The sequence below is a fragment of the Homarus americanus genome, unplaced genomic scaffold, assembly GCF_018991925.1.
Source record: "Homarus americanus isolate GMGI-L3 unplaced genomic scaffold, GMGI_Hamer_2.0 scaffold24319, whole genome shotgun sequence".
Lineage (NCBI taxonomy): Eukaryota > Metazoa > Arthropoda > Malacostraca > Decapoda > Nephropidae > Homarus > Homarus americanus.
Window position 1 is genome coordinate 203,176 of NW_024732443.1, and position 72,089 is coordinate 275,264.

The 72,089-nt window shown below is 46.2% G+C and overlaps 1 protein-coding gene across 1 annotated transcript; it reads right to left on the reverse strand.

Annotated features, from left to right (window-relative positions):
* Positions 1-19,197: 19,197 nt before the first annotated feature.
* On the reverse strand, positions 19,198-42,255 carry LOC121868874 (otolith matrix protein OMM-64-like). Its single transcript, XM_042369865.1, has 4 exons — positions 42,149-42,255; positions 37,009-37,167; positions 33,908-34,090; positions 19,198-19,408 (listed from the first exon to the last, which is right to left on the reverse strand). The coding sequence occupies exons 1-4, from the start codon at positions 42,253-42,255 to the stop codon at positions 19,198-19,200; spliced, it is 660 nt and encodes a 219-aa protein (XP_042225799.1).
* Between the last annotated feature and the right edge of the window lie 29,834 nt (positions 42,256-72,089).

The window sequence follows — 72,089 nt, forward strand, 5'->3', positions numbered from 1 at the left end:
CATCTCGATGTTTTTCCCTACCCTGACCTCATACCTCCTCTCTCATTTCTCTTATGACCTCATCCCCTCCCCCTCCTCCACACCCCTGGGATGGAGTAGTGGTTAATTATTTTTACAAACGCGTCTTTGTTCTGGTCTTTGTAACATGAGGGACTGTACCTCTCTCACACCTCCTCACTCACGACTTGCAATGTTGTCATTATTATCTCTGTCTTGCACTTAGGTTACTACTTTATCCTCACTGCCCTTGTCTGTATCTGAAATTCGAGTGCATTGTATATTTTGAATGAATCGCCAACACATTTCCTAGAAGAGAAAAAATCGCCAATTTAACGATTAATTTATGCAAAACATCAACACCTTTCATTTACACAGGTAGGGAAGAAGCCGAGGTGTACAGAATAATGATGTTCTAAGGTCCATTCCACCATATTCCAAACGACACCAATAGTGACAATGACAATCTTCGGGGCCAACCCTAAATAGTAGGTCCCGGCGAGGCTGGGGCTGTGTTAGTGACTCCACTAGAGCGTCAACAAGCTTGGCTATCAAGGACCGTGCTTTCGTGTGTCTGGCTTGTCGTCTGACTCTCACAAACACATTCCCTCTTTTGATCCACATTCTACTCTTTGATGTAATGCAGCTCATTATTCTCTGCTGGCCTGGCGTGAGACTCATCCTTCCCTGATCTTTTGAGCGCTTCATCCCGTACCTTACTGTACAAAGAACAGGATAGGATGAGGTGTACAATAGGGCAGAGAGCGAGGGAGTCTCACTCTATCCCGTCCCCTGGTGTGGCTCCTCATTTTTCATTCACTTGTTGTTATGGTCTTCCTTCCGAGCCCTTCGTTACGTAATGATAGGGTAGTGTGATTTGTGTGTATAACAGGGCAGCGGGAGGTAATCCTGGTGTATCCCGTTCATAATGTGTCAGTTCATCCTTCCCCGTGGGAGGTTCTTCCTTCCTTGATGACGGTTCGGAACAGTTGGTGACAGTTAGGGACAGTTGGTGGCGGTTAGGGATAGTTGGTGACGGTTAGGGACAGTTGGTGACGGTTAGGGACAGTTGATGGCGGTTAGGGATGGACAGGTGAAGGAGGTAGAGTGAGAAGGGCCCTAGTGAGAATTGAAGCACCGTCCAGCGACTCCCACGGCAACCTCTCCTCTCCTTCCTTACCCACCCTTGAAATATTCATCTGCACCAACACTCCAGACCTACACGCTTCTCTCCTTCCCCAGACCTACACGCCTCCCCTCCTTCCCCAGACCGACACGCCTCCCCTCCTTCCCCAGACCTACACGCCTCCCCTCCTTCCCCAGAACCTACACGCCTCCCCTCCTTCCCCAGACCCTACACGCCTCCCCTATCATCATTACCACCACTATCACCGCCACTATCAACACTATCCCCACCACCACCACCTCCACCCCCACCATCTACAGTAGCCCTTTCCTCACGACCACTACCATAATCATCCACCCCGGCCACACCATCCCACTACCGCCTTCCCCACCCCACTATTCCCTCCACGGTACAGGTGAAGAGTGAGAAAGATACGAGTTGGTGTCTGTAACAAAGTTTGTGCGTACGTGCGTGTCTGTGTTTATGTGAGAGAGAGAGAGAGAGAGAGAGAGAGAGAGAGAGAGAGTAAAAATGGTACTTGTCCCGGGTATTGAGCGGCGCAACTTTCTCTTCTCCCTTTGTAATAAGACTGAAGACAGGTAAATGCTTAATGAGGCAGCATTGTGGAGCGGCCAGCAGTCTACAGCAAACTTAGAGGCAAATTCACCTTTCTGTCAAAGTCTCTGTGTTGATACTGTTCAGGGCGAGACACAGTGAAGCGTAACGCCACAGAGTTAGTTCAGGAACATCAGTATGTTTTAGTGTACTGTTGGTGTAAGGTTTAAAGTACAGAATACCGGTATAAGTACAGGTTGAGGTATTCTGCACGCACATTACAATCAGGATCAGAAAATGGTTGTGTAAGTACAGGTGTAGACATAAAGAACACTAGCGTTATGTAAGGAGTGTTGGCAGAGGTGTGTGGTGGTGAGGGAGTGTTGGCAGAGGTGTGTGGTGGTGAGGGAGTGTTGGCAGAGGTGTGTGGTGGTGAGGGAGAGTTGGCAGAGGTGTGTAGTGAGTGAGTGTTAGCAGAGGTGTGTAGTGGTGAGGAGTGTTGGGGTGTGTGGTGGTGAAGGAGTGTTGGCAGAGGTGTGTGGTGGTGAGGGAGTGTTGGCAGAGGTGTGTGGTGGTGAGGGAGTGTTGGCAGAGGTGTGTGGTGGTGAAGGAGAGTTGGCAGAGGTGTGTGGTGGTGAGGGAGTGTTGGCAGAGGTGTGTGGTGGTGAAGGAGAGTTGGCAGAGGTGTGTGGTGTGGTGGGGTGTTGCAGGGGTGTGTGTGTGGTGGTGGGGAGGTTGGCAGAGGTGTGTGTGGTGGTGAGGGGTGTTGTGGGGGTGTGTGGTGGTGAGAGAGAGTGTTGGCAGGGGTGTGTGGTGGTGAGGGTGTTGGCAGGGGTGTGTGGTGGTGAGGTGTTGGCAGGGGTGTGTGGTGGTGAGGTGTTGGCAGGGGTGTGTGGTGGTGAGGTGTTGGCAGAGGGTGTGTGGTGGTGAGGTGTTGGCAGGGTGTGTGAGTGGTGAGGTGTTGGCAGAGGTGTGTGGTGGTGAAGGAGTTGGCAGAGGTGTGTAGTGGTGAGGTGTTGCAGAGGTGTGTGGTGGTGAAGGAGTGTTGGCAGGGGTGTGTGGTGAGTGAAGGAGGTTGGCAGAGGTGTGAACAGGTGAGAGAATGTTGGCAGAGGGGTGTGTGTGGTGGGTGAGGTGTTGTGGGGTGTGTGGGGGTGGAAGGGTGTTGGCAGAGGTGTGTTGGTGGTGAGGGTGTTGCAGAGGTGTGTGGTGGTGAAGGTGTTGGCAGAGGTGTGTGGTGGTAGAGAGTTGGCAGAAGTGTGTGGTGGTGAGGAGTGTGGCAGAGGTGTGTGGTGGTGGAAGGTGTTGGCAGAGGTGTGTGGTGATGAAGGAGTGTTGGCAGAGGTGTGTGGTGGTGAGAGAGTGTTGGCAGAGGTGTGTGGTGGTGAGGGAATATTGGCAGAGGTGAGTGGTGGTGAGGGAGAGGTGTGTGGTGGTGAGAGGGGTAGCGAAGGAGTGAATTATTTGCTGTGGTGACGCTTTTCATTACCTGAGGTACAAGGGGCGGGGCCTTGCTCGACGTCTCATAATTAACTTGTGTTTTATACAAGGAATTCTCTCTCTCTCTCTCTCTCTCTCTCTCTCTCTCTCTCTCTCTTTTACTCCTTGATAGGTAGACGTAGTAGTGAGAGGCCAGGTGGTGCGGGGTACTGGGAGTGGACGAGAGCAGGTGGTAATGCTTTATGAGGAGTTCATTGGGGGGTCATTAGAGTGAAACATCGGCCGTGATGGAGGTGATTACGGGAGCAGCTCTTGGTAATGACATGCATAATTACACGGATAATGAGGAGTTATTGTGTGTTGATATGTTTGTTGCTGAAAAAAATGGGTGTTTTATTTTTGTTCCTACGAGTTGTAATTGTTCTCCCTGTCTCTGAAGCTTCCAGGGTGGATGGCGAGAGACCTGTTGTTCTGAGCATTGTTAGTTCCTTACTTGTGAAACCCGGAAGTTAGAGGAAGGGGGGGGGGGGGCTCCGGTAGTCATCATGGTTGTGTTGTGTTGCTTAACGAACTAATACTTAACTGCTGAACGAACACACTCACATTTTGATTCGATCATCGCTGTGTCTGGGACTTTAAGAGGATGTTATTTTTACGTATGTTTGGCGGCCATTTTTGGTTCATAAATTATTCCGAGTGCGTATATGAGGACTGAAACAACGAATGTGGGAGTTATTAAGCACACGAGCACTGTGTTGGTGACTCGGTGATTCAGACTTGCACCAGGAAAAGTGACTGGTGACTCGGTTTGGTTGCCATCTGGTGACTCGGTTTGGTTGCCATCTAGGATAACCTAAAGTGATGGGACTTTCTTTTATTTTTTTCCTGCGGTCCCTGAATCTCAATGAGGACATTTTCTTTCCACGTTCGTAGGAAAGAATTAATTCAAATTTATTCCGCGACAGTGGATTTGTTATGTAAAGTAATCATATTCATTCCTCCAAGAAACCATTAACTAGATGAATGAGCAACTTTTCTGTACACGTTTGTTGGGAAGATCTCTTAAACATTTATTCAAGTGTTGGAATGTTTTCAAGGTTCTTCGGACCATTTGGAAACAGTAATTTGATGGAAGAAAAAGTCATCAATCACCTCCCCTTTATATGTGTTTTTCCCCTTCCATTCCCTCTCTTCCCCCCGTCCCTTCCCCTCTCCCCCCTTCCTTCCCCTCTCCCCCTTCCTTCCCCTCTCCCCCCTCCCTATTCCCCCTTCCCCACCTATCGTCCTCTTCAGTTCACACGCTTCTTTACCAGTAATTAATCCTCGCCTTAATTTCCTCCTGCTGCTTTCACTTTACAAGTATTAACGGCTTAATGAACTTGTTTTGTTGTCCCTTCATTGTAGTTAATAGACGATGGGAAGCCTTGATAACGAGGCGGTGCTGTTTTTTTTGTCCTGCCTACATAAAGGAACACCGGGTGAGGCTCCTTGAGAGGTCTGAGGTGAAGTTAGGTTTAGTTGGGTTAGGTTAGGTTAGGTTAGGTTAGGTTTAGTTGGGTTAGGTTATATTGATTTATGTAAAGCTAAGTTTGGTTAGGTTGGGTTAGGTTAGGTTAGGTTGGGTTGGGTTGGGTTGGGTTGGGTTGGGTTGGGTTGGGTTAGGTTAGGTGAGGTGAGGTTAGGTTAGATATTTTACATCAAGTTGGGGTTGTTTGGGATATATTAAATTAAATTCTTTTGTGTTTGTCTCTTCTCTTTATGCTTTATCTATTTATTATTTTCTCCCATTTACCTCTTTATCTTTCTTACCATTCTTCCTGTATCAAGTGTAAATAAGGCTCTGAAATGTATCCTTCCCCCATCGTCACTAGTTTCAGTTTATAGGTGACCATTATCTTTGGTTATTATGGTTAGTACTTCTGTTCCTTCTATGTTGATCTTTACCTCCTCTGTACCTCGATTCTCTCAGCCGTTTTTAGTCCATCGTTCTGTTGTGAATTATGAAATGGTTTTGTTTGTCGCCTCAGACTCCAGGTATAACGATCACCATCCCTCTTCTTTGCCACCCTTCCTCTCTACCTTCTGCTACCCCTCTTTCTCTCTCCCCTCTCCCCCATCTACCTCCCCCAACCCCCTACTCGACCATCATCCTTCCCTTCCCGCTTCCACCCTTTCTTTTTCCTACCCCTCCCTTCTGTCATCCACCTCTCCTCTCTCCTCCTCTCTAATGTCTTACCACTTCTCCTCACTATCATTCCTCCCCACCTCATTCCTTTTATGGCTCCTCCTCCTTCTTCCACCCCGTCCTTCCTCTCTCACGTTTTGGCTTCTCTTCCTCTCGCCTCTTCTCTCTTGATTCCTCTTTACCTCCTCTCACTAGTCTGGCCTCCTTGTTCTTCCTTGCCCTTAGTTCTCCCACACAGTACTGGGGAGGAGGTAGAGAGAGTGTCCTCCCCACTACCTCGTGAATTAATGCTCTCAGAGGAACCTGCTGATTAATTAAGGTGAGTCCTCCCACTCGCTCCACAACGTGCTGCTCTTGTATTCCCGCCGACAGGTACAAGTTTTGTCCCAAGATTTCACAAATGTCTTTATTATTATTTGTTATTATTTATTATTATTATTATTATTAATTATTATTATTATTATTATTATTATTATTATTATTATTATTATTATTATTTATTATTTATTATTATTATTATTATTATTATTATTATTATTATTATTATTATATTTTATTTATTTTTTTATTATTTTGTGTATTTGCGAGTGACAGGGACATCGTTCTTTGTAAACCGGCCGCCGCCATCCTTGACTCTGCCTCATGTCTTATTTTGGGTCAATAATTCTCATTCATTCTCGACATGTGTCTTAATGACTACAGCCAACCCGCCCCACTGTCTCTGTCACTCCCAAGCCTTTCATCCTCGCGTCTCTTCTCTGTTGACCCTTGACTTTGGTGAGTCTCTCTCTCTCTCTCTCTCTCTCTCTCTCTCTCTCTCTCTCTCTCTCTCTCTCTCTGCACACCAGGCTTTACCATTTCACCTTGCAGCCATCGTTAACATATTTGCCCGTTCAGTCGAGTTTTTTTGTAGGTAATTTCTTACAACTTATCTTTAAAAAAAAAATCACTTCACAGTCATTCAGCGAGGTTTACCACGAGCGGAGGGTGAGGGCCGCTCCATGTTTCATTACCGAGTCATCGCCACCCTCCACCTTTCCTGACCTCCGTGTGAACATATTAACTCGCCGTAACCATTTATAGCTGGGGAAGTCATCGTCGGCCTGCAATACTCTCCTTGACGCGGAACTGTAACTTTTGACCTTAACCAACGTCAGTCTCGCTTGTTAATTTTCATAAGATTCTGTCCACTTTGAGATACTATGAGGAAATGAAGGGGTGAATTCTGTGTTGGTGTTGCAGGTGTGACGAACCCTTCTATGCTTCCTCAGTACACGTCCAGTAGTGTTGTTGGCACGTGTTGTGTTGTCTTGTTCACTCCTCGTCGTATTAATCTCGGTTTAAATATGTCAGATTTTAGTTACGTCTCGTGGATCGTTGTGTAAAGTCTTAAAAAATCCTTTATTATCCTCACTTTAATTTTCATTCGACTTTTTATTTATTTATTTATATTCTCTCCGTTTTATCAGGGTGTCTGCACTAGTATCGCCACCCCCCTTGTTCTCCCCTCATATACCTTTCTACGCCGCCTCAGTCTCTCTTACCATCTTCACAACTATATTTACCATCTTTTATTGAGGCCATCATCCCTCTATTGCTCTGTTTGTATGGAGGAGGATCGTGTTTATATAGCAAGACAGAGACGTATGCCAGTATACTCGAAACATACTGAAAATATACTCGAAATGGTCAAAAAATACTCCCGGAATATACACAAAGGACTCGTGCTCACGGCTACACTACACCATGAATTGCCTCAGAATCTGTAAACTCCATTTAGCGTCAGTATTTATGGTCGCGAGGTCATATACCACACGGAATCCTAAAGTGAATGTTGCCAGTCTTAGTGGTGGTGTCGGTGAGACAATACGGTGTGCTGGCTGCCTGTGTATTATGCATGGCCCTACAGCACGGTAGTTCCCTGTCTCCACCCTCTCCTGCCGCGCCGCCCCCGTTTTAAATATTCAAGTGAGGTCCTCAGAATGCAGGGAACATTTACAAAAACGACGGCCTATAAAACTTATGTTGATATTTTCAGTCCTGACAGATGAGTTGATTTATAGGTGTGAGTATGGCAGTGTTGTTTGTACTGCATGTGTCGATTTAAGTTTTGTTTTGTTACTAAGTGAAGGAGTGTCTAGTGGCCACGCTGTTCCCGTACTCCTGGTGGTAGTGGTGGTGATCTACCACCACCACAACTCCCTTACTGCAGGTGGTGGTGGTAGTAGTTGTTGTTGGTGATCTATCACCACCACAACTCCCTTACTGCAGGTGGTGGTGGTAGTAGTTGTTGTTGTTGGTGATCTATCACCACCACAACTCCCTTACTGCAGGTGGTGGTGGTGGTGGTAGTAGTTGTTGTTGTTGGTGATCTATCACCACCACAACTCCCTTACTGCAGGTGGTGGTGGTAGTAGTAGTAGTTGTTGTTGGTGATCTATCACCACCACAACTCCCTTACTGCAGGTGGTGGTGGTAGTAGTAGTAGTTGTTGTTGGTGATCTACCACCACCACAACTCCCTTACTGCAGGTGGTGGTGGTGGTGGTAGTAGTTGTTGTTGTTGGTGATCTATACAACCACTTACTGCAGGTGGTGGTGGTGTGTTGTTGTTGTTGGTGAACTATCAGTTGGTGGTGGGTAGTAGTTGTTGTTGTTGGTGACTATCACTACCACTACTGCAGGTGGTGGTGGTAGTAGTTGTTGTTGTTGTTGGTGAACTATCACTACCACAACTCCCTACAGGTGGTGGTGGTGGTAGTAGTTGTTGTTGTTGTTGGTGAACTATCACTACACAACTCCCTTACTGCAGGTGGTGGTGGTAGTAGTTGTTGTTGTTGGTGAAACCTCCTACTGCAGGCAGTGGTGGTAGTAGTTGTTGTTGTTGGTGAACTATCACTACCACAACTCCTTACTGCAGGTGGTGGTAGTAGTTGTTGTTGTTGGTGAACTATCACTACCACAGCTCCCTTACTGCAGGTGGTGGTGGTGGTAGTAGTTGTTGTTGTTGGTGATCTATCACCACCACAACTCCCTTACTGCAGGTGGTGGTGGTAGTAGTTGTTGTTGTTGGTGAACTATCACTACCACAGCTCCCTTACTGCAGGTGGTACTGTAGGTGCAGATTGGCCCTCACCTTCCTTCCCCTCTATTACCATCAGGGACCTCGTACCCTGTGCGGACACTTGTTTACTCTGGCCGCGGTTCGAAGGGACGACGCAGGGAGTGTTATGCGACTTCTCTTACCTACCTGGAGCTCGTTACCTGCGACGACCTGTTCAAGGGACACATTTTGCACCTTTGTTTGGATGAAAGTTTGACTTCAGTCTGCTCCTTTGGTGGCTGTGTGTACATTCCTGATGCTGCTTGTACCCTCGCTTGAAGGTTCAGGTGTAGTTAGGTAATAACTTGTGTTCGTGAGGACGCTGCCGGGAACGGTATCCAATTTACATTTACATCTGGTGTTATTAACCACACAGTGAGTCATACCGCCGTCACAGGTAATTGACTGACGTAACCTAACTCAATCTGCGTGGCGCGGCCCAATAGTCAGGCGTGCACAGGCGACGAAACTGTGCACGGTCGATATCCGTGTACTGAACAACTGATGTTGTTACTGAAACAAGAAGGTGACCAAGTAACTGATGGACAGTAGGAGTCTGGACGTGTGCTTAGTGTTCTGAGAAGACTCGAGGCGCATAAGGGGGAAGCCTTCACCTACTAGTGGAATGTTACACCTCATAACGAAGAGGTTGGTAGTGATGATGGTGATGACGGTGATGGTAGTAGAAATACCGACGATGATGATGATATTGGCCACGATGCCGACAATGATGGTGATTAGTGGTGATGACTTGATGATGATGTCGGCGTCGTCATCATCGTGGATGTTGTCAGTCGTTGGTGTGGGTGGTTGACGTCATCACCATTCCTGCGTCAGCGTCTTCAACCTTCCTCAAGTTTGGGTGTAAAATGTTCGTGGTTTATCAATATGTCCATAACTTTCGTCACGACGGCTACCGTTTCATTGATTAAAGATTATCTTCTATTTTTCTGGCTCGTAATAGATGCAGTAGGGTGATGTTTCGAGGGGAGGGGGGTGAGAGGGGCTGTTTTCTGGATTGAGGGAAATTTCTACCTCATTAATATTGCACAATAGTCACTTAATGGTTGATAATCTCTCTTGTTAGTCGTTTACAAAGCCGGTATATTGTCATCAAACGCCGGTATTTGTTCACTAAAAGCTAGTTTATTTTCATAAAAAAAGACGTTTTAATTCCATCAGAAACCGGTTTATCTTTATAAAAATCCGGCTTATTTACTAAAATGGTTATTTTTTCGCCAGAAGCCGGTGTATTGTTATTTGAATGTGTTTATTTCCCAAATTGGTTTATTTTACAAGTTAAAACCACAAGTGTTGGATGTACAGGGACAGCTTTGGTTGTTAATGGCTTGAGGGCCGCTGCTGCTGTCACTGTATTTTTACACTAGTGATACAGTTTTACTGCATTTTGTGTTCACTATACACACTTTTCCTACATAAACTTAATTCTTTTTTTCTTTTTTTAAGAATCGGTAACTATGGTGGTTATTGAAAGGTGGTAGAGCGTGTGTGGTGGTGATGGTAATGACGGGGTTTGTTTGGTGTTGTGGTTCTATTGGGCGTTTGTTGTGGGGGTGATGGTATGGCCGTAGGTGGGGTGGGGTGTTAGTGTAGTGGGAGGTAGTGGTGGTGGTGGTGACTGGGGCGATGACGTTTTCAAGATATTTATAGTGGTAATTGTGGTGATGGTGGTTGTATAGGGAGACACTGATGGTCGTGATAATGATGGTGGTTGGGAGGAGTGTGTGACATATAGGGTGGCGATTCCGGGGTCATTTTGGGTTGATGACTCTTGACCCTTGACCGCTATCACCACCACTCATCATCCTCTCCTCACCACCCCCTCCCTCTCCTTCTCACCTTTCCCTCGACAATCACCACTTACCACCCATCCTTCATCACTGTCACCACCACACCCCCCCCTCCACCCTGCCTCTCCCACCCATCCCTCCTCTCCTTACACTCCCTTCTCCCCTGCCATTCTCAGCCAGCCCTCCTCCTCCTCCTCTCTTTTTCACCCCTGCCCTCTCCTCCCGCTCCCCTCAACCCATAGTTTTTTTTTTGTAGATAAAGGAGGGGTGAAAGAAGATGAGAGGTGGGGGAAGGAAGTTATAGTTCGGAAATTGAAGAAATTTAGGAGGTAAGAGAGGGCGGGCTGACTAAGCTAATAGTGTGTTAGGGTTGTGTCATGGGTTAGTTATTCTCTGTCGGTACAGTCACTGGACCAGGTGCACCACTTAGAGGATGTTGACCGTTCCTAAACTCTTACCTGCCCACACGTCTGTTTGTGCCATTAGTTAATTAATTTGAATTGCTGTTATCAAGGAAGGTAATGTAATAGTGAAAGTATGTGTTCATAGTAGCAATTAATTAAATAATAATAAGTGGTGAGAATTGTTTAATTTGTTAATAGTAAAACTTGCGTCGCGTTTTAGTTTGAAATCTCATTAATGAATTGACTCTGCAAAAAACTCGTATTCATAATATATAAGCCATTTAAAACTCTTATGACGGAATATTGGTAATGATACAATATATTTCTCTGTCTGTAATAATGGTGTAAGTATGGACAGTTGACGGTGATATTAGACAGTTAGTGAACCAAGCAACTCAAGAAGCAGCATGGCAGCTCACGTATGGTTACCGTGTAGAAGGGGACGGCAGGGACTTTCAATCTGGGTGTAGGTGTAGTGCACTTCCCGGACAGCCTCTATGACCTTCTCCCCCCTCCCCACCCTCCTCACGTGACTCCCTCAGCCCTCGAGACAGGTCCCAGCCGTCCCTCAAATCTCTCCCAGATGCCCTAACTTTATCCTCGTTCCTCCCCACACTTCCAAGCCTCCCCAACTCTCCCCTGAGCCGCTGTAACCCACCTTAACCTCTTTTGGTCTCGCCTCCAGATTTTCTTCTTGTTCTTACCCCTCTTCCTAAGTTCTCAGTTCCGTTGTGGGTGACTTGTGTGTCATCTTTGTTTTTATCTGTACTGAAGGATTCCATGATTGATTGTATGCCAGGCAGAACTTATAATGCCCCTCCACCGTTTATGAGAGCGAGGAGGTCATTTTGATTTAAACCCACTTGTTTGTGTTTACGTATGCGCTTTTGTGTGTGTGTGTCTCTCTCTCTCTCTCTCTCTCTCTCTCTCTCTCTCTCAAGTGCATTAGTAGGCTTCTCTCTATGCTTCCTTGGATTACCTAATGGAGGGATTTTTAAGCTATTTTAGTTGATATTTGTACCGGTGAGGGCTAGTGTGTTTCTCAGAGATGACTTTTATTTATGTTTCTGTAGATGCTTTCTGGCCTTTCCTCTGCTCTTCTCTCACCTCCGCTCAGTTCCTCCTAGACATCACAAGTTTCACACGGAGGAAGGAACTGGTAATGTGGATTCCTCCTCCTCCTCATCCTCCTTCCTGATAGCTCTAACACCTCCTCCTCCCGGACCATCCCCAACTGCCCTTGACGTACCGGCTAAATGCGTGTAGCTCTCCTTATCTCCCTTAACTTTTTCTTAGTGTCAACTCCTGCTACTTGTACCCCCCATCCCTCCATCCCCACTACCCTCTCCCCCTACCCACCCCACCACCACCCCCACCCTCCCACACCCCAGCCTTTCCGGGTACTTTCATGTGTCCGGCTGCTCTCATCATCCCTACTTGTCTTCAGCTATACCCAACTGTCCTTATCTATGTACAGCTGTCCTTACCAACCCACACGTGGACCATAATGCACTCTCCTCACCTCCACTTCCCCCTCTGCTGTGGGTCACCTCTCATCCCCCGGAGTTCTTGTATTCCTCGACTGTTTTTTTTTTTTTTTTTATGTGCGTGTACGAGAAGTTTCCTTTACTCAAGACACATAAATTAATTGTCAAAATAACTTGTGTGGTGTATGATCTTTGCCGAGCTAAGTCTGAAGCATTTAATACGTAAGGAAACAAGTTTGTAAAATATAATTAAATGCAATGAATGAATCAGAGACACGTCTTTGTAACTTCCCATCCGCACAGGGCTGAGTGATGCCCATTGTACCGCCCCAGGAATAACAGGCAGGTGTAGGAGGGTGGTGATGTCCAGAGCCAACACTCCCCTCGGTGACAGTGTAAGAAGTGGTCCAGGATGAATTATACTCTTACCTGTTGAACCACGAGGGTCTTTGTGGGGCGGGGCATTACTTTAATAAAGTTTATTATAACAAACAATATCCATGGTCCCCATTCAGTAGTCTCTGTTAACGTTTTGACAATCGCGAATGACTAAATAACAACTTTTAAATACCAGTCTAACAGTCCACAGTGATATTCTATTAATATTTTGGTTCACAAATAAAGTCTGAGGAATTTGAATGCAGGACAGCGGCCACTGTGTGACAACCACGACTTTTGTTCCTCGAGTTACATCTAAATTATATGATGTAATTTCTCTGTATTATGTCAGCTATTTGTGTTCTCGGTGTTGGTCAAGACTTGTCGTTACTGTTTCTATTAACTCATTTACGGAGAAGACTTGTGAAACAGTACTGTCTGTGGCCGCCACGTCATATACCAAGACTGCAGCAACATTTTACTGTCATCAGTCGTGACTCAGGTGCACAAGTCTCGAGGTTTCTCATTAAACCCAGAGATTAAAGGGAAATTTTCCGTGAAAGGCTTTCAATCATTCTATTCAACTGAAAGTCATTACCTGCCTGATGGCGACGTCCTCGATCACCCTCACTGTCGGAACTTTAGGTGAGGACAGTTGCAGTTAAGATAAGAGAACAGGTCTGCTTGATGCGCAACCCAGATGAAAATGTCAGTTTTACTTATCAGATTCTTCTGTGCAAGTCGAATGCTTCTAAGCTGCTGCCGGGGATATATACAGAGTAACATACGCAGGGAGATGAATGCTACGCAGATAATATGTCAGAAAATATAGGAGGGAGAAGCATACTGTTGTTTCAGGTATACGAGTATTACAAAAATTAGTCATTTGAGTGCACAGTTACTGGGGAAATATATATATATGACTGGTGGAAGGTTTTGACTGACTGACTGTAATGAGTGTTTGAGAGGCTGAAGAAACTGACATATTGTTGGCCTCCAGCAGCTACCAGGAGTGTCGCCGACCAAGGCCTTTCCTGGCTCTCCCCCCACCTCTTATTAAAGTCTACTAAGGTCTTTCTTTATCCGCGTGCATTTAACGTTGCAACTATTCCTAGAGATGCTCCTTAACTGCCATCAACCTTTATACAAACCCGTCACCCGTCCTCGTGTCCTTCACCCGTCACCCGTCCTCGTGTCCTTCACCCGTCACCCGTCCTCGTGTCCTTCACCCGTCACCCGTCCTCGTGTCCTTCACCCGTCACCCGTCCTCGTGTCCTTCACCCGTCACCCATACTCGTGTTCTCAGCCTGTCAGCTGTCATCAACTCCTCAGCACCTTCAACAATACCCGCCTGACACAACTTCCCTCAGCTGTGCCTTCAAGTGTCCCTCTCCAGCGACCGTCAAGTGTGTCCAGCTCTGGGTCCTGGCCCACACCTCACCCCTCGGTCCTGGCCCTCACCTCACCCCTCGGTCCTGGCCTCACCTCGGTCCCGGCCCTCACCTCACCCCTCTGTCCTGACCCTCCCTCGGTCCTGGCCCCACCTCACCCCCCTCGGTCCTGGCCCACACCTCACCCCCTCACCTGTCCTGGCCCTCACCTCGGTCCTGGCCCTCACCTCACCCCTCGGTCCTGGCCCTCACCTCACCCCTCTCTTTTATCACAGCCCTTCCCTTCCCCTCATAATACTCGTTCACTTGATTCCTTTCCCTTTAGAATTTATTGATTTCATTTTCTCCTGATATGTTTGCCCCTCCCTGCACCTTGGATTTTTATTGACTCTCCCCTCCCCCACATTCTCTTCCCCTTCCTTACATTCCTTCCCCTTCACCTACCTTCTCTCCTCTCCCACATTTCCTCCCACCTACTCTCTCCCCTCACATTCTTCCATCCCCTATACCCTCTCCCCTGACACCCCCCTCCTCCCTCTCACTCGATTACTGTTACTGCACTAATTCCTACTCCCCTCCCTGAAGGTTCAGTGGTTCTCTCCCTGGTGGCTCTTCCTCCCCTCCTTCTCCCCATCTTCCTCCTTATCTTCCTCCTCTTCCTCCTCCTCATCTTCCTACCCCCTCCTCCTCCCCATCTTACCCATCATCTTCCTCCTTCCCATCTTCCTCCTCCTCCTCATGGCCGTCACCCCCGCCACAACTTGCCTCAGGACCCCGACGGGCGCCTCCAAAATAGTCTCTCGCTTGTCTCATTATTACATTCACAGTGTACAGGACTAAATGTCTCCCTCACACGCCATATGAACGATTTTCCGGGAAGGGGAGGACGTTGTTACCCAAATTGTCGTGTTGTGGCCGAGTTATATTAAATTATGTAGTTTCTTAAAAGGCAGGAGTCAGGTAATGGCCCCGTTCATGAATTTTTAAAATATATTCTTCATTGTTATATTGTATGAATTTTTAAAATATATTCTTCATTGTTATATTGTATGGGGGGGGGGGGGGTGTTTAGTTGGTTGTGGAAAGTCGGATGTTGATGTGGCTTAGAGATGTTCAGTAAGGTAATGTTATTTTGATGTGTGTGTGTGTGTGTGTGTGTGTGTGTGTGTGTGTGTGTGTGTGTGTGTGTGTGTGTGTGTGTGTGTGTGTGTGTGTGTGTGTGTGTGTGTGTGTGTGTGTGTGTGTGTGTGTGTGTGTGTGTGTGTGTGTGTGTGTGTGTGTGTGTGTGTGTGTGTGTGTGTGTGTGTGTGTGTGTGTGTGTGTGTGTGTGTGTGTGTGTGTGTGTGTGTGTGTGTGTGTGTGTGTGTGTGTGTGTGTGTGTGTGTGTGTGTGTGTGTGTGTGTGGACAGACAGACAGACATTCGTGATGGCTTATGGTTATTCTTAGAGCTGCCAGTATGACAGTGGAAGGGGGACTTGTGTTTGGGATTCATTTTACAAAAGTTTCGACAGTGACGACGAGCCTATAATATTTTTCCTTGTCAGTCTTATCAAACGTATCACACTACGCCTTGACTCAGACGAATCAGCGTCCCTCACCAGACTCACGACAAGACGACCATTGGGGAGTCGTCACGAGACACTCCTACCAGGGAAGATGATATGTTTTATTATGTGTTCAGCTGGTGCAGGGATCAATCTCGGTGTTATTAACTTCGATTAAATTTGTATATTATGGTGATGTTTTTTTTGTTTTGTTTTAATCGTATATGTATGATGTTTGCTCAGGTTCTCGTGTAAACTGTATTAGACATGTGGAGGCTCCAGCAGGACGCCAGGAAGGGACTACAACACCTCTGTATCTGGCTGAAGAAAGAAGAAAGAAAACGTCATTTAATATTTAAGGGATAACTCTCACGAAAGTTTGAACGTAGCTGCTCAATTCTACTTACCGAGTCAGTGCCAGTGGTATACCTGTCCCGGTGTTCAGGGCTATGCGGTGTTCAGGGCTATGCGGTGTTCAGGACTATGCGGTGTTCAGGTTGTGTGTCAGGACTCGGGTGGTGAATACCGTCGCGTCAAAAGAGAGTCAGTGTGATAGACAGTCCTGATCATTAGCTCAAGATGACGAGTTTTCAAGTAACATAATAGAAAGTATCAATATTGACGTTAAACAAACTTTTAAAAGGACTGTGTGGAGAGATGACTTGTGTGTGGTGGTGGGGGGGTCAGCTTGAGGGTAGGAACCTCAGTGCGAGTGTTAGTCACAAAACTTTCACCTTCACTCCGTCTGCCTGCATACAGTACACACGTCTTCTTTTCATCTGCCGCCGTACTTAACCTAAAGACTACAACTGGCCGTGTACATGAATATTACCTGCCGTCCCCCTTACTCCAGCAACCTGTGCACGTATATTAAATAGGAAAATAAAATACACCAAAGTCTTGCGGCTCAGTCCATTCCAGCGGCAGTATCCCTGGAAAGCCCTTCAGCCCAGGAAAGCCTGTGAAGTTATTTGACCATTTCGCTTTATCGACAGCCTGGAGCAATGGTACGTCTCGGAGAACACTTTACGCTCAAGGTAGACAGATGGCGGACATTGGTGGTGAAGTGTGGCAATAGTGGGCGGCCAGAGACACACACTCTTACATCTGCAGCTACGGAAGCCATGTCCACGTTCTCCTGGGGTCATTAAAAGTAGTGGTTTTGAACTTGACAGTTTAACTTTGTGATCTCACAGGCTGTGTCGTATTACAAGAGCACACCACATCTGGTGTCTTACAGCCAATCAGAAGCATCATCAGGCAGATATACCACCAATCAGGTGCATCACTACCCAACTGTATCCCCAGTTACATGCACCATCAGTCACATGCACCAAGAGTAGTGACACTGTCCGCAGCTACCCGCGCACAGCCTCCGTTGGCGAGAGAAATGGGCGGGGACTGGGCCAGTCAGGCGGCGAAGCGGGGAACGGAGGTTCATCTTCAAGTTGGAAATCGGAGACCATGCAAAACCCATCGAGGTGCCTGGCTCTCGCCCGCACACACGCTCCTGGTCCGTGTCCATTATTAATAAATCATCCAGACCTATACCGTAAGGGTGCCAGAACGAGGGAGTGTGACGCTTTAAGAGTCCGTCTACTGTACACGATTACGTCTGGTTTTACCGGCACCTCTCTTGTATGTGTAGTGGGAGTGTTACTGTTTACACTCATAAGGCGGGAAAGGATTTTGTTTTACTTGTGTTTGACAATTCTTATATTGAGGTGAGGAGAGTTAAGGAAACGAGAAAATATTTGTTGTTTGCACTTTTTTTAATTTTGTATTAATTCATTATACCGCATTTGTCAGTTGATGATATGAACACACACACACACATTATGTATTTATTTATTTTGTGGGAGGATTATTTCTACCTGTCTTTGCTTCCTTGTCCCTCTTGTATGTCTTGTACCATTCTCCATTATTTCCCTGGCTGTGTAGGGTTGTGTGTCCCTTGATCCTCCCTCACAAAAGCGGGAGTGGAAATAGGATGATAGAATGGATAGATTGATCACTAATATTTTAAACTGTGTACTAGTTGCTGGTGGGGCTTTGTACCGTTATAGTTAGCAAAGAAAGTTTACAAATTGACGCTGTTGAGGTGTTATTAGATATGGGAATGACTGTAAACATCGCCACTTGCCTTGACACTCATTACATCACCAGTGTTGTGTTGGGATGACACGAACACCTGAGGCCTGGTGCTGTGTTACTGCTTATTGTAGTAAGAAAGTTCATCTTTTTTCAGAAACTTAACGCTCGTGTAAACGGAACAATTTTGTTTATTTCATCTTTATAGGTAATATTTACCTCTTTACTGCCCTTCAGGTAGCAAACTACAGCACTACTTCACGATGGTGTGCAGCGTCCTCTCCAGGCTCACAGTACACTGGGATATATTAGACACGATGCATATTGAGGTGTGTAGCAGCAAGGTGTAGATCATTATACTCGGCAACACCACAGTGTCAAAAACAAATATTCTATCCCTTATGATACCTGGGAAGACTGGATAACAGACAACTGCATCTTTAACCGAGTGACGTGCAGACATGAACCTCGATCTGTACCATAAACCTTGCCGGTGTGTTTGTGCACCAGCGCTTCCTGCAGTTTATGGTCGATCTCAGCCAAATGTAGCATGCGTCCTCGGGCGGGGGCCCCCGGCCATTATTTTAAAGGGCTGTGGATTTCGGGGCGTGTATTTTTTTTTTTTTTTTATACTGATGTCAGCCACACTGGGAAATGTCCCATCAAGCCCCCTCGGGGAGCGTACCTAAAGAGGTTAGCATCAGCGCTTGCTCACACACACACACTGCTCACAAACCCTCCCTTCACACAGACACAGTGTTCATACTTCATACTCCATACAAATGCACATTGCTTGCTTACACACACACACACACACACACACACACAGGTTTATCCACTCTTATCACCAGAAGCCAATTAGTGGTTATAGTTTGAAACTCTTATGGCTCATTGTGTCCTGGTAGAGGGCTCACGTGCGTGATATTTGCTGTCCTGTACGAGAGGATAAATTAGTAATCTTTCTTTGACTGTCATTTTTTAAAGTTGTTCACAGATTAGACAGGAAAAATCATGTTTTAAGTTGTTTTATCTTTCTTCGCCACCAGTCCTTGACGCGACGGACACCAACACACGTCTTACAAGCTTTCCTCACCTTTCTTCTGGGTGTTTATCCAAAATCTTGTCTTAATGAGTCCAAGAAACCATCGAGGAGAAACTTGTATAAATCTTTTATACACGAAAACGTAAGATATTCATGTATGCTGTTTTTATATTTCAAACACTCCATGTATCACTGCGCGGCCGCGGGTCTACTGGTTCATATATAGTAGTGTCCACTTAACTTCCTGAAGCTCATGAGTGTCTCTTTCGTAACTTTTCCGAGATAACCCGTGGTATTCAGGGGAGCACCTTCCACTGTGGTCCTTGTTAAGTGAGAAGCTCCGTGCTGAGCAACTTGTCGGCTGCCTCGTGGCTGCACAATTCCCTGTGACCTGCAGATGTGCACTCAGGCTATATAAGGGGTTGAGCGGTGGAGTGAGTGAGTGTGGGGGGTGCACCTTCCCTTTGAACCCCTGTAATGACCCCTTCACGTTATCCAAGAGAGAAAGAGAGAGAGTCCATCCATATGCAGCATAAAAAATAAGAGAATTGGCTACAAGTAGATTCACCCAGTAAACGTTCACTTTTGACTATCAAGAGTTCGGGTTAGCTCGTCTGTTTTTCAGGAAGACGAGGCGCTGCTCTTAGGGGTCGTCTTGGTTGGTGTCGTCGTGGTCGGTGTCGCCGTTGTCGGTGTCGTCGTGGTTGGTGTCGTCGTTGTCGGTGTCATCGTGGTTGGTGTCGTCGTGGTTGGTGTCATCGTGGTTGGTGTCGTCGTTGTCGGTGTCATCGTGGTTGGTGTCGTCGTTGTCGGTGTCGTCGTGGTTGGTGTCGTCGTGGTCGGTGTCGTCGTGGCTGTTTGGTTTAGTTTTTGCATTCGCATCAGCTCACAGTGGTCTTGTTTTCTCCTCATTCCTCCATTATCATTCTTTTTTCTCTCTCCCATTCGTATTTTCTTTTTATTTCTCCTCCTTCAGTATTATTATTGTTTTACGAGAGGTTTCTGTTGATAGTGTCGTGCCTCATATGTACCAAGATCCTTATCCACACACACACACACACACACACACACAACGTAAACACCTAGAAAAAGTGCAAAAGAGGGCATGCAAGATTATTCTCTCCCCTTCCTACTCCACATATCAAGAAGCGCTCAACACACTGACCCTTTCGACTCTCACTGACCATCACCACGACCTCATCTGCAAATTTGGTAAGAAGCTTCTACACCATCCTCGACACCGGCTCCTACTACCACCTGAGATCCCTAGCCCGAGAATTGCTGTTCGACACCACAACCGCATCCAGCCCATACGTGCACGAACTGATCGCTATAAGAACAGCCCAGTCCCAACCATTGTAAAATTATCAATAACATGTAATAAATCAGTGTATTCACTCCCAGTAAACACTGCTCCTACACTGTCACTATGTTGAAATGAACTGTAGTTTGAGCTTTTCCCCATCTAGTTATTATATATCTTATTTGTATCACTTATGTTACTTGTATATTATTTGTAATTCGAAACCCATTCCCCAAATATGTAACTGTATATTTTCAGCCTTCTGGCTGCCAAGCTCTTTCAATAAACCGTTAATATAAATAAATAAATAAATAAATAAATAAATAAATAAATAAACAAACACACACACCAGAAATAGCTCCAAGGGGATGTTATAAATTTTGTGTCACATGAACATTATTACCTGTCTTAATTGGTTTATACCGTGTGTGTGTGTGTGTGTGTGTGTGTGTGTGTGTGTGCGTGTGTTCCTATACTGTATACTGGTTATTACAGGTTTGCTGTATATCATCAGGGTCGTGCTGGAATCCCTGTATTGTAATTGAACAAGTTAGTAATTCGTTCATGGCATTTTGAGCCCCGGGCTTAATGCAGCTGACCATGTTAAGTAGTTGGGAGTCTTTCGGTGCGTGGGAGGGAGTCTTTCGGTGCGTGGGAGGGAGTCTTTCAGTGCGTGGCAGGGAGTCTTTCGGTGCGTGGGTGGAGTCTTTCGGTGCGTGGCAGGGAGTCTTTCGGTGCGTGGGAGGGAGTCTTTCGGTGCGTGGGAGGGAGTCTTTCAGTGCGTGGGAGGAAGTCCATCTGTGGGTGGAGTCTTTCGGTGCGTGGGAGAGTCTTTCGGTGCGTGGGGGGGGAGTCTTTCAGTGCGTGGGAGGAGTCTTTTCGGTGCGTGGGAGGGAGTCTTTCGGTGCGTGGGTGGGAGTCTTTCGGTGCGTGGGTGGGAGTCTTTCAGTGCGTGGGAGGAGTCTTTCAGTGCGTGGGAGGAGTCTTTGGGTGGAGCTTCTGCGGCAGAGTCTGTGGGAGAGTCCGGTGCGTGGGTGGAGTCTTTCAGTGCGTGGAGAGTCTTCAGTGGGAGGAAGTCCATCTGTGGGTGGATTTTGTTATGTTGACACCGGCCAATGAAGGCAGAGGGGAGGCGAAGGTGGAGTTCTTCCTCTTGTCATATTACCATCTTCCTGAATTACTCCGTCAACCTCCTTAATGATAGATAATTATATTTACCTTTTACAGATAATAACTCCGACGCGAGAATGATGACGAGGTAGAGAAAAAGAAAGATGGCCGCTAAAGATGGCCGCTATAATACTCATAAACCTCAATGGCAGAAAATTATAATTACATGTCAGAAATATAACCCGACGCGAGGATAGTATATAATTATGGTAATTATAGTTTGAATCGAGTTTTTTTTTTGTCATTATAGAGGTGAAAGATGATTATATACCTTTCAGAAATAACCCGGCTGGATATAATGATAATTTGGTAAAAAGAAAATGGATTATAGACAATTTGACACAAGTGAGTGGCGAATACTTTGAGGGTGTTGTGGTGGCGAATTGGTGGATGTTGAACAAGTGAGTGGCGAATTGATTGATGGTGAGTGATGGCGAATACTTTGAGGTGAATTTGTAGTGGCGATTGGTGGATGTTGAACAAGTGGTGGCGTTGATGGATGGTGAACTAGTGGTGGCGAATTGATGGATGGTGGTGAGTGGCGAATTGATGGATGTTGAACTAGTGAGTGGCGATTTGATGGATGGTGAACTAGTGGTGGCAAATTGATGGATGGTGAACTGTGAGTGGCGAATTGATGGATGTTGAACTAGTGAGTGCGAATACTTTGAGGGTGAATTTGTGAGTGGCAGGTGGTGGATGTTGAACAAGTGAGTGGCGAATACTTTGAGGGTGGTGTGAGTGGTGGTGGATGTTGAACAAGTGAGTGGCGATTTGATGGATGGTGAACTAGTGGTGGCGAATTGATGGATGGTGAACGTGTGGTGGCGGATTGATTGATGGTGAACTAGTGAGTGGCGAATTGATGGATGGTGAACGTGTGAGTGGCGAATTGATGGATGTTGAACTAGTGAGTGGCGAATACTTTGATGGTGGATTTGTGAGTGGCGAATTGATGGATGGCGAACCAGTGAGTGGCGAATACTTTGATGGCTGGTGAACTAGTGAGTGGCGAATTGATGGATGGCGAACTAGTGAGTGGCGAACTTGTCGAACCGAGCAAGATAAGAGAGAAAGATGGATGTGGGAGTGAATACAGAAGTGTTGTCGGCTGGCTGGCGCAGGTTATCCATCATGCTGCCACGCCTCCCCACTTCACCTCACCCACGCCTCCTCCTACCACCTCACCCGCCTCCTCACTACTCACCCACGCCTCCTGACTTCCACCTCACCCACGCACCCCTCACTCCCACCTCACCCACGCCTCCCACACCACCTCACCCACCCTCCCTCACTACCACCTCACCCACCCCCTCCCCACCACCTCACCCACCCCTCACACCACCTCGCCCACGCCTCCCCTCACTACCACCTCACCCACGCCTCCCCCACTACCACCCCACCCGCCTCCCTCCTACCACCTCACCCCACACCTCCCTCCCACCTCCCACCCCCTTCCCTCACTACCCACCCTCCTCCCCTACCACCTCACCCACGCCTCCCTCACTACCCACCTCACCCACGCCTCCCTCACTACCACCTCACCCACGCACTCCTCACCACCACCCACCACACTCCCTCACACACCCTCACCCCGCCTCCTCACACCCCCACCTCCCTCACTTCCACCTCACCCACGCCTCCCACACCACCACCCCCGCCTCCTCACTACCACCTCGCCCGCCTCCCTCCCACCCACCCACCCTCCCTCACTACCACCCCTCACCCACGCCCCCCACTCCCCTCACCCACGCCTCCTCCTACCACCTCACCCACGCACTCCCTCACTCACCACCTCACGCACTCCCTCACTACCACCTCACCCACGCCTCCCTCACTACCACCTCACCACGCCTCCTCACCACCTCCCCACGCCTCCTCACTACCACCTCACCCACGCCTCCCTCCCACCACCTCACCCACGCCTCCCTCACCACCACCTCACCCACGCCTCCCTCACTACCACCTCACCCACGCTCCCTCACTACCACCTCACCCCGCCCCCTCCTCCACCTCACCCCCTCCCTCACTACCACCTCACCCACGCCTCCCTCACTACCACCCCTCACCCACGCCTCCCTCACTACCACCTCACCCACGCCTCCCTCCTACCACCCACCCGCCTCCCTCACTACCACCTCACCCTGCCTCCCCTCACTACCACCCTCACCCACGCCTCCCTCACTACCACCTCGCCCACGCCTCCCTCACTACCACCTCACCACGCCTCCCCTCCACCACCCCTCACCCACGCACTCCCCACTACCACCCTCACCCACGCCCCCACACCACCCACCACACCACCCCACCCACGCCTCCCTCACACCACCCACCCACGCCTCCCTCACACCACCCACCCACCCCCCACCCACCTCACCCACGCACTCCCTCACTCCACCTCACCCACGCCTCCTCACTACCACCTCACCCACGCACTCCCTCACTACCACCTCACCCACGCCTCCTCACTACCACCTCACCCGCCTCCCTCACTACCACCTCACCCACGCACCTCCCTCCTACCACCTCACACGCCTCCCTCACTACCACCTCACCCACGCCTCCTCACTACCACCTCGCCCACGCCTCCTCACTACCACCTCACCCACGCCTCCCTCACTACCACCTCACCCACGCACTCACATCATCACCAGCCCGTCCACTCCCACTATGTACTCCGGGTTTGATTCAACACACTTTACACTCGGTCTCAATGGACGCACTCTGTACTCCCACTCTCTCGTCATAACCTTTTTTGCTTCACTTGTTGAAAACATTTTCCTATCACACTTGCAAACGAACACAATTTACACCCACACACTATTTGATCAAACTTTGTACTAACTTTATTGAACATACTCTCCGTTCACTCTCTACTGAACACACTCTTCGTTCACTCTCTACTGAACACACTCTTCGTTCACTCTCTACTGAACACACTCTTCGTTCATTCTCTCTACTGAACACACTCTTCGTTCACTCTCTACTGAACACACTCTCCGTTCATTCTCTCTACTGAACACACTCTTCGTTCACTCTCTACTGAACACAGTCCCTTAATTGTTACAGGGAGACTAGGCCATGGGCGCCCCGCGACGGTCACAGGTATGAAAACAAAATAGTTGAGGATAAACAAGGTCTCTCTACTGTGAGTTTGCCTCCTATGTTGTGCTCAGTGAATGTATCCAAGTAAGGTAGAGTCTCAGTGTAATTTAGGAACCATTTTGGATTTTTTTTTTGGCTTAGGTCAGTAAGTGTGGTAGGTTCTTACGTCTCTACTCTCGAAGAATATTCATCGTCCGAGCCAATAAAAGTACAGACCCTGATTCAGAGTCATGAGCCTGAGACAAGGACCTCGTGTGTGTGTGTGTGTGTGTTTTATTTGTGACTGGTCCTGAGAAATGGGTTTAAGGTTAATGAGAGACGAGGTTACACAGGCAGGGCCCTGCATGACCGAACAGCGCAGGCCAAGTAATTATTACCGTGTGGTAGCCATTACTCACAGTGGCCAAGCCCTCATCACCACCCCCACCTTACTCCCTCACCACCACCACCTTACTCCCTCCACCACACCCCACCTTACTCCCTCACCACCACCCCCACCTTACTCCCTCACCACTACCCCCCCACCTTACTCCTACCACCACCCCCACCTTACTCCCTCACCACCACCCCCACCTTACACCTTACTCCCACACTACCCCCCACACTCCACTCACCTTCCTCCCTCGCCACACCCTAGACTACTAGCACCCTCCCACGCACCTCTGCCGCCTTACCCCACCGTCTCCCTCAACCGTACCGCGCCTCTTATTGTCTAAGTGAGGAGGCGGAGGAGGAAGGATAGGACATATATTTAAAACACCCTCCCCCCCACCCTTGATTAATAACAGTTCACGTGATTATATCAGATCACGGTTGTCATGTCAGATCACGTGGTCATAGGATATCACATTGTCAGAGACTTCAATATTCGAAACTAATTTAACCAATCTTAATTATAAAAGGAAATTCACTTTTTTATTGAGCTACTATACGAGTCGCTAACAAGACCCACTTCATAATACTCTTTGATCCTCTCCAATGATTACCTCTACGAGTATACATGTAGGTCCTGACCACATGTGTACCCTGCTAACCTCGGTGTCACTAAGATTAAGTTGTTGCATGCGAGTGAACTTACAATTAGGAACACGAAGGTAATTCGTACGATTTTGGGGTAGTTTCTTAATTTTCAGGTACCTGAGGGTCGTTAACCTAAAAGCTGGCTCACAGGGTCAGGCTTTGATGTTTATCATTATTATTATTGTTGTTGTTGTTGTTGTTGTTGTAGTACTTGTTGTTATTAATCACTATTTGTTATAAAACTCCTTGTATAAACTGTTAATTGCCTGTTACACAAATAAACTAAACTGCTTCTTCAAACAGTCGGATTACCTGTACAGTCATGCTGCAGGACCCCTCAAACATGCCCTGGCAGGTTATGTTACACCCAACAATATTGTTATTGTTATTGTCGTGACCAGACATATTTAAGTCACCAGAGTTTTCCGGTTGGTGTTATATGTCATAATGTTTCCTCGAACACCTGATTCTGAGAACTGAGCGTGTAGTGTGGTGTTACCGGGCTGCAGCATGGTACCATTACCAGGAAAGGTGTGCAGCATGGTGCCATTACCAGGAAAGGTGTGCAGCATGGTGCCATTATCGGGAAAGGTGTGCAGCATGGTACCATTACCAGGAAAAAGGTGTGCAGCATGGTACCATTACCAGGAAAAAGGTGTGCAGCATGGTACCATTACCAGGAAGGTGTGCAGCATGGTGCATTACCAGGAAGGTGTGCAGCATGGTACCATTACCAGGAAAAAGGTGTGCAGCATGGTACCATTACCAGGAAAGGTGTGCAGCATGGTACCATTACCAGGAAAAAGGTGTGCAGCATGGTACCATTACCAGGAAAGGTGTGCAGCATGGTACCATTACCAGGAAAAAGGTGTGCAGCATGGTACCATTACCAGGGAAGGTGTGCAGCATGATACTACAGCACTGTATCAACGGGATACGGACAAAAATCCCACCGGACAAAATCCCTTAGGGCAAAATCCCCACCAAACAAAAACCCCACCGGACAAAATCCCCACCCCTACCGGACAAAAACCCCACATAGTAATAAATAAACCACTTGTTTAAAATTTTCAATAATTGTCTTACAAATCCACTTTGATATATCTTACCATTACTGTCCTCACTTTTTGGGACCTCAGGGGACCCGTGACCTCACAATCTCTGGTCTCTCAGGTCTGTTTAATGACGCTTGGTACCATGAGGCGAACCGTATAAAAACCTTGTTCACTTGTGCACTAATTCAGTTTTCCTTAAACAGTCTTTGAATACAGTCGGAAGCTAGATAGCTTGTTTCTATTTTTCATACAAATTTCATTTAACGTGAAGTTAGGTTAGGTTCCAGTAGAGGGGTTTTGTCCTAGGGGTTTTTGTCCGGTGGGGTTTTTGCCCGGTGGGGATTTTGTCCTGTGGTTTTTGTCCTAGGGGATTTTGTCCGGTGGGGTTTTTGTCATGGACCCGTAACAACAGCCCCTTATACAATATTGTAACAACAACCCCGTGTACAACAGTGTGAAATAAGTCCCGTGTACTGTACAATTGTAACAGCAGTTCCGTGTACAAGAACATAAGAAAATAAGGAGTCTGCAATAGGCCGGTTGGCCTGTGCATGGCAGCTCCTGTCGAGAGTTACTACCACTCTCTATCATCCATGAATCTATCTAGCCTCCTTTTGAAACTTTCCAGAGTTCCCGCACTTACTACAAAGTTGCTAAGCTTGTTCCACTCGTCCACCACCCTATTTGTGAACCAGTTTCTTCCTATCTCCTCCTAAACCTAAACTTATCCAACTTGAATCCGTTGCTCCAGTCCTATCCTGCTCGGATATTATAAGAACTTTATCTATATCCCTTTATTGATTCCTTTCACCCACTTAAATACTTCTATCATATCTCCCGCACTCTTCGTCTTTCTAGGAATGCAAGTTAAGTTTCTTTAACCTATCCTGATATGGAAGGTTTCTAAGTCCTGGAATCATTTTTGTCATTCTTCGCTGCACCGACTCTAGTGAATTTATATCCATTCTATAATAGGGCACCAGAACTGAACCGCATAATCGAGGTGCGGCCTAACTAGCGCAAGATATAGTTGCAATAAGACCTCTGCACTCTTGTTACTTACACTTCTAGATATAAAACCAATACTATGTTTGCCTTATTTCGAACATTAACGCACTGTTTTCTAGGCCGTAGGTCCGGGCTTTAAGTACCCCTAGGTCTCTTTCACAAGTCGACTTCTCTAGGTTGATGTTGTTAAGGCTGTATACATTATAAGTGTAATAACGGCCCCGGGTGCAGCAGTGCAGGATGAAAGAGTGAATCACAAGGTCATCAAGAGCAGTGCAGCACAACAGAGCGTGCAGCAGCAGCAGGTGGGCAGGAGGGAATCGATAGTGCTTGCGGATTGTGTGCCGAGAGAGATGGGGGAGGGGAGGTGGAAGGAGGGACGAGGTAGGGATAGATTGAGGAGAGGAGGTAGGGGAAGGAAAGATAAGTAGGGAAGGTAAAATGAGAAGGGGCGTGATGATTGAAAAGAAAGGGGAAGAGTGAGAAAGAAGTAGAGGAGGAAGCAGAGAGGTATGATTATTTAGGGAATAAGGGGAGAGGTGGAGAGGTCAGGATGAGTTAGGGTGTGTAGGGAGTGAGTGGAGGACTGGACGGGCCGCCCCCTCCACCTGTCACACCATCACCACCCCCCGCCGATCAGCAGCTTGTGTGGCGCCGTCTCTGAACGATAATTAATACGGTGTGGTTTACGGTACGAGAGCAGAACTTTATTGTCCTCGTGATTAAAGTTAAGTTAGTTCAATTAAATTAGGTTAGATTAGGTTATTTATCTCCTCCCTCGCCTCCCGTGTACCGTCATCACTCCACTCCGCCATAAATCGAGGCGTTACCGGTGACTCGTGGGAGAATTACCTTGGTTGGGGGAGACGTGACTTGGCGAATATAATTTTTAAAGTCGATACCTCTTCGTCGACCAGCCAGGACCGTTGTGGCGTGGCTGTAATTAAGACTCGGCTGATTTTAAGGTTCACGTCCATTTCTTGTGAGTTGTGAGTGCGAGGTAGTGGCGCCAGGAGGGTGCTCATGGATCCCCCTCCCCTCATCCCCTCACACCTTACCTTGCTTCACCTCCCACCCCCCTCCCCACTCATCCCCTCACACCTTACCTTGCTTCACCTCCCACCCCCCTCTCACTCATCCCTCACACCTTACCTTGCTTCACCTCCCACCCCCCCTCTCCACTCATCCCTCACACCTTACCTTGCTTCACCTCCACCCCCCCCTCCCCACTCATCCCCTCACACCTTACCTTGCTTCACCTCCCCCCCTCTCTCTCTCTCCCTGTTTCAGATATGCAGCGGGGGAGATATTTCACCCCTCCCCACCAGTCCTCCTAAGTATCGACTTAGAGCACCCAACTCTTCCACCCCACACCAACACCCCTCCCTCACTCCCCCACTCCCAAGCCTTCAACACACACCCACAGCCCCTCAACACACCCTTCAACACACCCCCACATCCCTCAACACACCCTTCAACACACCCCCACATCCCTCAACACACCCCATCCCTCAACATCCTCACACATCCCTCAACACACCCCCACATCCCTCAACACACCCCACATCCCTCAACACACCCCACATCCCTCAACACACCCCCATCCCTCCAACACACACCCCCACATCCCTCAACACACCCCACATCCCTCAACACACCCCACATCCCTCAACACACCCCACATCCCTCAACACACCCCCACATCCCTCAACACACCCCACATCCCTCAACACCTCCATCCCTCAACACACCCCCACATCCCTCAACACACCCCACATCCCCAACACACCCCCATCCCTCCAACACACCCACATCCCTCAACACCACCCCCACATCCCTCAACACACCCCACATCCCTCAACATCCTCACACACCCCAACTGTTCAAATCTCCTCTTCACATCATCACACAGCAACTCTCCTCCCTCTATTACCCCTACCACTACACCCACCCCTTCACCCCACCATTCCTCCCTCATACCTCTCACCCCCTCACCCCATCAGCCTCTCCAACCTTAATAAGTAACCCCTCACCCCCTCGTTCCTACACCGACTCACTCCTACAACTCCTCCCCTACAACTCCTCACCCTAACTCCTCCTCCTAACTCCTCACCCCTACAACCCCTCACCCCTACAACCCCTCACCCTACAACCCCTCACCCCTACAACCCCTCACCCCTACAACCCCTCACCCCTACAACCCCTCACCCCTACACCCCTCACCCCTACAACCCCTCACCCCTACAACCCCTCACCCTACAACCCCTCACCCCTACACTTCCGTCCAGCACTCACTAATGGACAATTGATTTATCACTAGTAAATTTATCGCACACACACACACACACACACACACACACACACACACACACACACATAATCTGGTAAAATAATGCAGGGTCTCGGGTCTCCAGCAAGCCACTGGTATTGGCAGCCACAAGTAGTAAGAACGTTCTCAATATTCTGTATTGAGTTTATTGATCTTTAAGGATGAGATATCCCCGTCGTGTATTGAGAGATATCCGTGTTGTTTTTGTCTCTCATGTCATGAGACAGAGGACGAGTTATAAGTCGCTATTATTCTTCCGTCTTCTGTCAGAGATACACTTGGGGTATGTCTTCTGCCTCTGTACTCAAGTGTCTGTCTACAGTAATATTTGTGTAAGAGGCAGTGGTCGTCGTCACCTTCCAGGTTGTCGGATTTTTGTCAGTGTTTAAACCCTGAGCTGTCAGTCCCGTTGTGTACCAGTGTTAATGGGTCTTCAAGGGTCCTCTCTTAAGCTTCCATAGTTTTATTTATACTACGGTATATATATATATATATATATATATATATATATATATATATATATATATATATATATATATATATATATACACACACACACACATATATATACATCGCGGCCCGTGTTTAATTCTATATCACTGTTTAAGAACCTAGTCTAGTGTGTCTCTCTCTCTCTCTCTCTCTCTCTCTCTCTCTCTCTTTATTTATTTTTCATCTGTGTACTGGTGAGGATGACAGCGGTACACCCCGGCGCTGACTTTCATTGTACGTCGTTGTTAAGGGTCCTCTTGCAGGTTTTACGGGCGTCCCTTTTCATGGTGGGGGAAATATCGTATTTTTCTTAGAGGATGTTCACTTGGTCTTTGTGTTGAGGGGTGAACCTCGGCCAGGTGCAGGGGATATAATGTACGCCATCACCTGCACACTCAAGACGGATACCTCCCGTTATTTCTCTCGTCTTGGATTTCCTGGAAAACTTTTTGGGGTCACATAAAGTGTCGTTGTATCCAGATGGGTCGTGTTCGTGATGTGAGAGAGAGAGAGAGAGAGAGAGAGAGAGAGAGAGAGAGAGAGAGAGCTGCCACGTCGAGGAAGTACATGCAGATGTATACTCCTGTTAATTCTTGATATTCTATTATAAAAATCATCATTGTTGGAGCAGTTGGTCGACAACGTGTGTATCTCATGACGCGTGACCATAAAAAGTTCGGTTCTATGATTTTCAACTTTATAAAATCTTATTACACAGATTACACACCTCCTTTTATTACTCCTTTTATTACTATTGCCGAATGCATGTAAATATAGGGATATAATTGTGTATTATAGAGGTGTTGATCTTTAAACGTGGGTGGGCAGGACCGGAGAGTGAATACAGCAGTAGCGTATTTGTGTACTGTGGCTGGTGGTGTCTTGTACAGTCCTCGGGTAGTTGTTATTGTCCGCTGAAGTAATATGAATTGATTGAGAGAGAAACATTTTACCATAAAGGTTATATCTCTAAGCATGATCTCAGTTTTATTTAAGGCTTATATAAATGTAATGATGCGGGTCTATATTATGAATTTATTTCCGTATGTGTAAAATAGAAGAAAGGGGGAGGTAGCGGGGAGGGGGGGGGAGGTAGGAAGGGGGGGGTGAAAGGGAAGGAGGGCGGTAGAAGGAACAGACACTAGTTTATTATCCCCCGCTCGACAAATGTAGTGATGGAGAGGGATATAGAGAGAGATGAGCTTGATGATTCTGTCTGTTCGTCACCGTTTCATTTTCTGGAGCGTAGCAGAAAATTGTAAATCTTATGAAAATTTCTATACAAAATAACGAAATTAACGATGGCCTAGTTGTAGTATAGCCGTTGTGGGTGATAGAGAATTATTGATAACTTACGTCTCGTTGTGGAATAATGTCGCGTGTTGAACCTTAGTTAGACGTAATGTATCTCAGGTGTAACGTGTGTTCTGTTAACGCTCCTGCCTCTACGTGCTTCACCCCACCAATGGTCTTGTGCCGTGAATGACTGCTGTTATAGCGCGGCCGTAATTCACAACACGAGTGAATAACTGCTAACTGCCTCCTCCTACACCTGCTGGAATTACGGCCTTAGTGTAATAGTTATTTTTAAGACACCCGTAAAGGAGTGTGTCACTCTTAACTACCTGGTAAAGTAGTTGACCGATACAGGTATACCCGTGTATTAGTAATTAGTGTACCGCGGTATATGACCTTCCTACACTCCCTAGATGAAGAAGCTGGTGCAGTAGTTCTCAATGATATTATGGTAATTTTATGCACTAAAAGTTAATGTTATGGGGAAGTCGTGCAGGATATAGGCCTTGGGAGTGTTTACAGTCGTGTATCCCAGAGTTTTATTTAATAACACGTAAACGATGGTAGAGAATGTCCGCCGACCATTACACGCCCTGCTGTAAACGACGGTATTTGCATATCTATTAATAACATTGTGGTTGACGCAATACATAGTTTACTGAGACCCAGGATAAAACAACTTTGTGTGTGCAGTAACCGTGACCAAGAGAAATAAGGTAAAACAATTAGGACAACACATCACCTCACATTAAGGTGATTATAGAGTAATAACATAACTATTCAGTAATATTTATCGTCTGGTAATGGACTTAGGAGGAAGATCCATGATGCCTAGGGGTAACTCAAGAAGTGATGCGTAAAACAAATTTTTCCTCGTAAATTTTCCTATCCAGCGTCACAGTGGTTTAAACTCCAGAGGTTGACCGGGTTAACACGAGGACATTATTTATTTTTCTGTACTTTATGTTTATGTGAATTGACATTGAAGAAATATCACCGTCGGTACAGTCTTAAGATATGTTAAACCATTTAAGTTATGTACAAATGACGGACAAAATTCTATCGAGATTTTTAGCAATTTGGCATCGAGTTGAGGGTCGTGTTGGGGAGTGGAGATTGAGGGTATAAGATCTGTTTGTTTACTCCCATTTGTCTTTGCATTGTAGATTAATGTTTCTTTTATTGTTATCGCGACCTAAACCGATGTATATGACCCACAAGTAGATGCCAATATTGCTAAGTGTCCAGGGAATTATGGTCTCGGCTCTACATCACCTTCCTGTACTGAGTGGGGGGAAAAAAGTGGAGTTTTAGGTCATTCCCGGGACTGTTATGTGCCAGATATTTTTGGACTTATTGCCGATAAAACTGTTTTATGGGTCGAAAACAAAACTTAGTGTTCTTTTGCCTCGTAAAACTGTGCGGGCGCGTGTTGTTTATCCCGCCTAGCGTCAACAGGTCACACCAGCAGGCATTAGGGGACTGTTCTTGTGACTCACCCACACCTTTTTCTTGTCTTCTGCTTCGTCTTACTAGGCCACACTATTTTACTCCCCTTTCTTCCCGTTCTTACTGGTGTACACATTATTTGAGACTCAAAAACTTAGAATTTTTATGGATATAATACACGAGTTCATATAGTAAAAATTAAATGCCGAGCTAATATATATATAAATATATATATATATATATATATATATATATATATATATATATATATATATATATATATATATATATATATATATATATATATATATATATATATATATATATATATATATATATATATATATAAATATATATATACACACAATCAACACCTCAACCCGCCAGGATTCGAACCCGGCCCTCGATCCAATGACTGTGACCAGGAACGCTAACCTCTGGACCACCAGGCTCGTGGGACGTGGGTTCGAATCCCTAAGGTGTTGATTTACCTGTGTAGTCCGCGTGCTTTATTGGGCTAATGAAAAAAAATATATATATATATATATATATATATATATATATATATATATATATATATATATATATATATATATATATATATATATAGTGTGTATGTGTCTTGCTTTACGAAGACTTCAAGAATTAAATTAAATATGTAAGTTATACAGGAATATATTTAAGCTACATGGGTTTCACAAGGGCTCAAACACTAGGGTATAAGGAAATAAAGAAATGTTTCCACTGGACAGAGGTGCACCCCCATAATGGTGGAGCAGTAGTCTCGCTGTGTATTTCCGGCTGGCACAAACGGGTTTCATTTGCCGGGCCACAGAGGCCATTCCCCTTTCAGTATATCGTTTACGCTGTTCCCCGAAGCTCTGTAGGGCAACTACCCTCGGACGGGAAGGGTTAGCTGTCTGGCCCCGGGATATTGACGCGACAAAAGTGTCCTGCCCTGAATATATTGTGGACAGTAACGCTCCGCCCGCCGACCTCCTCTTGTTTTGTAGGGGCACAGGGAGGCCTCCAACGACCCTGTTTATTTTGTAGGGTGACAGTATACAGAAAGGAAAATAAAAGTAGTTGAGGATATTGCCATAACAGAGAACAGGTCTCTACACACCCTTTGACAGTGACACACAACCTGGCCGAGGCCGTACACCTGGCCAGGGGTCCAGAGTGTGGCGGCCTCCAGGGGCTCTCCGCTTCACTGTTTCCCGCCCGCTGTTGCACCTCACTGATACACAACGGTGAAACTTCTTTTCCCTGTAATAACTCCAGTTCTACTTCAGACGGTTCATTAAAACTTCATATACAAAACATTTATAGTTACTGGAAAGAACTTACTCGTTTTGGTGATCGTCATGTTAGCAGGAGGATGACCCATTCCACTGATGACGTATATTAACATGAACTAGTCTTGTATGTGAATAAGAAAAGTCATATGTAATATAAATATCACTTTGTCAAATTATTCAACACTTTTTATTTTGTTTTAGTTCATTCTGCGAGAGGTTTAGGTTATTGCGTTGAGTAGTAGTTTCCGGTTCATGAATCTGTAAGACTTGGTAGTGCGAGTGTACGGTGGCGGCAGTGACCTGAGGAGGCACTCACGCACAAGGTGACGAGGAGTGGGTCTTATGTCCAGTCTGTTAAAGAGAGCAACTGCAAACAGAAGGCCGGTGCATATTCGTCTGGCGCTATAAATAGTTCGTGCTGGCGTCGTGGTCGTGCCTTCCACTGGGTTACTCTAGTTGTAAGGAACTCAAGTGTGTGTGTGTGTCACCCCTTTCTCTCCTTCCCTCCTCTCTTTGTCCCTCCCATTACATCTTTCACCCTTCCTTGTCTCCTTCCATCCCCCCTTGGTCCCTTACATTCCCTCATTTACCTATCCTTTTCTCCGTCCCTCCCTCCCTCCTTTTCCATTGGAGGGAAGGATAATTTCTCGACTTCCTAAGGCTACATCTTGTGAATTTCAGCCCAAGAAAAGAATTCACGTCTCAATATTCCCTCCATACCCTGGCCAGGAGATGGCTAGAGCCTTTGTGTGTAGCTCTTGTTGAGTTGTCGCCTCGAGGATGATATGATCTTACCAGGAGCTCGTGGGTCTGTTTATAGAGGAAGGAATATGACCCTAAGAAAAGAATTGGTGAGTCATGAGGAATATTCTCCATGGATATTCCTAATAAAATATTGATTGAGTTTGTGTTTGTTTCAGGGTGATTTGTCGAATGAAAGTTGATTGGGTTCTGTTGAGGAGGAACGAGTATTACCCACAAGAAAAAGACTATAGTTCTCATGAGTGATATTCCCTATATGTACTGTTAGTTAATAATGGTTGGGTTTTTTAATGTTATGGTATAAGTTGGATGATTTTCTACCCCAAGGTAATAATTCCTCTCCATTTGTAGGGAATTTGAGTTTAAGACGAGGATCAAGTTTGTGTAGGAGGGAGGTTGTTACTTATGATTTTAGTGCTTCATATATTTATTACTTCACAGTGTCTTCCTATCAACATTTTTGTCCACCAAGACTCCAGCCAGCTCAGAGGGCTACCGTTAAGGGCTCCGTATTTAAGAGGTGACGCAGATCCTCTCCCCACCCCCACCCTCTCTCTCCTTGACCTGCCTGGGTGACCTGCCTCCCTGGGCCCTCCCCCGGCCGCCACCCACTTAAGCTCCCCCCGGCAACCACTTAGAGCCTCCCCAGCAACCATTTTCTGGACTCTTGGGTACTTGAGGTGGTTTCCGAGGCGTTTCCGGGCTGGAGTCTCAGTGGCTGGCCGAGTATTGCCGCTACATGTTGGGGAGGGAAAGAAAGTTGGTTATTTGCTCTCACAGCGTTGAGGGTTTTAACTTTTACCGCGCAAGAGAGACTATCCGTGTTGTGTTACTGGTGTGGAAGGTTGGTGGAGGACAGGTAGGTGTGGAGGACAGGTATGGGGGGAAGCAAATTTACCATCGTTGAACATCATCCATCCTTTTTCTGTCACTTCCCTCGTAGCTCCCCTTATCATTTTACACATGCATACTTTATTGGTCACACACCTGCTTGCTCAATTTTACACACATGCATACTTTACATAAATGCTCAGTTTACACACATGCATACTTTACATAAATGCTCAGTTTACACACATGCATACTTTACATAAATGCTCAGTTTACACACCTGCATACTTTACAAACATGCTCAATTTACACACGTATGAACCATAAGGTACACCAACTACTCTTGCGTCGTACAGTATATACACAGCCCTAGTGTTCGATTGTTGGGCGAGAAAGCTCTTTCTAACAACATGTTGAAAGTTTGCGACGATGAATCTACTTAGCAGGAAAATTAATATGGTGTAATGATTTAGGCGGAGCTTGAGTGGAAAACTTCTCCCAATAAAAAGGAAAACGAAGGAAAAAATACTTCACGGGAAAATTTTGTTAAAGTACCACGAGATTTTATTCGAACCTGCGGATTTTTTCTCCAGAGGCTCTGGGATTTTTTTTATCGAGAAATTGACGAGTTTTTAAAAAAAAATCTAATAATTTTTCAAGAAATCAGGAATTTTCTTATATCCTTATATAATTCACGAAAAACTGATTTTTTCTTTTTTACAAGAATTTAGGAAAGTTATCGAGAAATTCGAAATTTTATCAAGATGTCGACATTTTGTCCAGAAATCTGTAACCTTGTTAACCAAACTATATTTTTCTTGAGCAATATAAGACGGGAAATCTGGAATTTTATGAAAAAAATCAAAATTTTATCAAGAAATTCCCATTTGCAGGAAGCCTGACTGATGCTCAAGAGGAGAGATTGTTCAGAACCTCTTAGCCTGGCGTACTTTGAATAGGAATTGGGTCTTAAAAGGTAATTTACTTCTCTGGAGTAATCCACGTGAGGGAGGGAAGTGGGTGGGAGCGCATCAAGGGAGACCCAACGCGTCCTCAGCTGACCTGGAGAACTTAGGAGCCTGGGTGAGGGTTATAGGTACATGTCTGCTTATAGCGGAGGAGAGAATCACGTCACGCACGTGGGTTCTTTACTCTTGGTGTGGGTTCTTTACTCTTGGTGTGGGTTCTTTACTCCTGGTGTGGGTTCTGTACTCTTGGTGTGGGTTCTGTATACTTGGTGTGGGTACTCTTTACTCTGGTGTGGGTTCTTTACTCTCTTACCCTGGGTGGTGGGTTCTGGGTTCTTACTCTGTGGGGTGGTGGTGTGGGTTACTCCTGGTGTGGGTTCTTTACTCTTGGTGTGGGTTCTTTACTCCTGGTGTGGGTTCTGTACTCCTGGTGTGGGTTCTTTACTCCTGGTGTGAGTTCTAAATTCTTGCTGATGGTTCTATACTCCTGGTTCACTGCTTCTGTTGGTTCTTGGACGTAATCCCTGGACACACCACTCCATGTAACACCATACGTGGTAGAGTATGCTCACAGTAACAGCCAGGTTGATCAGGCTGTTTACCCGGGCAGCTAGGTAGGAACATACCCGGAATCGAAGTCAGGTAAATTTCAGATAAAACCTAATGACTGAATAAAATCTGCGTTGGTAAAGCGCAAATTAGAGGTTGATGACCGTCAAGTAACGTCAGCGGGAGGGAAGGAACAACACCCAGGTGTGTGTAAAGTGAGGTGGCGTCTGAGCCTCAGGGCTAATAGAAAAGCGACACATTAAGCTGGTGCCAGGCAGATCATTAATGACAGGCAGTATAGCGGCCCTCATACCGCCACGCCGGAGAGAACTGGTACTAACGACGCCCTGGCGGAAGTGTCAATATTGTTCGCAGACGTTCTCGCCGGGAGGTGGGGCAGCTCCTGCTTTTGGGAACCTGAGGATCGATGTGTGGACCTTATTTATGATGAGACGCCGAGCCACAGTTTATTATTGTATAGATCCAGCCGCCCACTCTACGTGTCGGGGCATATTTTTCTCTTATTTTCACTGTCTAGTTCAGTTATACATTCATTGGCCTTTTTTTTATGTGACACCGTTGTTAGATGTTGTTTTTGTTATATACATCCTGTTTTAACTTGATGTTTGTTTCTGCTGTGTGAATGTGTTCGTAATTATACCTACGTACGGTTATATATAGATAATGTACTTGTATGAAGGATAAGTGCTCTCTTAAACCTGTCTTTTGTATCAGTACGGGCAACTAACTGTGTGTGATACCAAACTTACAAAGGGTGGGGAAGGATCATAAGAAGCCTACTTTAAAGTAGCTCAATCCTAATTGACTCCAGACATGGGGTGATTACATTTTGATTTACTCGATTACAATCGTGTTAACTTGTAGCAAATCCAGTGTACAGTACTCCAACACACATGGTTTTCCAACTCATATGATACTCCAACACACCTGGTACTCCAACACACCTGGTATTCCAACACACCTGGTACTCCAACACACCTGGTATTCCAACACACCTGGTACTCCAACACACCTGGTATTCCAACACACACGACACCCCATCACACCTGGTATTCCAACACACCTGGTATTCCAACACACCTGGTACTCCAACACACCTGGTATTCCAACACACCTGGTATTCCAACACACACGGCACCCCATCACACGGTACCCCATCACACGGTACCCCATCACACGGCACCCCATCACACGGCACCCCATCACACGGCACCCCATCACACGGTACCCCATCACACACACAAACTGCCGAGTTACAGAAAGGATTTTCGTCAGATTCAGTATAAGCGGATTAATGTAAACCAATATTGCTGTACCTGTGAGAAGTTGCAGGCTACAGAACAGTGTTCCTGAATCCTTGTGTCTAATCCAGATGGAAGATGATGTCAGTAAGAAGTCACCAGTGATAACGACAACCATCTCTTCCTCAGTGGCCCCACTCTCACATTCCTAATGACGTAGGAATGAACGTTCACGGTTTCTCACTCCCCCGCCAGCCTCCCCACCTACCGTACTAATCTTGTGTCAGTGTCTGTAACCTGTGTTCCCTGAGGCTGTGACCTCACGTGTAGAGGCTTAACATAGTAACCATGGTAGACTACCTACACCTGTCTGATAGGTCGCTCATCCTGGCACACTGATGACAGTAGCCAGGAATGTCTGACAGTTTCGAATTTTTTAAGTGACATATTACTTAGACTTATGAAAACTTTCCATGAAACGATGAAAATAAGTAAAACGAACTGGTAAACAAACAATATTTGTGACATCAGCTTAAGAATTTATTATTATTATTATTATTATTATTACAAACATTTTATTCTAAATCCAAAATAATATTTGTTGTTGTTTTTCTGGGAAAGAAAAAGTTCAAGTTTTTCTTTTATGGAAATTTGTGGAGTTTCCTCATCAGGACAACATGAATATGTTAATGAAAGGCGAGGATGATTGTCGTAGTGCATAACATTGAGGGAGAGAAGTGCTAGTACTCTGACTGTTGGTGTTCATTACTGTTGTTGTTCTGTTGGTGTTCATTACTGTTGGTGTTCTGTTGGTGTTCATTACTGTTGGTGTTCTGTAGGTGTTCAATACTGTTGGTGTTCATTGCTCTTGTCGTTCTGTTGGTGTTCATTACTGTTGTTGTTCTGTTGTTCACCAGAAAACTTGAGTAATAAACAAACAGAACCGTTGTTTAGTGGTTGTGTTGTACCGTTTACCTGTACCTTTACTCACATGCTGTACCGTACTGTATCTGCACCGTTGATGGTTTTGAACAGTACCATTGTGGGCGGCACTTGGCGCTGGACACCCCCCCCCCCTGATGGAAACCAATACTGGCGGCATTGGCTGTCTGTTGTGGTGGCTTTGTTAACGTTAAAGCTGAACCACACATTTGCATATCACAGCTGTTCCCTCTCCTTCTCCTCCTCCTCCCACATTCTTCTCTCCCCCATCCCCGGGACTTGACTATAGTGTGTGTGTGTGTGTGCGCGCGTGTGCGTGCGTGCGTGCGTGCGTGTGCGTGCGTGCGTGCGTGCGCTATAATGACTAGGTATGTGTGAATGTTATGTGCTGTGGTGTCTTGAAGTCATGTGCTGTGCCGTACCAGATATGTGTGACCTTGTAGGATTGTATCTATGACATGGAATGAAGTAAGGTCAGAGGTCAAGGTCACATCCCAAAAAGTTACTGGGGTGATTTTTTTTTACTTACTAGGTCACAGTTAAAGGTCAGAGGTCTAATGCTTGTGTCTATTGGCTAAATGGAAGTTCACAAAGGCTGAATCTGTTGATTTTGGATAAATTTGACTTGTGGTATAAATGCTAAGAAAACCGTAAGAGATTTAGAGATATTGGTCACTGGTTAAGGTAAATTTGGATGCCACTCTGTGTGCTAACTCTGTCTTGATAACGCGATGGTAAAGCTTTTAGTTAATGTCTTACACGATCTTGATGGTGTCGAATAATTGCGTTGATTTAATTGGTCGTAATTTACAGTCTAAACTAGGTGTATCGTGTTAATGTTTTATTTGGTAATTTAAAAGTCATGATTATTATTATTTTTTTTATTTACGTAGTTTTTATTAAATGGTATTGGCAATGTCTTGACTAACTCTAGGTCAATATAGACCTCTATATTAACCTTGGACTAACTATACCAAGTGTGTTTTGTTCGAATTTTAATTGGTAGTTCACAGCCTTAACAGCGTATATTAACAGTGTAATGTTAGTTTTTGGTATTGAAGGTTTTAACTGGGTACAGTAGTAGTGGCGTGACGGTGGAACTATGATAATTACACCTTAAGCTTGTGTGAGTTATGTTTGTTTAATATATGACCGTACAAGGCGTTGGCTCTGTGTTTGTACATGACCACTGACCAGTCCACAGTCTCCGACGCTCGTGTGGTGAGTAGTGTTCCTCGTAAGTGTACCAAAGGTCGTGTATTTTAATCTTTTGTTTGGTAACTGGTGTTAAGTGACCGTATCTAGTGAAGGTTGTCTCAGAAATTTTGACGCTGTTTCTTGGAGTTTATTTTTGTGGTTTGGTTTAATTGGATCAGTTAAGTGCGTTCCTACATCTTTACGTACGAGGATTATTTATAACTGTACGGACCTTTGAGAATCTGTATACTGTATCATTACTGTAAGAATTACTGCAGTTAATCACGCATGCAATTACGTCGGTATTACAGACTGTACTGGATTATGTCTGTTTGTCCTCATAATTACACAGACATTGGAGTTATCATGCGACAGATATTAACACCATCGTACAACAGACACTGCCTTTTGTGAAGCAAAGGACCTAATCTTTTCTCATGCAGTAGACATCACAATGCAGCACGAACAATGGAAGATAGACATTACTGAGAGTATCGCTACTTGTCCTCCCCTCACATAAAACAGTGAGGGTTATAGTCTACCGTCCTACACTTTTCTAGGCTTTCTTTTTTGTCTCTCCCTATACTATTTGTTGTGTAAGCGACCCAAACATTGTTCAGGATTTTTTTAACCCGTTCTTTTATTGTACACATTTTTACCTGTTGCTGTGTGTATAAATCTTTCTTGTGAAGGTTTGCGTGCCAGGTAATAGTCACTATTGTTTTATAAGTTTGTAATTTTCGTGAATGCCATAAGACGCAGTTTTAGTCAGTATATATAAACCTGTGAATTAGTGAAGCTCCCATGGGTGTTATCCCAGCACGTAGTCGTAAATTAGCAGAACTACTGTACTGTAAGATGTGAGGAGTGACCTACCCGGAAGGCAGAATGAGAGAGTGGCGGGAAGGTCTCCGGGGGGAACAATGCGTCACCTGCCAAAGGTCATAACTCGTGAAAGACTCTCAGGCACAGCTCAAGTACACTCAAGGTGCGACCCACACAAAAGTTGGCTGCTGAGAGTCCTGGTGTCTGTACCCACGCTCACACTCACCTCGGTATTCTGTAGTTTTAATTCCGCTCTACTGTCACAGGCGGTCTTAGTACGTGGTGTACCGTCTCTGGTGGTGGTAGTACGTTGTGTACCGTCTCTGGTGGTGGTAGTACGTTGTGTACCGTCTCTGGTGGTGGTGGTAATACGTGGTGTACCGTCTCTGGTGGTGGTAGTAGTATGGTGGTGTACCGTCTCTGGTGGTGGTAGTACGTTGTGTACGGTGGTGGTAGTACGTGGTGTACCGTCTCTGGTGGTGGTAGTACGTTGTGTACCGTCTCTGGTGGTGGTAGTACGTTGTGTACCGTCTCTGGTGGTGGTAGTACGTGGTGTACCGTCTCTGGTGGTGGTAATACGTGGTGTTGGCGGCTGTGTAAGGGTCAGTGGTCGTAGTTTCGTGTCTAAGCTCTACCACACATCACTGCCAACAAAAATCAGTTTATTGCTTGGATTCAATCACCTCCATTATTGTCCACTGACCCACGACCATAGCCACATGATCCTCACCTGAGAGCGAAGGTGAAGGTGGGCAGGGATGAGCCAGGGTATATAGTGTGTGTCGCTAGCTGGCGGGCTTGTGTTAGGTCCAGGTTCAGGGATAGTCTAGATATCATGCTGTGGTGTATTGAGGACGTAGATTATCGAAGCAACACATAGTCAACACACGCGATAATTTAAACAAGCTCCAAACGACTCTTGTTAGCGGTAAGTCTAACCAGTCCCTATTATAATATATTCGTGCATCTATACAATGACTCGTACTCACTAAGGAAGGCGACCGGTCACCCCAGCAACTTCTACCTGACTCTCTTCGATTCTTCAGCTTCTAAGCCGTTTTTCTCTCCTCCATTAACCTTCTTTCATTATCATAGCCCCGTGGTTCATGGTTACGGTATAACGGGGTCCTGGTTATGAGTTAATCACTTAAAAACGATAGTTGTCCTTTGAAGACCGTGATGTATTCCCTGCAGTAGGATTATATATTACTCAGGGGGGGGGGCTTAAGGTGTCGTACACAAGAGGTTGATAAGGCATCTGGTAAGTGATGCAGTAACATTTATGTATATTAGGTATAGGGTTTTATTAAGAAAATTGTATCTACACACACACACACACACACAGACAGACAGACAGACAGACACAGACAGACAGACAGACAGACACACACACACACACACACACCAAAAATCAACAAAGTCCCTGCGTCTCCTCCCTTCCTCGACCGTTTCCTGGAGCGTTGACCCGTGTGGAGGTCTAGCCAGGGGTTGGACTCACACCGCCAGGCACCGTAAGAAACTACCTCACTGGCTGAATAAAATAAAACGCAAAAATTAAATAAATTTCTTTTTTAATGAGACTTCACTTGATAGACCTTAGTGCAGAAAATGATTTGGAATGTTTATAGTGAACATTGTATAGTGAACATTGTATAGTGAACATTGTATAGTGTTAGTATGATTGTGTCGTCATTTTAGGATGTTAGATGCTGTCCTATGGTTTTATTTACGAATAATATTCTCCGTAAGAACCTCTGTGCATCTGCCCTCCAGCTCGCGGCCATTTTTTTTTCTTCAGTCTCTTGAAGTTTATTTCCGGGTTACAAAAACAATCCACAACAAGTTTACAGTTTCTTAGGGTATATTTCCAGGTTACAGAGTCCACAGCAAGATAATTTACAGTTTCTTGAAGTATATTTCCGGGTTACAAAAACGGTCCCCAAGTAGTTTACAGTTTCTTGAAGTATATTTCCGTGTTACAAAAACAGTCCCCAGGTAGTTTACAGTTTCTTGAGGTATATTTCCGGTTTACAAAGACATTCCACAGCAAGTTATATTCCAGTCTCTTAAAGTTTGTGTCCAGGTGTAAATTTGATCATTGTAGAGGTAGGAGAGGGCGCGGGACACCGGAGGGATGCTCAAAACACGAGGCCACCAATCAAACTAATGAAGGTAATCTTGTCAGGCCGCTTCTTGTGACGCTTATCTCATCCCAAAATTTATCGTGTTGTAACTCAGCCAGACGTGAATGTGACGGGGTAGAATGAGTGTGTGTGTGATGGGGAGGGGTAGAATGAGTGTATGTGTGTGGGTGTGTGTGGGGGTGGGGGTAGGATGAGTGTGTGTACTGGGGTAGTGGTTGTAGAGTAGTGTGAGTGTGATGGGGGGAAGGTGGAAGGTGTTGGAGGGGAAGGTGAGCTGGGCCAGTGTACAGCAGGTAGCCAACACCTCCCGGGTACAGGTTAGGTTAGAGGCTCATGTTTATTGTGGCTTTTGCTGAGGAGTTTGGTGTCTCAGCTGCCAGGGTCATCAACCAGGGAGCCATAAGTCTGGGTGAGTGAGGACCTTACTCAACCACAATATCTTCACCACTGTTGTGTATTACCGGGCCTCAATGACTGACAGTAAGTGAACTTGATTGGTTCACTAGACAATAACTAAGGATGATGTACCTATACTTAACTCTCTGTTGTAAACCTAGTATAATAACTGACACTGAGGGCCAGGTCATGAGAAATACCGATCAGAAAATATCTATAATTTGTTTCCATATAAAATACAGCTAAGAACTACGAAAGAGATTTTTTGAATAATTTCTACTAGGCATATATATTCAATTAATCGTCCAGGACATTTCTTTTCAATAATTCCTCGGGGACACTCACCCGAGTCATACCTTCCGGACATTTATGCAGAAAACACCCTTGGCCGCTGCATTACTCAGCTCTTAATGTTACGTTATAGACACACGCTAGTACGTTACGACACGATAAAAACTAATTTATGCCTCCCAACTGTCTGTTTATTAGACATTGTAGCCGGTTATTCTCGATGAGAGGTATGTGTGTGTGTGTGTGTGTGTGTGTGTGTGTGTGTGTGTGTGTGTGTGTGTGTGTGTTTTGTTATCTTATCTTAACAAGTCTAGTCGTTAATAAGATGGATAAATATCTCCATAATTCAGAAAGTTAAGGTCACGTTTTTACAACCTTAATTTATCTCATTTGTGAAATTATAATGTTGGTGGTTGGGAGTGTGAACGACCAAGATGGTTACCAAAGAGGGTGTAGAGTGAGGGTGTAGGGTGAGGGTGTCTAGGGATGACTAGTATATGGGTGGGAGTTTGGTTAGGCTGGGGAGGTGGTGGGGTGGGAGTGTAGGTTGGGGGTGATAGTGAGATGGCAATATAGACTGGGGTGATGACGAGGGGAGTTGGGTGTTTAATTACGAGGGGGGTAATTAGTTATGCTAGAGAGGGAGGTCAGTGGTGTTGTAATGAGGGGGGCTGGAGGACAACCCCATCAGCAAATGAGATAATTGGCTTGTGTTGTTTGTTGATGCCAATTGTTTATCCTGTTCACCACTTACCAACTTACTAGCCGTTCGGGTGGTTGGTCTATCCAGTGTTGGTACTGGAGGAAGGTGGTGTTGTCTTGGTTGAGACGTGCATTATGTTGCTGACTGTGTTGTTGTTGCCACTTATTGTTGTTGTCACTTTGTTGTTGTTGTTGCCACTTGTGTTGTTGTTGCCACTTTGTTGTTGTTGCCACTTGTGTTGTTGTTGCCATTTTGTTGTTGTTGCCACTTATTGTTGTTGCCACTTGTGTTGTTGCCACTTGTGTTGTTGCCACTTTGTTGTTGTTGTTGCCACTTGTGTTGTTGTTGCCACTTTGTTGTTGTTGCCACTTTGTTGTTGTTGCCACTTGTGTTGTTGTTGCTACTTTGTTGTTGTTGTCAAAGTTGTTCCTCCCTGATAAAGTATTCCTAGGGCGTTGTTCGTGGTGGCACCCCGACCTGTGATCACTGAGGGTCGCTGTGCCTTCCTTCCTTCCTTCCTTCCTTCCTTCCCCGCGTTGTTAAGACTCTACAGCTGTTGTTACTCTGAGGCTTTTAAAACAAGTTTGTTAATTTGTCTATTTACTGCTGTGCCGCTGCTGTTGCTCCTGCTGAAGGGTTGCAAAAAGGGGAAGCAGTTTAGATACATCTGAACTGTTATGGTTCCAACTGTTAAGGTCCCAGGCTAAAAGCTTCCCGGCACAGCTGAGTCTCACCCTGCAAGTAATGTGGATAATATACCGTCAAATCGAATTGGGTGTGAAGACTAAATGAGAAGATTTTGATCATATATTACTATTAAAATTAAGTGCAGTTGGTTTGGGATTAATTTTAATTCATTGTCGTTTAAACCGAGTAAATAGTGAGTGTGTGTGACTTAGTATCATTAGTAAATCAGTAGAGAAATAATTTTATCAGAGAAAATTTCCAATTACTTTTAACCTCCTCGCCCACTCATGGGAAAGAAATTATAGCTCGAAATTGATATTCCGAGTCCGATTAATTTTCCATGCGTATCCAGTGACCTAGTTCGGACATCAACAGCGAATTCTGTAGGATTTTACCGCACTGCATTCCTCCATCAACGTGACTCCATAGTGCCGGGAGGTGAGTCGTGAGGAACAGCTTGCTCCCACACCTCACACCACAACACGTCAGGAAAAGTGACGCACCACCACAGTCTTCCCACCTTCTGTAAACTTGATGGACTCCTGTGCCTCTATTCCGTGAAGTTGTGGCCACGTCACAGCTGCCTCTCTCGTGTCTGGGAAAGGTAAAATTAGATACTACACTTTATTAATAATTCCCTGCTGGCGGGTGTATTTATATTTGATGATTATATTTGATAGAGATCTCCTTTTATAAGTCACTTGGGGGGGTCTCGTGGTGTGTGTCTTAGTGCATTAGGTTCAACGACTGGCCGGGAAACATTTCGTGCAGGAGATGGGTCATGTGTGAACCATAAACCATCAACAAGTGGTGTAGCGGCGGCCTGTTATCGTGTCCCTCTGTCCACTGTCTCAACTTAGGCTAATTGACTCGTGTTGGGACCACAGGAAAGCCCAACTCATTTTGGCGCTGTTGAGGAATTTCAAATAACTTAATTTTAGTAGGTACGGTAGGGAGGGGATGCTAGGGGAGTTACTTTACCCTTATAGTGATTGGAGTGTATCATGGATTAAAAGATTATATTATTACCTGTCCATCAGTTATGAGGGAACTCCGGTTAGTTATTATTGTTATAGTTATAGTTAAAGGGGAGTTAAAGGGGAAAGTTAACATGTTTATACTTTATTAAGACACGGAACACATATCCCGACTGTCAGTTATTACCTCACTCATACACTCCCACCATTACCTGGGTGAACACTTATGGACATGTCTGCCTAGCCGCCTCCTCATCTGTACATACACGGCTGTAATTTACCCTCACCCAACACACAGCCTAAACTGAAAGTCCTGGTTTCTCAGAGCTCACCCATAATTTATAGTTATTTTATTATCCTGCCACTAGGCCTTTTCAGAGATGATAGGCCTTCTTTCTGCTTTGTAAATGATCACACAGTATTGGGGGGGGGATCAGTGCCATTGCACAGAGTATCGTTATGTGTGTGTCTATCCTGGCTCTGTGGACGCTAAGCAAAGTCAGTACGTTTACTGAGGCATACCGTGAACAACACGCCATTATGTGCTCGCTCACACACACACACACACACACACACACACACACACACACACACACACACACACTACCATAAACACACACGGCTACCGCCCACCCTCACTAGGACGGCACAAGGCTGCCGCCCACCTCACTAAGACGGCACACGGCTGCTGCCCACCATCCCTAGGACGGCACGCGGCTGCCGCCCACCCTCACTAGGACGGCACGCGGCTGCCGCCCACCCTCACTAGGACGGCACACGGCTGCCGCCCACCCTCACTAGGACGGCACACGGCTGTCGCCCACCCTCACTAAGACGGCACACGGCTGCTGCCCACCATCCCTAGGACGGCACACGGCTGCCGCCCACCCTCACTAGGACGGCACAAGGCTGCCGCCCACCATCCCTAGGACGGCACACGGCTGTCGCCCACCATCCCTAGGACGGTACGCGGCTGCTGCCCACCATCACCAAGACAGCACAAATGCTGTCCTAGTGAAGGTGGGCGGTAGCCGTGTGCCGTGTTTATGGTAGTGTGTGTGTGTGTGTGTGTGTGTGTGTGTGTGTGTGAGCGAGCACATAATGGCGTGTTGTTCACGGTATGCCTCAGTAAACGTACTGACTTTGCTTAGCGTCCACAGAGCCAGGATAGACACACACACACACACACACACACACACACACGGTCTTTCAATAAAACGTTAATTATTACTATTATTATTATTATTACACAGTGTTAGCACCCCTGCTGTTGCGGCTACATTAACAGTATCATATTGTTATAGGTAATAAAGCGTGGACTGTATTTATATGTTTTGTTTTTTCTTTGGCAGGTGAGTCACTGCGTGTGTTGCGGAGGCTTAGAGCAGGTAAGTGGTGGGGAGGGAGGAGGCTGTTACCTGTCTGGCCCCAGCTGAATATTTCACCGCTATTGAACGTTTGGTGGTGCCGCCTGTTATTGGCCAGTCACCTGCTTCCGTCGTCTGGGCTTACTTCACCTCGTAACTGTTGCAAGTAAACTTAACGAGGAAGGGAAGTCGTTGAGTGCAAACCCCAGCGACGGCGGATCTGATTGTGACAAGTGAGGTGACCTAAATCACCTCGAAGGGTTGTTTACACTCTATGTATATGATAACTTTCTTAAAGATACATCAGTGTGTCAGCTCTCATAGTGATCTGTCGTTTCATTGCTCACAAATATATATCACGTGTTTCACTTTTGTTTTATCGTGTTTCAGTTTTCACAAACATTTATCGAGTGTTTCAGTTTCCATAAAAAAATTATAGCTATTCCTTAAAGACGTATAAGGTAAATGTAATAAGAAGGGTCTACCTGTACTGTGTGTTGAGCTAGGCCGTGAGACATGTTGGTGTGTAGGCCTAGGGTCCACTGAGCTACAGTCATAGTTCTGCTACTGTACCAATCTGTGGTTTTAATTTTTTGTATTATGCAAGAATGTAGGAACAGTTATGGTCTTGGGAGTGCATGACGATGAAGGGTAATTGGCTGTGAACCTTGGAAAGCCCTCAGTGACAAGTGCTCTCAACTAGTGACCATCAGGCCCTGAAAGTATGTGTAATTACGGACAAAAGTTTCTTTACAAGCCTGAGAGACTGACCTGCTGGACCCAGTCTCTGAACTGCATGAGCCAGCCTGTCAGCCCTCTGGTGCTCAAATATATATGTTGTTGTATGTTCTTTAGGTTTGTATTTATAAGTTTCGATTAAACGTGGAAAGGAACTGTTGCTAGTGACTTGTGTGGTGTGCGGACAGCCCCCTTAAGCGGTGGTGCTGCTGACCTGCTCCACCGTACTCCATACAACCTTCAGAGCATTGACTCTAACGACAGGTGATTGAAAGTATGCGAGGATCAAAGATGAGACATAGACAAAGAATTAAGTAGAGAGTAAATACAGGGTCATCAGAAGAATGTGAGGAAACAAGGGTGAAGTTTGTCTGGTAGTCTCCTTATGGTTCACCTACTGCCATCGTTAACCTCACACACACTCGGCCTCTGTCAGGTTGGTGCTCTCGTTCTTGCACGATGGTTCAGGGACCTCGCTACTTTATTTCCGACAGACAGATTAAAGATAATTCTGCGTTCAACCACCTGCAGCTGAATTGTTTTTGATCCACTGAACAGATATACGGGTGTAAGTATTGACGTGATTAAGGATTTTATTTATATTATTAACCTTGACCGCACCACATTCAGCTCAGAGTCTCACCATGAGTGTTTTGGTGAGAGAATACACAGTTGCACGGGTCAGGGGGTGGGCGAAAAGGGTGCTGTTGATGCTTTAGAGAGGTTGTATGGTGGGAGGAGGTTAGGTACAGCAGCGTGTGCAATGACCCTGTGTTTTCTGGGTCTCGCTGCCTGACGCACGACGAGTCTCTCCTCCACACCATCCTGCACAGCCTCCTCCCCTCCTCCAGGCGGGGCCGGGGACGTCATGTACCCGCCAACCTCCACCACACCTCTCTCTCTCCACCTCGCCTCTTTCTCCCCCCTTCTACTCTCCCTGTTTGTTGTGTACTGAGTATACATTGCTTGAATTATGCATCCCTAGTAAGAGTAAATAGTTGGTAGATGAGTGTTAGTAATGTATGAGGTGGGAGGCGCGAGTAGATAGGTGGGGGGCGGGAGGCTGGCGGTGGGGTCTTCACACAACCAAGACACATTCACTGTCCGCAGTCACCCACCATCTGTGCCGTAGCGTGAGTGTTGCACCTGTCTTCACCTCTCCACCTGTCCTAGTATCAGTCCCTCCTTCACCTCCAGTGGGAATAACTACGCCTCAAAAAACTGTGAAACTCTGAGGAGTCGACACAAGGGGACGGGGAGGCAGCGAGCAGAGCTGTGTGTTTTGGAAGGCGGAAGGAAGGTTGTAGAGGAGGGGAGAACCTCTGGGAGGTGGTGATCCAGGTGAAGGCAGGTGGAGTGTGCGAGGCCAGTGTTGTTGGTGAACCAGGAGTGACCCACACCATCACCACCACACCACTAGTGACCCAGTCCTGCTTCCCGGAGACACCAGCCACCCCCAGCGCCTCTCGTAACTCCGCCCGCCTCTGATTGTCGTGGCCCGTGTGTGTGTGTGTCTGTCTGTCTCTACCCAAGGCACACACACCTCACGCCCCACCGCCGGCTGTTCCCTCGCCTCCTCACTACCTACAGGTAAAACCTTTTTCACAGCACGCGTCAGAAGGTTTACTTTGTGTGTGAACCTGTGGTGGTGGTGTTAGGCACGACGGTGGGGTCATCAGGAGGTCGCTAGTCGTCTCTGGGTTATTTCTTGTGGAGTATATTATGATGTCCTGTCACACACACACACACACACACACACCTTATCTTCACGTTGAAGGTAGAATAAAATATATATTTTGTTCATTTGTTTTACGTTCACTTTACTTAAATGAATTTGTGTGTGTAGTTCTTAAGGAGTGGACATACTGCCGTGAACCAACTATCAAATACAAACCTGCGATTCTACCAGGAAATTCATTGTCTTTTTTTCAAATATCTTTTCGACAAATTAGCGCGTGTGCAGGCCAGACCACGTAGACAAGTTTATGGTGATATATCCGTGTTCACCTCTTCAAACATTATTACGTGTTGTTCTTCATTTAATTTCATCTAAAACAGATCTCCATTGGTCCTCTATATATGAGTTTGTGAAGGAATTGTGAATGTGGACGTGTGCTCATGACTCTTTAGGTTAGGTTAAGATGGTTTAGGAGAGGCTGAGGGTGTGTGTGTGTGTGTGTGTGTGTGTGTGTGTGTGTGTGTGTGTGTGTGTGTGTGTGTGTGTCTCTTATTCTCTGCTTCTCCTCCTCCTTCCTCCTTCCGTCCTTCTCCTCTCCTCTCCCCCACCCTATACCCCCCTCTCTCCCACCTATACCCCTCTCTCTCCCACCTATGCCTCTCTCTCCCACCTATACCCGCCCTCTCCCCACCTATACCCCATCTCTCCCCCTATACCCCCTTCTCCCCCCACCTGCCCCCCCTCTCTCCCACCCCTGCCCCGTCTCTCCCACCTATACCCCTCTCCCCACCTGCCCCCTTCTCCCCCACCCTATACCCCTCTCCCACCTATACCCCTCTCTCCCACCTGCACCCCTCCTCCCCACCTATGCCCCCCCTCTCCCCACCCCCCTCTCTCTCCCACCTATACTGCCCTCCCCCCCTATACCCCTCTCTCTCCCACCTGTACCCCTTCTCCCCCACCTATACACCCTCTCTCCCCTTTACCCCTCTCTCCCACCTATACCCCTCTCTCCCTATACCCCTCTCTCTCCCACCCTACTCCCCCCCCTCTCTCCCACCTATACCTGCCCTCTCCCCCACCTATGCCCCATCTCTCCCCCTATGCCCCTTCTCCCCCACCTGCCTCCCCCTCTCTCACCTATGCCCGTCTCCCACCTATGCCCCCTCTCTCACCTATGCCCGTCTCCCACCTATACCCCTCTTTCTCCACCTGTGCCCCTTCTCTCCACCTGCCCCCTCTCCCACCCCTCCACCGCCCTCCCCCCCACCTATACCCATCTCTCCCACCTATGCCTGTCTCCCCCACCCTATACCCCCTCTCTCCCCACCTATACCCCGTCTCTCCCACCTGTCCCCTCTTACCTATACCCCGTCTCTCCCACCTACCCCCTCTCTCCCACCTATACCCCCTCTCTCCCCACCCTATACAACCCTCTCTCCCACCTATACCCCCCTCTCCCCCACCCTGCTCCCCTCTCCCCCTATACCCCCTCCTCTCCCCACCCCCTGTCCACCCCCTCTCTCCCACCTATACCCCCTCTCTCCCACCTATACCCCTCTCTCTCCCACCTATACCCCTCCTCTTCTCCCCCTCCACCTTCCCCGAGCGGTACATCACCTCTATCTTCTTTCACTCCTTCTTTCTCTACACACAAAAAACAGTTCGCCTTCACTCGTCTATCAACACCATACAGCAGCACCACCAAAGCCTCGCTCTAGCTCACACCATTCTGCTCTTCATCCAACTGTCACCTGCCTGGTTATTATATATCATAATTTGTATCACTTACGTTACTTGTATATTATTTGTAATTCAAGAGACCCATTCCCCAAATATGTAACTGTATATTTTCAGCTCTTAGGTTGCCATGCTCTTTCAATAAACCGTTAATTATTATTATTATTATTATTATTTATTATTATTATTATTATTATTATTATTATTATTAGATGATAATGGGCTCCCGTTTTAATACGCCCCCACCCCACCCCACCCCACCCCAGCTTTACATTCGGGATAGACAACTGATCACTGAATAACACACTCACCTTTTATTAACGAATTAAAGACACTTTTATACACATTATTATAAACTACAAAAGGTGGATTAGTTTAGAATTTATAATCCAATTCACAGTCTACTTTAGGTACGGTGTAGACAATGTAATTAATGTACCAGAAATACTCCTGCAGTAGTTCGTTAACCAATCAGAGGCTTTAGATGAGGAAAGTAGTACGGATTAATGCATATGACTGACACGTATACAATTTATCGCCAAATGAAGGACAATATAGCAATATAACCATTGAAACTCGCTATATTGAGTGACAGGTGTTGATCCATGTGGAGCCTGTAGGTAAGTAAACAATGAGTGCTCTGTTGTGCCCACTCAGAGCCTCGCCTCTACCAACACGGGACGGGGCTCTCAGTGATCCCAAAGGATTTTAAAATACCTGTCTATGAATAAATGAAAGGTAGCCGAGAATCTATCACTGGCTGGGTTAACCCTACTTAAAAAAACTCACGCGGAAGAAACATTATCATTCAGGTCGGAAAAGTGGGAACTGAGGTGACCAAATGTGGGCAAAAGTGTCCCTCGCGTGGATTAAGACGTTATCAATCAGGTCATGTAAGGCGGGAACTGAGCTGACTAATTGCAGCTAAAAAAAACTAGCCTGGCGACTTAGCTCGATGGGCGAATGGTTTTGATGCATTATGCTGACCGTGGAGGTTAAGGTTATGTGATGACGTGGAGGTTAAAGTTATGTGATGACCGTGGAGGTTATGGTTATGTGATGACCGTGGAGGTTAAGGTTATGAGATGACCGTGGAGGTTAAGGTTATGAGATGACCGTGGAGGTTAAGGTTATGTGATGACGTGGAGGTTAAGGTTATGTGATGACCGTGGAGGTTAAGGTTATGTGATGACCGTGGAGGTTAAGGTTATGCGATGACGTGGAGGTTAAGGTTATGTGATGACCGTGGAGGTTATGGTTATGTGATGACGTGGAGGTTAAGGTTATGATGACGTGGAGGTTAAGGTTATGTGAAGACGTGGAGGTTAAGGTTATGAGATGACCGTGGAGGTTAAGGTTATGTGATGACGTGGAGGTTAAGGTTATGTTATGACGTGGAGGTTAAGGTTATGTGATGACGTGGAGGTTAGCTGTGCAAATGGGTGTGTGTAGTTGTGCCGTGTCATGTGTCTAATCACTCCTTTCAATCCACACCTCAACGCTGCCAGACCCTACCATTTAGTAATGTGTCTGCTTCCCTTGTTTACCTCATGTGAGAGTGAAAGGGGAGGAGAGGTGATTGATAAACTGACAGAGAAACAGACATCTAAATAGAGGGAGAGGAGACAGCCACACACACACACACACACACACACACACACACACATACTGTATATATACACACATAGATAAATAAAATGATAGATGAGATACGTAGATTGAAAAAAATATCACCCTTGGCCTCACAAGTTTGTATTTTGTCCAGAGTCGGAGATAATTTTGTCTCCAGGAACGACACCATCCACTTTTTTGTCTCCGGGGAGGAACGCTCGACGCAGCTGATTGCTCGTTCTGGCGCTCCTTATGGTACGATCCTAAGCCGCTTTGAGGGTGGTCTCGTGCGCGTCTGACCTGGCCTGACCTGCCTTGGGACCTTTACCTGGCCATCCCTCGCAGGTCGACGACGATCCTTCCCCGTTCTGGGAACTACACAGCCACCACTGTCTCACTTAACAATATTACAGACACTCAAACATTTTTAATGAATGAAATATTGAACCATTAAATTGTATTCTATTATGTGTTAAATTTACCCGGATTTAGTCAGTAATGTAATTAGGTATTAAATTTTAGTCCATAGTGAAAATTAAAAGTGAATTGTGTTATTACGTTGAATACTAAGATCTTAATCTATACGGCACACTGGCTGATGTGTTAACTGATATTAAAATGCAGTAAGTTAGTGCGTTAGATCATGAGATATTGTTGAGTGAAGTTTTAAATCCTAATTATTTTAAATATATTGTTTGTTACATCATAAAGTGTTGATTTATGATGTATTAAATCATGTATTTCTTGTATTAAGTGACATTGTATAAAAATAAAATTAAAATACAGTAAGTTAGTATTTTAAACTATAATACTTTAATCTGTAATTTATTAAATTATATTATTGCACCAAACTTTTAATGGGTGACTCGGCCGTCCTGGGTCTGACATTGTCCGGAAGCGTTTGCGTGCTGCACATTCTTCACTCAAACTTATACTATTTTCACCGGGATGATGCACGGTGGTATTAATTGTTGAAATTATTTTGATATGCTATACGAAGGTGATTATGATATGTATGTATGTATGTATGTATGTATGTATGTATGTATGTATGTATGTATGTATAAATGTTCTGAAGTGGTGTGATATATCTAGGAAAGAAACAAATTTAAAGGGAAATTAATTATATATGAATATATACTGTATACCTGTGGCTGATACCAAGGACTCCAGTGTGGGGCTGGAAAGGAGAGACAGCCTCATCGAGATTGTTCTGATCATGAATCGAATCTCCTCCCCAGGACCTTTGCATACGTCATCTACTCACAGGAGCACCAGTTATAATGTTGTTAGGACGTGTTCAGTACCTGGCACGTCCTGCTGTTGTTATGTTAGTCTTATACTTACGTTGATATGTGTGGTTGTACTTTGTAAGTATGGTGGTTGTGGTGTGGTTGATAGTGGTTGTGGTGTGATGTGTCCTTTAGGTTGGGACGGTGGTGGGGCTAGCGACACTACCTGAGAGTAACTGATTAATATTTACTGCCACCTTTGATACCTGTAGGGTGTGTTGCCACCTTTGATACTTGGGGTGTTGGCCACCTTTGATACCTGTAGGGTGTGTTGGCCACCTTGATACCTGTAGGTGTGTTGGCCACCTTCTGATACCTGTAGGGTGTGTTGGCCACCTTTGATACCTGTAGGTGTGTTGACCACCTGATACCTGTAGGGTGTTTGGCCACCTTCGATACCTGTAGGGTGTGTTCCACCTTTGGTACCTGTAGGGTGTGTCCACCTTTGATACCTGTAGGGTGTGTTGCACCTTTGATACCTGTAGGGTGTGTTCCACCTTTGATACCTGTAGGGTGTTGGCACACCTTGATACCTGTAGGGTGTGTTGGCACCTTGATACCTGTAGGGTGTGCCACCTTGATACCTGTGTGTGTTACCACCTTTGATACCTGTAGGTGTTGGCCACCTTTGATACCTGAGGGTGTGCTTGGCCACCTTGATACCTGTAGGGTGTGTTGGCCACACCTGATACCTGTAGGTGTGTTGACCACCTTTGATACCTGTAGGGTGTGTTGGCCACCTTGATACCTGTAGGTGTGTTGGCTACCTTGATACCTGTGTAGGGTGTGTTGGCCACCCTTGATACCTGTAGGGTGTGTTGGCCAACCTTTGCACCTGTGCTGTATATATTTGTTGGCCACCTTGGTACCTGTGCTGTAGGTAGGGTGTGTTGGCCACCTTTGATACCGTGCTGTAGGTAGGGTGTGTGGCCACCTTTGATACCTGTGCTGTAGGGTGTGTTGGCCACCCTTGATACCTGTTGTAGGAGGGTGTACCACCTTGATACCTGTGCTGTAGGTAGGGTGTGTTGGCCACCTTGATACCTGTGCTGTAGGCAGGGGTGTCACCTTTGTTACCTGTGCTGTAGGTAGGGTGTGTCGACACCCCTTGATACCTGTGCTGAGTAAGGGTGTGTCAACACCCCTGATACCTGTGCTGTAGGTAGGGTGTGTGGCCACCTTCTTGATAGGGTGTGTCACCCCTTGCAACCAGTAGGTGTGTTGGCCACCTTTGGTACCTGTCATAGGTAGGTGTTGGCCACCTTGATACCTGTGCTGTAGGTAGGCCACCCTTGATACCTGTGCTGTAGCAGTGTCACCACCTGATCTGTAGCCACCAACCTTGGCCTGTAGTGTACCACTTTACCTGGCTAGCCACCTTGATACTGCTAATAAAGTGTGTCGTCAGTGGGCAGGTGTGACGGTGGCCTCTCCTTTCTGTTAAATGTCGTTTATAAATCAGTGTTGTTATTCTTGGTATGGCCGCCATGTTGGGTGTGTGTGTGTGTGTGTGGGAGTCTTCATCTTGCCGCCGTGTAATGCCTCTCAGAGTCCATTAGAAGAAATCAGTACTAAAGACCACATCCCGATAACGACTCGTTAATGACCTAAAAATGTTGGTGTGTGTGTGTGTGTCTTAAAGCTGACCGCCGCTTGTCGCCTTATTGAAAGCTAGAAGCACCAACCGCTGAAAGTTCTGGATATAAAGGTGTAATGCCGAGCTGTTGACTGTGTTAGCTGGTGAACAAAGAGTCTGTCTGTCTCTGTCTGTCTGTCTGTCTGTCTGTCTGTCTGCAGGTTTGTTAGTATGCAGGTATCATTCATGTGTGGTGGGGTTTTTTTTTTTACCTGGAGTCTGGTTGGAATGTTAGGTAAGGACACGTAAGGGCGGCTGTATCTGAACTATCTTTATCTTCTCATGACCAGACTCTAGTGACCACGGCATTGTCACAGTCACATTGAGATGCTGTACAATGATATGTTTTTACCACTAGTTCCCCTGTTATGGTGGTGGAGGTCATGGTGGTGGTTGGTGTAGATAGTGGTGGTGATTGTAGGTACTGGTGGTGGTTGGTGTAGGTGGTGGTGGTGGTGGTGGTTGTTGGTGTAGGTTGTGGTAGTGGTTGGTGTAGTTACTGGTGGTGGTTGGTGTACGTGGTGGTGGTGGTTGTTGGTGTAGGTAGTAGTGGTGGTGGTTGTTGGTGTAGGTAGTAGTAGTGGTGGTTGTTGGTGTAGATTGTGGTAGTGGTTGTTGTTGGTAAAGCAGGTGTGGTGGAACAGGTAACCGGGTGAGAGGAGTCAGGTGTAGGACTGCTTCAACTAATTGACTGGGCGCGTCTCAACCACTCACCTCTTCTCATCCCAACACGTCTCCCTCATCCCCAACGTCTCCCTCATCCCCAACACGTCTCCCTCATCCTCAACACGTCTCGCTCATCCCCAACACGTCTCCCTCATCCCCAACACGTCTCCCTCATCCCCAACATTTCCATCCTCCTCCCCGGCACTTCTGTCTCAACACTCCTCGGTTCTCTTCCCTTCCTTCCCTCCATCTCCCTCCTTCCATCCTTCTTACTCTCCATTCCCTTCCTTCTCACCTTTCCCTCCTTCCCTTCCTTCTACCTTCCCCCCCCCTCCCACCTCCATGTCTTCCATCCCCTCCCACCCCCCTCTCTCCCAGTCATCTGCCGGGACTTGATTAAAGTGATCAGGAACACACTGTGAACACCGCCTTCATAACACACTGCCGGTCGTCGAGGCTAATGAACAGTGAGCCGCATCTGTCCTTATACCGAGAGTCCGCTTGCCATTTTGACCTGCCGCCACCGCCACCTGTCCTGGAACACGGCCACTCACGTGAACCGGTGTTTGAGGGGCAACGCCTGAGTAGAAGAGGTGGAAGAGGGAGAGTAGGAGGTGGTAGTAATGGAAGAGGAGGTGGAGTACTTTGGAGTTGACTGTCGCAGGGTTCAAGTGTGGAACAGTGTTAAGAAGGAAGGGGTGTTCAGTTAGACAGGTGTGTTTACGGTTAGACAGGTGTGTTTACGGTTAGACAGGTGTGTTTACGGTTAGACAGGTGTGTTTCGTACGTATACAGACAGGTAGGTTCAGGTGTTGAACTGGGAGGTTTTGGAATACTTGAAGTGTTTTTGTTTTTTGTATTTTGAGAGAGAGAAGTCAGCCGAGGTTTTGATCTAGTCTGGCTCGCAGTTAAGTAATTTATATAGTTAGGATAAAAGTTAAAGGTTAAGGTCACATTTCGGCGATGGGAGGAGAAGGGAGAGGGAGAGGCGGGAGGTGGGGGAGAGGCAGGAGGAGGTGAGGGAGAGGCAGGAGGAGGTGAGGGAGAGGCAGGAGGTGGTGAGGGGAGAGGCAGGAGGAGGTGGGGGGGGAGGCAGGAGGGTGAGGGGAGAGGCAGGAGGAGGTGAGGGAGAGGCAGGAGGGTGAGGAAGAGGCAGGAGGGATGAAGGGAGGCAGGAGGAAGGTGGGGGTGAGGGAAGGAGGGGTGGGGGAGAGGCAGGAGGGTGAGGGAGGCAGGAGGAGGAGAGGAGAAAAGAGGCAGGAGGAGGTGAGGGGAGAGGCAGGAGGAGGTGAGGGAGGCAGGAGGAGGTGGGGAGAGGCAGGAGGGAGGTGAGGGAGGCAGGAGGGTGAGGAGGCAGGAGGATGAAGGGAGGCAGGAGGGTGAGGGAGGAAGGAGGGGTGTGGGGAGAGGTATGGGGAACTGTGGTAATCACTGTTTTAGTTGTTATTGTACTGGATATAAGCCTTTTACTCCAACTCACTTTTAAATATTTCCGACAACGGGTATTGATAGAAAGCGAAATATTATAAAAGATAATAATAGGAATGATGATGATGATAATAATAATAATAGGAATAATAATAATAATATAAAGCACTTTATTTAGAACTGCCTAAAACAACTATCTGTGCATACTTTGTGGGAAACAATATGAGACCGTGGACGATGAATTTTGGTATATGAGGGCTGTCACTAGTCACAGGTATAATTTCGGAGCATATCGACCCCCCAGGTGCACAGATAGTTGTTTTAGCTACTGTACATGACAAAGGAGGCTAGTTCTAGGTACTATTACAGAGATATAACACCGCTCCCTGGCACCAGCTGTCCCTTGAGCGGTGAAACTTGTGAACATTCCTTAAGAAAGATACATTACTGGACCCCTCGAGTACAATACCGACCTCCTGAGTACAAGTGAGCTAGTCCACTGGGGTGAGTTATCATAATACCTTGAGTTCGATGATTTAAACCTGTCGTTCCTAAGAATAAGATGGTATTGTACTCAAGGGTTAACTTATCGTACTCAAGGGTTAAGTGATCGTACTCAAGGGGTTAAGAGTAAATGTAATATTGTACTCCTATAGCTGCATAGACGATGGGAATTATCTCGTAGAGTCTCTGTACGTTTCCTGCGCCATCCTTTCCTGTTGCTGTTTTAGATTGAGGTACTTTAGCTGCCAGGGTCATGAAGGCCGAGTTTCTGTAGGACACACCTGGCAACTTATAGAGACTAGTGATAGGCGAGTCAGGCAGGTGAGTCCTTGCGTCTCTTGTAAATGGGGGAAATAGTAACGTGGAGAGCTTTGAGTCTCTCTCTCTCTCCGAGCCTCACCCCTGCATATTAATACCCAACCATGCAACCACACTTGTTATTGATTAGCAATGATACAACCCTCCTCCCCCCTCCTGCACCTCCCCTCTTTCTCCCTCCTGCACCTCCCCACACTCTTCCCCCCCCTCCTGCACCTTCCACACTTCCCCCCTCCTGCACCTCCCACACTCTTCCCCTCATGCACCTCCCCACACACCTCCCTTGCACCAACCCACACACTGCCTCTCTCCATCCTGGACTAACCCCATACTTCCCTCCCTCCTCCCTCCTGCCTCTCCACCCCCCTCCATCCTGCACTTCCCCACAGCCCACTTTCCCTCTCATCCCTCCCACTTTTTCTTCATCCTTCTCACCTGTTGCTCGAAACCCTCCTTCCTGCCCATGTCCTTCCCATCAGCCTCTCTTCTCCCTCCTCTTCACCTGTGTTATCCTCACCTGTCTCAGCTCTTCATTAACCTCCGTCATTTCAGCCTCTTACCTTCTCATCATGTTCTGCTACCCCCCCCCCTCCTTCTCTCCCCTCACCACCTCTCACATCCCCTAACCACACCTTCTTCACTGGTCTTCCCTCTACCTTACTCTCCCTCACCACCGCCCCCTCACGACACCTGCCTTCATAACCTTACCACCGTCTGCTCTTGTAGTTGTGCAGTTCACCAACACCAAACCAACTAATATTGCTCCAGTGCCATGTTGTGCCACACTAACTTACCTCCCCCAGTGCCATGTTGTGCCACACTAACTTACCTCCCCCAGTGTCATGTTGTGCCACACTAACTTACCTCCCCAGTGCTATTTTGTGCCACACTAACTTCACTCTCCCCAGTGTCATGTTGTGCCACACTAATCCACTCTCCCCAGTGCTATTTTGTGCCACACTAACTTACTCTCCCCAGTGCTATTTTGTGCCACACTAACTTACCTCCCCCAGTGTCATGTTGTGCCACCACACTAACTTACTCTCCCAGTGCCATGTTGTGCCACACTAACTTACCTCCCAGTGCTATTTTGTGCCACACTAACTTACCTCCCCCAGTGTCATGTTGTGCCACCACACTAACTTACTCCCCCAGTGCCATGTTGTGCCACACTAACACCCCTCCCCAGTGCCATGTTGTGCCACACTAACTTACCTCCCCAGTGCCATGTTGTGCCACACTAACTTACCTCCCCGGTGTCATGTTGTGCCACACTAACTTACCTCTCCCAGTGCTAATTTTGTGCCACACTAACTTACCTCTCCCAGTGCCATTTTGTTCCACCAACCAGCCTTCTCCAGTGCCATGAGGTGCCACAGCAACCCACCTCCTCCCTGACCACACCACCCTGCATACCAAATATGGCACCTATGTTGTTACAAGTCCAATAACTGCAGTCGCTCTCATATTGTCCATTGAATTTGGAAGTCAATGTTGCAATATATCTATACCGACATGCAATAACTTACACTCACATAAATAGTCAGTGTACCAAGACCCGCTGCAGTGTATACAGTGTAGTAAGTTTGTCAGTGAAGGTTTACAGTGTATGTGTGGCAGGTGTTCAGGAGTGTGAGGTGACTGGCAGTGATGATTTACTCATGATGTATAGTAGTTGATGTTAAGTATTTAAAATGGTGTATAGTTGATGTACTCTACTTAAAATGGTGTATAGTTGATGCTGTACTTAAAATGGTGTATAGTTGATGTACAGTACTTAAAATGGTGTATAGTTGATGTACTGAAGTTACTTAGATATTACGTTGATGATGTTCAGATATGACAAATACTGTGTAGGTGGTCTACATGCGGTTTGAGTAATAGATTGACCTTACTTCATGTTGCGCAATTACAGGTGATGATAGAGAGGATTGAATATTGAAAGACCCCCCAATCTTTCTCCTTCCTCTTTCTCCTTCCCCTACCTTCCCCCTTGTTTCCAAAACCTAGATTCGCCACCTTCATTGTCATCCTGCTGATTCATGGCATTCCTCACCACGCCTCATCACGGCCCCCCATCACGTCCCCCCACCACGCCCCCACCACGCCCCCCACCACGCCCCTCCACCCCTCCACCACGCCCCACCACGCCCCCCCCCTTCACCACGCCCCTCACCACGCCCTCATCACGGCCCCCACCACCCCCCCCACCACACCCCCACCACACCCCCCCACCACCTCACCACCCCCCACTCCGTCTCACCACTTCACCACTTCCCACACCCCCACCACACCCCCACACCCCCCCCACACCCCCCACCACACCCCCCACACACCCCCCCCACCACCCCCCCCACCCACACACCCCCACACACCCCCCACCACACCCCCCCCACCACACCCCACCACACCCCCTCACCACTCCCTCACCACACCCCACCACCCCTCACCACACCCCCCCACCACTTCACCCTCCCCACCCCCCCACCACCCCCCCACCTCACCCCCCCCACCACTCCTCACCCACCATCTTCATTATCCTCCTATACCAACTACCTCTGACTCCTTTCTCCTTATCTTTACCCCTCTTTCACCCCCTCCCCCACCCAGCATCGCCCTCACTAATCCCCCTCATCATCTCCTCACCACCACCAGTTGCCCTCCATCAGTCCTAGCCGGTACCAGCTCACAACACCTTTCTTACTGCTACCTGTGTATTTATTTATTTTTGGTTTTGTTTACGAATGTTGAAACAGTTGATGATATGTAGTTTTATACGTGTGTGTGTGTGTGTGTGTGTGTGTGTCACACCAAGTAACTATATAATAATAATACTGAATGGTTTTATTGAAAAGTATACAAGATCCAAGAGACTGAATATTTACAATGGACACTTCGTGACTTGTTACATGGGGGGGTCATTTTTATCAAAAGCCTTCACAACAAAGAGGAAAATGAATATAAAGTGAGCATACATTACTGATGACAGGGGCTGGTCTTTCGGCCTTCTGAGTGAGGTCACGTACGCCACATGTGCTGAGGCGTTGAACAGCAGACACGTGGTGCAGTAACTGGTGTTAGTGTGTGTACGTGGCTAATGTGTGTACGTGCTAGTTTATGTACGTGGCTAGTGTGTGTACGTGGCTAGTTTGTATGTAGCTAGTATGAGTGTACGTAGCAAGTGTATGTACGTCCAAAGTGTGTACGTGGATAGTTTATGTACGTGGCTAGGGTATGTAAGTGCCTAGTGTGTGTACACGGGTTACCATGTATACGTGGTTATCGTGTGTATATGGCTAGTGTGATCGACCCTGCCAGTCCCGTATCGGCCTCTTTAGTCACCTCAGAACTCACCAATGAAGGTGACATCCCTAATAACTCATATCATTGTATCATAGCTGGATGATCGTCATACTCGATTCCGAGTGACAGCAAAGTAGTAGTAGTATTAGTGTGTATATGTGCGGAGTTAGCGTGTGCATGGCGGCTCATGTGTGGTGGTGGGAGGGAGCCGAAGTGGTTGTGGAAGGGGAAGGGAGTAGTGATATAGAGTGGAGGGTGATGGTGTAGTGTCATGGAGAAGAGGGCCAGGGTGTAGTGTCGTGAAGGAGAGAGTGAGGGTGTAGCGTCAGGGTGAAGTGAGGAGCGCCCTTCATCTCTCTAATGGAATACTAAGACGCTCCTCCACAAAAGCCTTTTTACTCAGATTTATTTTTCCGCCATATTCCATCTTGAAGATTAAAACTTTTAACATGTTCTAAACTTTATTTTATCAACTATATTTATTACTGTTATTAATGTTATTAACATAATTAAGTTATTGTTGTTCATACTAATGCTATTATTATTATTATTATTATTATTATAAGTTTTAGTAATAGTATTATCAGTATTATTATTACCAGTAATATCAGGTAAATTTGTGCCTGAGTGAACAACAAGCCAGAGGGATTGTCGTGACCTGCCGAGTTGTGTTGCATATGAAAGGTCAGAGGTTAGGATCACTGGCACACTTGGCACTCACCTGCCTCTGCTGTAGGTGTTGAAGTAAATTGTCTGTTATGGGCGTCACTTTGCTTTATCTGACAGACTGGAGGAAGAGTTTCCATGAACCGTACGGCGAATATTCTTCCTAACTTAAAATTTTAAGAAATTACAAAAGTTACATGAAAAATTAAATAATTCTATTACGTATTTTATTACTGCATTTTATTGACGTGTTTTAGCTAGAGTCGTCCTTCTTCCTGCACCATGAACACCGAGGTATTTATTTGTATACAAGAAATGACGTCTACACCACTACCATAATGACTCATGATGAACCAGAATGTATCTTTACGGAGGGACCCGATGATTTTCAAAATGAACACTGCGACTCCCGTTGTCTCGGTAGGGTTGTCAAAATACTTCGTCCGTTGTGTCATATTGTCTCACACAAAATCGTAAAGATACTTTTTGGAGCGAGTGATTCCATTATTTTTCCAAGTGTATTATGATATCGCTGACATAACTGCTCGTTTCCGCTGAGTAAAAGCTTCCTCAGTGATAATGAGAGGAGGCGTCATGAGAGTACAGTAAAAGTTGTGTGAGTGTCAGGAGGTGGACACTCTCATGGTCGATAGGGTCTTTACTTCCTGTTGTCATGGGAACGTAATGTAATCTCTGTCAAAATGAACCTTATCCTGTTTTACTGTATACACATTACGTTATTATGAACATGCGAGTGAGGGGTGGGCATGAGGGGAAGGGGGGGGGGGAAGTGCTTCGGCTTGTTTCATGCTACAGTTGTTTTGCCTCATTATCCCCTTTTATTCTCCCTCTACCTCCTATAATTCACTTACTCCCCTATCATCCCCCTACCTCCCTCCTATCATCCCCTTACTTCTCCCTATCATCCCTTACCTCCTCTTAACATCCCCTTGTATCCCCCCCCCTCCCCGTGTTTTTTAAGGTCTCTGTTTATCATGACTCACCCACACCAAAATTGCAGAGGAGTCCAGGTAAGACAGGTAGGCAGACTCCCATTAGACAGATCCTGGCCCTTACCTCCACCTGAAATGACTCACTACCACGGCCCCACTTTGTGTCTGGTGCATCATGCTAATTTTTATGCACATCCAATCGCCTTACAGTCCTGCCTGGTTTTGTGAGTGATGACACGTGTTGGGGTGTAATTTTTTGTATACATAATGAGTGGGAGGGCTTGTACTGAGGCCAGGCTTAAACACACACACACACACACACGCACACGCACTTTCGTGATCACTGGGTATATATTACCAGCTACTGATGAAAACTTAATTTGAAGGTAGAGTGTACCGTGTAGCTACCCTGTACTTATTGTGTACTTACTGTGTACCGTGTACTTACTGTATACCTACTGTGTACCTGCTGTGTACCGTGTAGATAATGTCACCGGATTATACGCTGCTCTTTTAAGTAAACTGAATTAAAACTATTTGAGAACTTTTCAAGAGAACTCCATCTCGTAAACTTCGTCTGTCGATATTATTGAGTAATGTCCGTCACATCATTTTTGGCGACGTAAGCGATTTTTTTTCCAGCCTAATTCATCTATTAACCAAGAATGAATAATAGATTAATGTTGGAAAAAAATATGAAATCGTGTTTAATATTTTAACTCCCCAATGAAATGAAAACATCAATATTGTATAATTTCTAACAACATTTTTTGGTTAAATAAACGGATTCTATTTCATGCTTCGAAATCCTTTTATTATTCAGGAGGTAAAAATTATTTCAATATGTAAAAAAGAGAAAAAAGGAGGGGAGGGTAATGCCGTGTTTAGCATCATGGCGCGACACAAACAAACACGGTTGGTTGAGTGTGACAGGTAGGGCGGGTTTATAATATAGTGTACCGAAGCTAATGCGATTAATGACGTACCCGTGATTTGGGAGTGATTTATTGTTGTGTGTGGTGGAGGTGTGGTAGTGTGTGGTGGAGGCGAGGTGTGTGGTGTAGGTTTGGTGTGTGGTGGGGTGGAGGTGTGGTAGTGTGTTGTGTTAAGAACTAGAGTTGTGGTACAGAAACCAGGCAGAGAAGCGTTAATTAATGAGCTTTGAGGTACTGGTAGACTAAAGGAACCAGAGAGAGAGAGAGAGAGTTATTGGATGGAGGGAGTGACATTGTAGGAGGAGATAAAGACGTGTGACAAGGAGGACATTAAACCGTGTGACTTGAAGTGAGAATAGTGACGAGGGGAGCAATACCATGGGATGAGGAAAGACAGAGGTGTGTGACGAGGACGAGGTGGAAAGTACCGTGTGTGACGAGGACGAGAAGAGGAAAAGTACTATGTGTGGCGAGGACAAGGTGGGAAGGACCGTGTGTAACGAGGACGAGGAGGAAAGTACCGTGTGTTAGGAGGGCGAGCAACACAGGCGACAGTGTCAGGTGTCCCAACGGAGCACAGTTCGTGACGGAGTTTAAAGATACTTCACCTTGAAGGGGGTGTGGAGGGCCAGACTCTCCCGTCACCCCTGCCTGCTGTCCTGCCTTGCCTGCCTGCTGTTTTGTCCAGCCTTTCTGATGTCCTGCCTTGCCTGCCTGCCTGCTTTAACTGCCTGCTGTACCCCCCTATTTGCCTGATGCACTGCCCTGCCTGCCTCTTGCACTGCTTATCTTGTCCCTTGTAGTATCCTGCCCGCCCTTCTGTCTCCCCTCTGTAATGCCCTGCCTACCTGGTTGCATGCTTGCCCTGGTAAAGCGGAAATGGAGTGTGGTGGTGGTGCTGTGTTGGTGATGGTGGAGAAGGCGTGTGTAATGGTGTCGTGTGGATGGTGGTGAAGAAGGCGTGCGTGCTAGCGGGTGTGGGAGTGTGATGAAGACGTGTGTGGTAGTACTGTGTGGGGGGCGTGCGTGGGTAGTGATAGGGGGGTGGGGTCGTGCGTGTGTGGCAGAGCAGCAGTAATACCACAACCAGCAGTAGTAGTGAACCTTTAATGCACCGGTGTCTCGTGTTGACCTTTTTGTAACTATTTCTAGTATTGACTCTTGCCGTTGTCTGTACTTCACACTGTTGATATGGCTGAATCGTTTCTGTGCAGGTATCTACACCTTCGGGATAGTCTTATTATGACCTTTTGATATTGTCTTTTTTATTATTTTTATTATCTGGTTAATGTCGTTTTCCCGGGCTTAAATGTGGTCCTTAGGGGCGTTTATTGTGCTGGTTTTGCCGTTGATGTCGACTTTTTGGTATTTTAATGGGATGATGATTATGATGTAACCATTTTCAATAGTCAGTCTTTGGGTCTTTTAAAGTGGATGTTTTTTTTTTGTTTTTTTGGGAGTTAATGCTGTGTTTTCAAAGTACTTAAATCGATCGGGTTTTTTGGACGTGCCTTTAGTCATGTTCGAGAACTTCCAGGTGATCATGGTGGTGGTGGTAAAGGGTCGTTCTTAGTGCCACCTTTCACACACACACACCCTCTTTTTTCCAAGTTGAAGTTACATTTACCAGCTAACTAATAAGGACTCATTGACAAGCGGCTCTTGTGTGCATTGAGAATGTTCCTTGAAGTTGCTGTACGAAGAATTGGGTCACGGGTTATATAAACGCTCCCCATGGCTCTAGGCTAGGATACAGACACATCTGGCAAGTTAGTAACGCTGTACCCATACCGGAACACTCAGCATGTAAGCTTTGTGATAAACCCTTTGTAATTACTACATTGAATCAGGGGTTCTTGAGGACATTCTTGGTGTTTATCCAAAATTTGCTAGCCCACACTGATTAGTCTTCAATTAGAATATGACGTCCAATGTATATGAACCATTGTCTTGCATGGCAGTGAACAGTGACATCACCCACATGACTCTGACCTAAATATACTGTTAATGAATATGATGTATTTCTTTGTGTATGAACCTCTGTCCTGCGTGGCAGTGAGAAGTGATACCACCCTCAGTGTCAAGACCTGACTGAATTACTCAGAATAGGCAAACTGTACTCCAAGCTTTGTCAATAAATTTGTTAAACTCAAAAATGGGTGTGAGGGGTGCCGAGGTCACCCTTATGATGTGAGACTGGTGAGGGGTAGGAGTGGGCGTCACATAGAGAGACACAGGAGAGACTAAGGGGAGAGACAAGGGGGGAGATACGGGATACACACGGGGATACAGACCGCCAATAGGGAGAATGCTGATAGGTGGTGGTGGATACATGGAGGGTGATGGCCAGGCTGGTACAGTAGGTGGTGGTGGTAGATAAAGGGTGGGTGATGGCCAGGCTGGTACAGTAGGTGGTGGTGGTGGTAGATACAGGGTGGGTGATGTCCAGGCTGGTACAGTAGGTGGTGGTGGTAGACAGATCCAATGGGCCAGCTCCTCAACTTTAATAACTGGAAATCCATTACAATAAACTTGTCAAAATTAGGACCATGGCAGCAAAGGGTATTATCCTGGATTAGTGTTGACTCTGGTGTGTCACCTGCCCGCCTGATGGTACACTAATATATTACCTGACTTCACCTGAGTCACACTAGCGCTTCCTACGCTCTCTACTATGTTTCACCTGAAGGAAGGAGACCTCTTCCTTCTCCTCCTTCGCGGCAAACATTGAATCGTCACTCCTTCAATTCTCAACTAATTAATTTAAAACTGTAGGGTTTCACCTCGACCCAATACGACCTGAGTATCCCCGTTCTTTCTCTCTCTCTCTCTCTCCCTTTGTATTTGTTTTTACATTTTTAAGGACGTCGTGGGGTCGAAGGTCAAACATACATAAAAAACGTATCTTTGAGTTGCTCCTCGATCTTATTTAAACTAGTGACGGTGAAAGTGGTCACACATGTATCTTACCTACACGCTGATTTAAGAAGAAAACCCGAGATTGTGATATTTGGTAATTTTTTTAAGTATCGAGTTCAGAAAAATGTCTTATGTGATTGATTTTGGTTTATGCTACATTTCTGTCTCTCAAATCTGGAGGTGACCCTGACACGTTTCCCTCGGTTCTTTACGTGAGCTGTTCCCTCCTACCTAGAAAGGTGAGAACGCGTCTAATTGGCCAACTGAAACTACGGTTGTTCACGGATGGAGGTCAAAATGGCGTCGAAAATGAGCCGAGACTCGACCACTTCTTCATGGGTTCTCAGATCTGCTCTTTAAATTTTATCAACAAAAATACCAAAAATACTTAAATATTTTTTATTGTATTTTTAAGTGAACACTATTTTGGGTGTTGTGTGAAGGTTGGCGAAAAGAGAAAATTTCTATTGACGTATTTGAAAACAATTAAGGCTGGAATGAATGATAAAACTATCTTAAAATGTTCTACAAAAATATTAAGAAAATTGTCGAAGCCTTAAATAATAATAATAATAGCAATAATAATAATAATAATAATAATAACAATAATAATAATAATAATAATAATAATAATAATAATAATAATATGTCATGTCATGGAGTCGTGAGTAAATTTTCGACACAATTATTAAAAAATTTAGAGATACGAAATACACTGAGGAAAAATAGTGATGTTATTGGGGTGTGGGTGAGTGTGGGGGTGTGTGTGTGTGTGGAAGTGTATGGATGGGAGTTCCAGACCGTTGCTGTAAATATCTCTCTCTCTCTCTCTCTCTCTCTCTCTCTCTCTCTCTCTCTCTCTCTCTCTCTCTCTCTCAGTTTATTGCTATTCGCTTCCCTCTTTATCCTCCCCCGGCATCTCCCTTGCTCTGACTTACGGCCCTATTACTTCCTGCCTCTCTCCTCCTCCTCCTCCTCCTCATACCTTCCTCTCACCTTCTCTGCTCTTCCTCGTCTGCTTCCTCTTTTCACTGCCAATCCAAACTATCCCCTTTATTCCTCCCTCTCCCACCTCCACATTGCCTTCCTCCTCTTCGCCCTCCTCCTCCTCCTCCTTCTTCCTCCTCTTTTCTCGTGCCATTCCAAACTGCTATCCCTTTCCTCCTCTTCCTTTCTATAATCCTCCTCTTCAGCACCTTGTCTCTATCTCCTGCTTCCTCTCCCTGTCTCTCACTTCTTCCTTCCTCTCTCTGTCTCCCGCCTCCTACCACCTCCACACTGCCCTCCCTCTATCATCCACCTCCATACTACTCTTCCTCCTCTTCCTCCATACTCTCTTTCCATACCACCCTCCCCTCCATCTCCGTCTTCTCCTCCTCCTCCTCCTTCCTGCGCTGCATTGCCATCTTTATTTTTTCTATCCTCCTCTGCTCTTCCTCCATCCTCTTTCCTCTCCTTTCCTCGCGATTTATGAAGCAGTTCTCCTTGTGTGCTCTACCTCCTTCGTTATCCTGCTTCCTCCTTCCGTCTCTCTCTCTCTCAACATCCTTATTCTTGCTCCTTTATACTTCGTCTCTTTCTCTTTAATTTTTTGCGTTTCTACACTGCTCTCTCTTGTGTTATGTGCCTCACTTCTCCCTACTTCTCCCCCACCCCCCTTTGTTCTGTGCCTCACCTCTTCCTCCTCATTTCTATTATGTGTCTCCCTTCCCCCTCTTCCTTTCTCCAGTGTTCTACCCCTCACTTTCACTTCCTCCTCTTCCGTCCTACCCTTCACTGTCACTTCCTCTTCCTCATGTGCTTCACGCCCCACTTTCTCTCCCTCTCCCCTCCGTTCCCCTCTCCTTTTTTGTTTTACTTGGTGTGTCCCGTCCATTCTTCTTCACCCTGCGGCTCATCCACTAAGCGCCTCCCCTCTGCTTTCTTTTCCACTTTCCCTTCCTCATTTTTTTCTTTTTCTTTCCCTTTTACTCCTCCGTTCCCCTCGCTTCTGTAACCATTCAATTTTGTCTTTATCTCTCCATATCCTATTTTAATCCCCTTTCTTTTTATTCCTCTCATTCCTACTCCCTGCAGCAGTCCCTATTTTGACACACACACACACACACACACACACACACACACACACACACACACACACACACACACACACTAGTTACCCCTCTCCTGCCCTCGTGTTTACCTTGATCAGCTGGGCAGAGGGAGGCGGTGTATGTAAGGCACAAGACCACCAGTGTGAAGCGCCCACAAGGTGGTGATTGACAGGTCAGAGTCAGCCCAAGTGGTGTGTTGTGGCGGCTGTGTGTACCTAGTGGTGGGTAGCCCGCTCTACTGTACCTCACGTTAGCCACTTGCACCACCACTATTACCCACCTCCATCACCACCACCACTATTACCCACCTCCATCACCACCACCACTATTACCCACCTCCATCACCACCACCACTATTACCCACCTCCATCACCACCACCACTACCCCTCCATCACCACTACCACTATTACCACCTCCATCACCACCACTATTACCCATCTCCATCACCACCACCACTATTACCCACCTCCATCACCACCACCACTATTACCCACCTCCATCACCACCACCACTATTACCCACCTCCATCACCACCACCACTATTACCCACCTCCATCACCACCATGCTACCATTACTACCAGCACATTGAATTGAATTGAAACAGTTTATTTAGGCAGAAGAACACAGATACAGTGTGGATAATAATAACAATATTAACATGGCAGAGCCAGTTGAGAACCTGAGCTCTCTTTGAGGCACCTGATATATACTATACATTTATCTCAAGGAAGTATTATGTAACATTTAGTATCATCTGGAATAGCACAATAGCATGGTGGTAATAAGAACATCTCATAATGTTACCACGGTTATCACTTCAATATTTATTTATTTTATTTATTTATTTATTTACTATTATTATTTTTTACATTTATATTATAAGTATATACATAAGCTACAGTGGAATTGAAGAACCTAAGTATAATGGGGGAGCAGTACAACATGGGGTGTACAGTATTAAGGTGGAACAAGAGGACAGAGCTCTCAGGATTATGTCTAGTTGGCAATATTTATTGCAATGGTAATTTCTTATCTATCTACATGATAATTTCGGAAAACTGTTTTGATGGTACACTAAAAGCAGGTACTGTAAATATAGTAGGTGTTACAAGAAATATTAATTCTTCGACAATATATTTTTTTAAGAGATGATTTAAAGGAAGGGAACCTAGTCTTTACCCGGATGGGTGGGGGTAAGTTGTTCCACACCTTCACATCGTGATATTTAATGCAGGCCTGGGACTGAGAGGAGCTCATGGGGGTGGTCTTAGTCGCTCTTGGTGCCTTAAGCTGTATCACTGATTATTCCTGAACTGGAAATAATTGTTGTCAAGCAAGCGATTGAATGATTTGTAAACAAAGAGGGCACAGCAGTAGGTGTTAATATTCTCGAATTTTAAAATTTTCAATTTAGCAAATTGTTCGTTTGTGTGATCTGTTTTTTTTTTCAAGTAGGTCATTGTCCGCACAACTCTCTTTTGTGCAGTAATCAGGGATTGTGTTTTTGAAGAGCCAGAAGCCCCCCATAGTGTGTGACAGTGTATTAGGTGTTGGTAAACAAGATCATGATAGATTTCTTTCATTGCTGTGAGAGTGAGTGACTGTCGAGTGTGATACATGATAC

Coding starts and splice junctions, on each gene's coding strand:
- LOC121868874 (XM_042369865.1), bottom strand. CDS start 42,255: ATGATATCTAGACTATCCCTGAACCTGGACCTAACACAAGCCCGCCAG. Junction 37,168..42,148: donor ACCTTCACCTTCGCTCTCAG/GTGAGGATCATG, acceptor TGGTGTGTCCAG/GGATTACGTCCAAGAACCAA. Junction 19,409..33,907: donor TTGTGTGTCACTGTCAAAGG/GTGTGTAGAGAC, acceptor TAAACCAAACAG/CCACGACGACACCGACCACG.